The sequence below is a fragment of the Oryctolagus cuniculus genome, chromosome 15 (assembly GCF_051225735.1).
Source record: "Oryctolagus cuniculus isolate XC-2025 breed Fujian yellow rabbit chromosome 15, ASM5122573v1, whole genome shotgun sequence".
Taxonomy (NCBI): Eukaryota; Metazoa; Chordata; class Mammalia; order Lagomorpha; family Leporidae; genus Oryctolagus; species Oryctolagus cuniculus.
The window spans coordinates 87,124,114-87,195,726 of NC_142881.1; the positions used below are offsets into that span (position 1 = coordinate 87,124,114).

Consider the following 71,613-nt stretch of genomic DNA (forward strand, 5'->3'; position numbering starts at 1 on the left):
GTAGCCCAATTCCTGGAAGAACACAAAACACATCAGAGGGACCTCCCTGGCTGGGATGATGTCAAGTGGCAAGGGTGACCTCTCCTGGGAGGGCTGAGCATTACCACCAGGCCCCACTGCTGCCCCTTGGGTGTCAGGATCTCAGGGACTGGAGCACACGCCGGCTCTCAGAGTTCCTGCAGAGAATCCTGCAGGGTCTGAGCGCAGGCTGCGCAGGGTTAAGAAGAGGTATGAGCCCCACCCCAGATGTCAGGAAGGGGAAGACTGTTGTGGGAGTGCAGACTGCACACCCGTGATGGCCTCTGGAGCTCTCTGCTGCACAGGGGCCCTGCTGGGCCCCACTACAGACCTGAGGAAGAAGCACCATAGTAAGGCCTGCCTGGGCTAGAACAGAGCCCAGCCCAGGAGAAGGCTTCCGTTCTGCCCCCAGAACTTGAGGTTGTGGCCAAGGAGGCCATGAGCTTGAACTCTACCCCTCGGTCTCTGCCTTGTGGATTAGAGAGGCCCCCTCAACCCAGGCTAGGATCTCAGTGACCAGGGGCGCCCTGCATGGACAGCTCTGGATATGACCTTGGAACGTTATCGCAGAATACTCACGGGGTTGTACATCGAGTATGCGAGGAGCACCTCAAATAAGGAGCGTTGGCTGGAAGAGAGAGGACAGAGGCTGTGCGTCCTGTGCTGCCGAGGCTCTCAGTGTGGCTCTGCCTAACAGAGCCTGACAGCCACACGCAGCGCCCGTGACACTCTGCTCATGAGCAGTGACGTCATCAGGGCACCTGCGTGTTGTCCACCGTGTGGGTGAGCACTGCCTGCAGGGACATGCACATCCCCAGGGTGCAGTCATGTGCAGTTTCGTTTCCCCAGGTGGGTGTTCATTGCAGAGGTGAGCGTCCCACTGTGGGAGGTGCAGTCCCGTGGGTCTAAGCCGTGGAGAGTCAGCCTCCCATGCACGTTCATTCTGGTAGAGAGCAGCTCCTGTGGCCTATGTGTTCCCCATGAGCCCCCTGTGGCCAAACTCCCCACCTCCCCCAGCCCGTGGCCACCACTGCCCTGTTGTGTGTCCCGGATTTGGCCTCTTGCAGATGTCCTGTGAGTGGATCACAGCACGTGTAGTCTTAGAGGGACGCGTCCTCTCTTAGCAGGATGCACCTGAGATGCATCCAGGTGAGCCCAGGGCCGAGCCTCGTCCTGCCTCTCACTGAATCCCGTTCTAGGATTCAGCTGTGACACGGGTTGCTTATCCGTTTCCCCACTGAGCATCGTGCAGGCTACGCCTGCGTCCAGTGACTTTGAACACAACCCTGAATCTTGCATGAAGGTTTTCTTGCACTCAACTGTTCTAGTAGTTGTGTGAATGTGCGTGCGTGCTGGGGGTTCGTGTGGAAGGTGTGTGTCTCTCATTGTGAGAAACAGCCCTGGGTGCTGCCGGGGGCCTGGGCACTGTGCTCTGTTCCTGCAGTGAACCAGAGCGGGGCTCGCCTCACGTTCTCCCCAGCACCCGGCGTCCTCGGTGGTCTAAGTTCCCCCATTCTCACAGCTGTGCGCTGGTGCCCCATTGTGGTTTAGGTGCTAAGCGTGCGTTCACGCGTTGAGTAGGAGAGTTGTGTGTGCAGTCACGAACGGGCCCTCCTGAGCCTTGGCCCATGTCAGGGCAGGGAACCCTCATTTGCTTTCTTATTATTGAGATTTATAACTTCATTTTCTGTATTTTGTAAATACTGTCTCCCCTTGTGTTCCTTTTCATTTCATTCCCACCAAAGTGTCTTTGGGAAAGCGAACTGTTCAGTATAAATAGAAGGCCATGGGTCCATTTTTTTCTGTCCTAGAGGAATTATGCTTTAGGTGTGAGCCCACGTCTCTCCTAGGACCCCATGTGTCCCAGGACCCTTGCACCTCCCTCCCCCCGGGCCCCTCGAGCCCAGAGGCCTCACTTGGCTCCGTATCGCTCTCGAAACATGATGTGACTTCTGAACGTGCGTGCTACCTCTTCATCGATCTGTTGGACTTGATCTGAGCACAACCTGGCCCGTTCCTTCATCTCCTGCAGGGCAGGGCCGAGGGGGAGGGGCCGGCCTCAGGACGAGCCAACCCCCACTGCCACACAAGCACCCCAAAGCCACAGCAGCCCTTCTGGTTGGCAGGGAGAGTTTTTCTGGGGGCAGCTCATTCCCCTGATCCAGGGAGGGTCATGGGTTCCCCACTCACCTTAGGGCCCACGCCACCCCCAGTGTCCAGCAGAGGGGGCCACTGTGGACCCACTACAGTCAGCCTGAGGCCAGGGGCTCTGCCAATGTCCTGTGCTACCTCTGCCTTCCCAGAGCAGCTGAGACCCAATCAGGCCTCCGAGCCTCCTCACTGGGCTCTCAGGCCCCACAGGACAGGAGTCAGCCTCACCCTGACCAGCCTTCAGGGCTGCCCCCTGCAGGAGAGCCCCAGCTCCATCAAGAGAGTGGACACCATTCTTGGACTTGGAGCTGGCCCCAGAGGCAGCCCCCACTTGAAGACTTGGGGGAGGGCAGGACTGGCAGCTCAGTTGCTCCTTGCTCCCTGATGTCAGCCAGGGAGATGACAGTCATTCCCGGGCCAGCCCTCTGATGGATCAGCCCGCATTCCCAGAAGCAGTTGAGAGCTGACTCTGACCGATGGAACCAGCAGGCCAGGTCGGGGCTGGGTGAGCTGAGGCCTGGCCAGGCCAGGCATGAGAAGGCCCAGGTGAGGGCAGGGCCCGGCGAGCATAAGAAACGCACAAGCAGGGTCAGGTGTGGGGACGGCCATTTAGAACAGAGCCAGCTGCGGGCCCTAGCACACAGGACTTCCACCTCATTCCAGGCCATCTCTATCCATTCAGGACCCAGCATAATGGCACTGGGCAGTCCTGGGCCTAGAGCAAAGGCAGGACCACAGGGATGAGGGCTGTGGCCCTGACGGGATCCTTGTGTCCAGGCCCATTTGTGTGGGGGAGACGTGGAGGAGGCAGAGGGGAGGGCCGGGTGGGGGCCCCAACCAAATGACCACTCCTCCTTGGCATTACTTGTCCACCACGCGGGAGCCTCGCGCTCCTGAGCAGGCCCGAGCGGGTCGGCCTGCCTCAGGTTGCACGCAGAGCCATACCTCGAATTTGCCAGGGTTCTGGGCCTTCCTGGTATCCACAGAGAGCATCATGGCCCACACCTTGCCGCGCACCTGGGCGGGGATGCCTTTCTCAATTCTCCGGTGGAACTACAGGAGAGAGGAGGCTCTGGTGAGACCCGCCCCAGGCCCTCTGTCAGGGGGAGCGCAGGGTGAGACAGCAGGAAGGGGAGCCCTGGGCTCTGTGCCGTGTCCCCAGATCTGTCTGGACCTGGGCCTCCTGACCCAACAGTGAGAGGAGGGCCGAGGGCTCAGTGCAGGCTCTGTCGTGCACTCACTGGCCCCACAGGGCACCAGGAACTGTGCCTGCCCTGCATCTGGGAGTGGCCCCGGGGGAGACTTTGGATCTTCTACTGCGACAGTGTCCTGGGTGCACGGGCATGGGGCTGAGATGACCTGTGTCCTTTCAGGGCAGGACAGTTGTGTCTGAGAGGCACAGCGATGGGTACCATCCATCCCAACTCCGCCCCCAGTGGTCCCCAGGGGCCCTCAGGTCCAGGCACCTTCTCACTGCTGCGGTACTTGGTGAAATTTCGCAGCATCTTATTCCATTTTTGCAGTCGGCGGCCCTCCTGATGTTTACGCTGTGAATGGAGACAGGTTGGCGTGAGCTGAACAGTGTCCTCTGAGAGAGGCCACAGGTGCAGCTCAGGAGCCTGTGGACAACTCAGCTGGGAGGAGCCAGCAAAGGGGCAGACCACAGCACCCAGACCTTCCAAGTAGGGGAGCCTCAGGGGCTTGGGCTCTGCCCACAGGATAAGCCATCCTCAAGCCAGTCCCATCGCATCCAGGAAAGTGGGTCACAGTGGCCCACAGGCGGGGACCCCCGAGCTGCAGGCCTGCACTGGGGCGTGTGGGCCTCAACAGATCTCCTGGGGACTGCTGTCCCTGGAGGACCATATGGCACTCCGCTAACCACTGCCCATACCCACAGGCCTACTAGTTCTGCCTCCTAGATGAAGAGTCCATGGCCAAGGTCAGCTTACCCATTGCACTGCCAGGCATCCATGCCTGGGCGGCTTCTGCTTACTGAAAGGCAAGAGATACAACACCATGAGAATGGGCACTGAACCATGCATGGTCCACTTCCCAGCAAGGCTGGGACAGGACCTGTGTCCTCCTCACCCTGCTGAGGCACAGCCCAGGGCACAGAGAAGGGCAGGGAGGGGGCAGCCATGCTGCAGGCAGACACCCAGCAGGGGCTGTGACTGTGAGCCCAGGGAGCCCAGGGCCGGGTAGGAGCCCTTGCTGCCAGTGCTGTGAGTGTGCAGCTGGGGCTCGAGGCACCTGGGACCACCACACCTGCCCAGGGTACCCCCCACCCTCCCTCCCCACCATGTACTGGCCCCCTGAGGTGCCTGCTTTCCATCTCACCCTCCTCTGTCAGCCCGGACCGTGGGCATCTCTCCACCACTTGGCTCCTGCTTTTTCTCCAGGTTCTGGCACAACATGGAGCCAGAAACCCCCATCCCCGAGCTAAGGTGGCCAAGAAGGCTCCATCCCTCTAGGTCACCAGAGCCCACGCTCCAGCCACGGGACCTCTCTCCCTGACATCTGTGGGAACAGCCTCCACGTCTGTCTCCTGCCCTCAGGTCCCACTCCTCCCAGCACAGTGCCCTCCGCTGCAAACCCCTCTGCCCCGGTCTGTACTGGGGAAGCCTGCAGGCAGGTTCGGAGCCTTGAGGTCCCACCCCTGGCCGTCCCTCAGGCCGGGCCTTTAAGCCTTTAGCTTGGCCCCTGAGACCCAGGTACCTCCTGGACAACTGCCACCTTCTAGGCTGGTGCCCCAACCCTGTGGCCACAGCTCTGGAATGCTGATGACCCGGTTGTGTCCCCTAGGAGCAGGGCAGGACCCTCAAGCCACCCCCTCTACGTGGATGGATCCTCCCGTGGGTGGATCGGGCTGCAGAGGACTCACCAAAGGAATCCAAGTTTGTCTGGGACAAGGGCTCCACTCTCGTCGTCCTCTTCTCCCAGGTGAAACTGGGCCCCTTTACGAGGACCCTGCAGGGGAGAGGGGACCCAGGTGAGACGTCCGGGTCTCAGTCACAAGGGGAGCTGAAACACCCTCCCCGCTGTGTCCCCAGGGAGGCGGGGTCTGGCTCTCACAAGCACAGTACTTGAGGCAGGGCCCCACCTCCTCCCCCAGCACCCTGGCCCGTACCTGCTCATATTTCAAGATGATCCTTGCTCGCTCCTGGGCCCTGCCGGACCTCAGGGCGTCCATATCCAATCTGTAACACACACACGCACATGTGAGCCAGCACAGGGAGCCCACGGGAACTGCTGCCCTGAGGGCTGTCCCCCTGGTCAGAGCCACATAGGCAGGTGGGCGGGCACCTGGTGGTCGGGTCCCAGGAGGATGACTTGTCCAGAGCACAGGGACTAGGGACGGTTGAGCAAGACAGCCCCTGGCTAGCCTCCCCTGCCCTAAGGTAGGACGCTCTTCCCCCAGCCTGGCATCTATGTGTCCTCCAGGGAGCCCAAGTCTAAGGGTCTCCCTGACCTGCTCCCAGCCCCCACATCTCTAGGGCTCTCAGAGCCGTCCTCCCTGCCCCACCTGATACCAGCTGATCCAACACCTAGTCTTGAACCCATGTCCAGACACAGACACACACCAAGGCCCATTTACCACTGATGCCCAGCAGAGCGGGAGGAATGAGACGACTGTATACACACTGCACACAGGGGCCCACTGAGAGCTCAGCCACATCACTTATGGAACCCGGTGTGGGAGACCAGTGCCACCCACCTGGCGTGACCTTTCCCACGTCACAGCTCATACAGAGAGCCAGTCCCACTCACCTCCATCGCGAATCCATTGGATTCTGTGAAAAGTGCCTCCTGCCTACGCTACCCACACCTGGTCAGTTGGGCAGTAGAAGCACTACTGACCACTGGTTGCCGACAACCCAGAGTGCACAGTTCTCAGTGACTGTGATGTCACAGAATCCTGCCAGCCAATCCCAAGTGACGTGCAGCTGTGGCAAGGGGTCAGGGTCCTCAGCTCTGGCTTCATCAAAAGTCACCAAAAATGGGGCCTGTGTTCTCCCCAGGCCCCAGGTGAAGAGGGCAGGGCTCTGGCAGAACTGCCCCAGAACCAGGGATGCCTGGGCCCTCTGCCACCTGCCGTAACGGTCCCAAGTCCCAGGCAACCTGCACCTCCTGCCCTCCTCTAAAACACAACTTTATTACAGCCCAACTGTGAAGGTCTCTTTATTTGAACACAAGGTGGCACAGGGAGCCCCATCATGGCCTGTCCTTCTTGCTGAGGTCCCCACACTCGGGGCTGCCCCTGCAATGACCTGAACGGAGACTCCCAGGGCTGCAGCCTCCTGTCCTACCACAGGCCCCACCCCAGCCCTGCCAACCCCTGCTGACCCCTCCTGCTCTGCTCCAGCCCTTCTTCCCAGGAGTTGTAGGAGGTGGACACAGGGGGTCCTCCTGCGATGGAGGGCAGGGGAGCCGCCCACTGAGCACCACCTGCATAGGACCTCAAGCCGGCCTGGCCCAGACTGTCCAGAGCGGGAACCAGGGCCCTGTCCTGACACTGGCCAGGGAGGGCTTCAGGCACAGAGCACTGAGAACTCCTTGGCACCAGCTCCTGAGCCGCATGCTGGTAACACCGGGCTGCTGCTGACCTTAAGGACAGGGACAGCACATGTCAGGCAGGAGCAGCCACAGGCCCGCAGCTCCCCAGGGTGCTGATCACCAGGTTGCTCCCTGCAGGGAAAGCGACTCAGCCCTCCCCCAGCACCTCCTTGGTCCTGGGCCCCACACTGCCCCTAGGCTGCCAACTTGGGGCCACAGTCGGTTCTTTTCCCTCAAGGGCCATTGCTCTGCTCTCTGCCCACTTCCCTTGCCCTGGCATGGGGACCACAGTGTCCAGGGCCCTGGTCACCACACCAACACACCTGCTGGCCTCCTCTGCGGGTGAGGACGAGTACACAGTTGTGTCATGTGCAGAGATGCTGTCCAGCAAGACTTGGGTTTTAACTGATTCTGTTATTCCCCTCCCCACTCAGCTTCTCCTCTTTTAAATTTCATTGTACATTCTTTAGGAGATTCACAAAGTGCTGTAAAATAACACAATGAATGATGAGTGGGGATCACCCAGCTTCAGCAGTCAAATATTCTTAATTGTGTGGAAGCTGCCCATGGGTTTCCTTTCTCTGCCTGAGTTCATTCTCCAGATTCCCTAGGGTTCGTGGTCTCCAGATTGCATTTTCCTCCACTCGGGGTGAGGTTTGCTCCCCAGAGTCCATGTGCTGGGAGCATGGGCCCCAATCCAGGTCCTGAATGCACTGAGGCTGGCCTCCTGGGGTGGCTTAAGGTGCACAGGGATTAGTTCCCATTGTTGTTGCTACAAATGTTTATTATTAGAGGGTTGTTACAAATTTTTAATTCATGGATCTTGGCGGGTGGTTGCTTGCTTCCACTGTTCCACTTACCAGAGGCCTGCAGTGGCCAGTAGCTGCAGCTGGATCTCAACCCCAATCTCCCACGTGGGTGGCAGGAACCCAGTACTTGAGGCATCCTCACTGCCTCCCAGGGTGCACGTGCATAAGAAGCTGGACTCAGGAGCCGAGGCTGGGGATGGACCCCGGGTGGTGCAGTATGGGATGCAGGTGTCCCAGTGGTGTCTTCCCCACTTTGCCTGCCCTGGGGTTGTTATTAGGGACAGGGCCTGGTCCTCACGCCCATCTCTCTCGGGCTCCTGCGGAGTGATGCCGTTTCCAGAGTCACACATGCCCATATCGACTCTGAGCCAGGCCCATGATTTTGCTTTGGCCAAGGGCACACCAACCAATGTGACATGGGCAGAGGCTGGATGGGTATGCACGCGTCACAGTGTGAGGCCAGCCGAGACCACGTGAAGGAGCACTGAAGCACCCAACTGTCCAGCCACGATCACCAGACACTCGAGTGAGGCCATCAAGGTGCGCACCAGTCCCCAGTTGACCTCCCATGACCACAGGTACAGGGCACTTTCTGCCCTGGCAATGGAGCTGTGCTGGGGTTGCCTCCACGTGTGCTGGAGGGCCTGGCTGTCAGGGTGCTTCCTCACCACTCACCTCCTAAGGAGAGGGATGCTTCTAGTCTGCAGTGTTTTTTTTTTTGGGGGGGGGGCAGGGTCTCTGCCATGAATGCTCTCTCTGCACGTGGTGGATGGTGGTTTGGGTACTGGCCACGCCTATGCCTCAGTTTGCTGTGTAGAACCTGCTACTCTTGGAGTATGTCAGCAGGGTAGCCCCACACGACCTCAGCTGCCTCTGTTTGCATGCAGAAGTCACAGCTGCCCGGTCACCCCTGTTCCCTCCCACAGAACAGTTGTATGCCTGTGCCTGCGTTTCACATGTGCACACCCCAGGTCCTGCCCAGCTTTGTGGCAGATCATCTTCTGTGCACATCAAAGATGGCACTTGCTCTTGAAGTGAGCTTCCCCATTCACTTCCAGCTCAGGAGGCAGGCCACTAAGAATGCATAGGCGGCCTGGCACTCCTGGCTGAAAAGGGTGTTAAATACTCATGTACCTCAGCTCCTCCAAGGAGCAGGGATAAATATGGCAGGTAGGAAACGGGCCTAAATTTCTCTTGATGACTCTATTCAATAATGTTGGTCTTTCCCTTCCAGTCCCACATAACAACAGTCATTTTCAAAATGGGGTGCTGCAGTTGTTTTTAAGGAGGAATTGACAATTGTGACCTATAGAGCAGTAATTTGCCAAATGTTCTTTCTTTAAGCTGTTTGCTGGGAGATGCAGGAAGCCCACGAGTGCAGAACTTGAGGTGAAAAATGGCTGTACCTGACGATAGTGCCAAGTGCGGAGGCAGTGCACAACCTTGGCGGTGATGTTCAGAGGCAGAGCTGAGGCCAGCGAGAGGCAGAATCGGGAGCTTGCACCCCAGACAACTAGGCTCAGAAGGTACTGAATAAACCTTATTTCACTTTGCAAGTGCATTTTACCTAGCTGTCTCTGCACTTCAGAGCCCCACAATAGGATTCTAACCCGGAAGTCACTGATTATTGTCATTGGACAGGAGGGATGGTGGCTCCAAGAACCACTCATCAGAGTGCCTGACAAATGCTCTGAGTGCAGCCGAACAATGCTGAGCCCTTAGATTCCTTATGCAAATTCAGAAGCAGCAGCCCAGGCACTCTGCTTGGGACTGGGTTCACTTCGAGATCACAGGTGCATGTGATTCATTCTTTGCTCTCTCGTGCTGCTGGATGTCGGGTGCCCAAGGTGAGAGTATGTGTGGGTGTTTTGCGTATGCTCATCTGAGACTCTGCTCTGCTCTGCTCTGCTCGGGGGGTGGCATTTGTTCTGGAGTTTTCCCTGTAGTCCTCCTCCCTTGCTTTCCAGTTCATGAAGGTAGAGCATCACAGGCCAGACTTGCTGGCCGGGGTGAGGGGTGGGAGACAGTGCGTCACAGGGTCCAGGGTGCAGTGGCTTCCAAGGTATCGCCCCTCCTGCCTTTGAATTTCCTGAAGCCAAGAGCACTCAAGACCTTTTGTTAAAGGCCTTTCAGGGCAACAAGAGGAGGGAGAGGGAGTAGATTTCCCATAGTCTGAGAGAGGTGATGGGAAGAAGGGTGCCCCCATTACCTAATGGCATCTTTTAGAGGGAGCAAGGCCTCAGGGGAAATAGTTCCCAGTGTGGGCCAGAGGAGAATGGCTTGCAATTCTCAGCCTTTACAAAACTCCTGCACCTTGTAATGTGCACTACAAGGGGGTACTGCTGGGTCCCCTGAGCCTCCTTTGGCCTTAAGCCATGGAGTTGTCAGCAGCAACCCTGTTGGGGCTGGAGGCCTCCCTGCGGTTTACGGACTCTGTCTATGGGCGAACCTGGAGGAGAAGGTGGCCCCAGTGATGAATGAGATTTTTTTTTTAAAAGTTTTATTTATTTGCAAGGCAGAGTCACAGAGTATGAGAGAGAGTGAGAGAGACAGAGAGAGAATCTTCCCTCTGCTGATTCACTCCCCAAATTGTCGAAACAGCCAAGACTGGGACAGACAGAAGCCAGGAGCCAGGAACTCCACCCGGGTTTCTCACATGAGTTTCGGGGGCACAAGCACTTGGGCCATCTTCCACTGCCTCCCTAAGCACATTAGTAGGGAGCCGGATCAGAAGCATAGCAGGTGGGACTGAGACCAGACTCCAATATGGAGTACCAGGGTTGCAAGCAGTGGCATAACCTGCTGTGCCATAATGCTGGTCCCACAAAGGATATTCAGTTCCTTTTTTTTCTGCCAATATTTTATTATATCAATGGCACTACATTTAAATGGCCATGAAGGCCAATTCAGTGTAGTTCCATTGGAATAAAATTCAAGGATTTGAAATGCAGGGGCTCATGGAGAATGTAATTAAAAGCTGTCTATTTGGGTGCAAAGCTTTTTGAAATCCATGCATAGTTTGTTAATCATACGTACATTTTCCATGAACTGTTTGAAGACCTGTCACCCACAGCAGCGAGCTGGGTGAGGAAGGGCAAGGCTCCTCCCACAAGTGGAGGCCTCCTAGAGGGAATGAGCTGTGGGTCATGGGTCAGCCTCTGTGTCCTGGGGCTGTCATGGAAGGACCTCTTGGGGAGTCAGCAGGGGAGGCTCAGGAGGCTGCTGGGGCAGAGGGCAGGGCTGCAGCGTGAGGGAGAAGCTGACATGGGCAGCAGTGTGCTCAGACGGAGGGGCAGCTTCCTGCTTCTCAGTTCCCACGCCTGATGTCCATCCTCCAGGGGATGACTTCAGTGGAGGGCACAATTCCTGTCCTATGAAACAGCCCCATCCCCTTGTGGTCCTGTCAAATAAAAGAGAACCCAAGTAGGAATCTGGGCTGGGCTAACCCAAACACTCTCAATGATGAGATTCTTAATCGTTGCCAACAGCAGGAGGCATGTTGGTGCTGACCCCTCCCCACACGTCCTCCTGATGCAACCACTGCCACCTGTACTGCTTGCTGGTTTGGTGCCAGTGCCCGGCCATCATCCTCTGCCTCACTCAGGGTGAGCTCGGTTGCTACAGCAACAATACCCTGGGATCTCAGCGGTGTAAACAAGCACATCCATTTCTCTCTCAGCTTGGAGGCTCTCCCTCACTCAGGCAGGGAGCGGCCTTCCCCTCTCTGCTTCCCTGAGAAACAGGGCTCCTGTCCTGGCCTTTCTGCTTCAGAGGCCCCAGTGGTCAGGAGGGCCTTCCTGGAAAATCATCTGTGTCCCACCCTGTGGGCTGTGACCAGTCAGGGGTATCAGGGCAGCCTGCATCCACATCTGGTTCCAGGTGGGTTCCAGTTGCTGGATAAGCATCCCTGGAGATTTCCTCTGTCTCTGTCCAGAGCCTGAGACCAGCAGGGTGAGGGGTGGTGTGGGGAGCAACTGGGAGCAACTCGGACTAGACTAAGTTACTGGAATTAAGACTTATTCTATGCATCTGCTCTCCCACAATATGGCGCTGAGAAGGGAGAAGCAGCTTCTACACAGCTGCCTCCAGTTCAACCAATAAACAGCAGGACCTGCTCCTGATTGGAGGAGAGCAGCGTACTCGGCGTGTGGGTAGCAGAGTTGGGATTGGTGGAAGAGGACTATAAAGGAGGAGAGAGACAACATGCACCAGGAACATCTAAGGGGAACACCTGTGCAGCCCCCCAGAGAGCCGGCCGGCGGTGTGCCGCTCCCCCGCGGAAGTGGGTGAAAGTGGCTAGGGGGAACCGCCCTTCCACGGAGGTGGAAGGGTCGGTAGCCAACCCGGGAAGAACCAGCAGCAAACCCGGGGAGGGCCGAGCAGACGAAAGAACAGCGCAGGGTCCTGTGTCGTTCCTCCACGAAGAGGGGGAGCGACATAATGGTGCCGTGACTCGGATATGAAGCCTAGGCAGGGCTTAGTGTTGTTCCTCCATGAAGAGGGGGAGCGACATAATGGTGCCGTGACTTGGATAGGAAGCCTAGGCAGGGTTTAGTGTCGTTCCCCCACGAAGACGGGGAGCGACATAATGGTGCCGTGACTCGGATAGCAAACCTAGGAGGGAAGAAACGGGAAGAAGTGGGAAAATACCGCAGAGACTAGGAAAGAGCCTAGGGAAAGCCGGACGGAAAAGGTGCTGGAAGAAGCTATTAAAAGCCTAGGCATGACTCGGATATGGACTGTGGGAAAGAAGTTAGGATTGAAAGTGAAAGTGAAAGCTTTCATAGACTCGGATGCGGACTATGGCGGGGAAGCTAGGAGATTGAAAGCAAAAGTGAAACCTGGAGGAGGCTTGGACTCGGATACGGACTGTGGGAAAGAAGTTAGGATTTAAAGTGAAAGCAAGAAGAAACGTAGACTTAGATACGGACTGCAGGTTGAAAGTGAAAGTGAAACCTATAAGAAACTTAGACTTGGATACGGACTGTGGGGAGAAGCCAGGAGAAATGAGGGAGGAATATTGTTGGAAGAAAACTTAGGGAAACATACCGGGTAGAGAAAAATGTTAGGGAAATTGAAGCCGCGAGTGCAGGCCGAGGCGGAGACGTAAGCCAGCTTGGAATTCTTCAAGTCAGCCCGGGGAGGAAAAGGCGAAAATCTGGAACCAGAGGCAGAGACGTGGGCCGCCAGGTTGGAATTCGCCAGGTTAGTCCGGGGAACTTGGATTGAATACCAGTGGCGGAAACGTGAGCTACGCTGTGTGATTCGCGGAAGCCGCCGCGTGCAGAGAGAGCATGCGGCGTGAATAGATAGGGAATGCGGGGCTGGCGCGAGGCCGTGGTGCGGGCGCGAAGTGCATGGAGACCGCGGAGTGTGCGCGCGAAGCCAAGCCGCGCAGAGCCGGGAGCCCGCCGCAGGGCGGGCGCCGGGAAGCCACGCAGATGAGAGAAGCGCGGGCTGAAGCGGCGCAAAGCCGGGAAGCTGCCGCGGGGCGGTGAGGTGCCGAGAAGCAGCCTCGGGGCGGGCGCCGGGAAGCCGCGCAGATGAGAGAAGCGCGGGCTGAAGCGGCGCAAAGCCGGGAAGGCACCGAGAAGCAGCCTCAGGGCGGGCGCCGGGAAGCCGCGAAGATAAGAGAAACAGAAGTTTAGAAGTAAAATGAGAGAAATAGGAATGCTGGCAGATAGAAGTAAAATAGGAGAGATAGGAATGCCCGGAGATAGAGAAATAGAGAAAAATAAGGCCTCCCCTCAACATGGCAATGAGAGAGCTTGGATTCGGTCTGCCTGATTAAGGAGGTGGTGAGCACCTGCGGGCAGCTAGCAGCTTATGCGCCGCAGGTCACCGAAGACAGGCACGAATTAACATCAATAAGTCTCCCCACAATACGGCAATGAGAAGGCTTGGATTCGGTTTGCCTGATTGCTAGGTCTTGTAAGCACCTGCAGGCAGTTCTAGCAGAGCAGAGCATGCGCTGCAGGGCACCGAACACAGGCACGCATCAGCGCCTAAAAACCTCACAACATGGCGAAGAGAGGACCTGGATTCGGTTTGCCTGATTGGTAGGCTTGTAAGCACCTGTGGGCAACTCTAGCAAGCAGAGCAGAGTGTGTGCCGCGGGGCACCGAAGACAGGCGTGTATCAACGCCAAAAATAAAAAGAAAGGGGGATCTGTGGGGAGCAACTGGGAGCAACTTGGACTAGACTAAGTTACTGGAATTAAGACTTATTCTATGCATCTTCTCTCCCACAATATGGCGCTGAGAAGGGAGAAGCAGCTTCTACACAGCTGCCTCCAGTTCAACCAATAAACAGCAGGACCTGCTCCTGATTGGAGGAGAGCAGCGTACTCGGCGTGTGGGTAGCAGAGTTGGGATTGGTGGAAGAGGACTATAAAGGAGGAGAGAGACAACATGTACCAGGAACATATAAGGGGAACACCTGTGCAGGCCCCGAGAGAGCCAGCCGGCGGTATGCCGCTCCCCCGCGGAAGTGGGTGAAAGTGGCTAGGGGGAACTGCCCTTCCACGGAGGTGGAAGGGTCGGTAGCCAACCCGGGAAGAACCAGCAGCAAACCCGGGGAGGGCCGAGCAGACGAAAGAACAGCGCAGGGTCCTGTGTCGTTCCTCCACGAAGAGGGGGAGCGACATAATGGTGCCGTGACTCGGATATGAAGCCTAGGCAGGGCTTAGTGTTGTTCCTCCATGAAGAGGGGGCGTGACAGGTGGCAGCCATTTTGGTGGGAAGTGCAGCACACCAGTGGAGTATGTGGTGGCCTCTGTTCCCGTTTCTCCTTTTGGGGTACTTGCCAAGATTCTATCAAGTATGTGGGCTCAACCAGATGCCCTGGGGACTCTTACCTCTACGAGGCATGTATGGCATCATCCTGGACCCACTGACCAGCACTGAATTCCAGAGGAAACTGGGTCACTCTGGGTCGCTAGCAGGGTGCTTGTTTGTGTGACCTTGGGACACCAAAATGGTGCAAGCATGTTGATTTGGGGTGATTCTCCCACATGTTAGATATAAAATATATTCAGAATTCTGGATACTGACAGCTTGATGCTGACTCTGGTGTTTGCCCTGTGTGTGGGTAGATCTGTGTGTCATCACACACTTCCCAACTGCAGTGCTGTCTCTGGTCCACAGCACCAAAAGGTAGCAAAGGTGGTGACCAGGTTCCTTTATCCTGTGCCTCCCCCATCCCCCTATCTCTGGTTACTAGGTGGTCACCCCAGCCCCTCTGCAGACTCTGTGCCAAGTATATGGTGGTCCCTGGCTGCACCTGTATTCCCAGAGGACTTTCAAGACTATTGCTCTACAGTGCAATGAGCTCCAACAGAGGCCGTTTCTTGCTGTTGATTCCGTGGTGATGTAGTGCTCTCATGTGCTGGTCTTTTTCTTTTTCTTTTTTTAAAAGATTTTGTTAATTTTTTTGAGAGGCAGAGTTACAGAGAGAGAGAAGGATAGACAGAGAGAAAGGTCTTCCATCTGCTGGTTCACTCCTCATATGGCCACAATGGCCAGAGCCGAGTAGGTCTGAAGCCAGGAGCCAGGAGATGATTTCTCTGGGTCTCCCACAAGGGTGCAGGGGCCCAAGCCCTGGGGTCATCTTCTATTGCTTTCTCAGGCCATAGAAGAGAGCTGGATTGGAAGAGAAGCAGTGGGAACATGAAATGGTGCCCATATGGGATGATAGCACGGCTGGTGGAGGCTTAACCTGCTATGCCACAGTGCTGGCCCCATGGACTGGTCTTAAGTCATGCAGGATGGAGGACAGAAATTCCTTGTGAGGATGGACTCTTTTACCTCTACCCTACCTCCCTGCTGGAGATGGTGTATGGAAGGCAGGTGTGTTATCAGTAATGATAGAGGTACCATTTGAGGAATGCAGCAATTATAGCCTAGAGTTCAATAGAAGACATGGTAGGGACGTGTGCTGTTCTCCTTCGATGCTATAAAACACCAAATGCTAAATTTAACACCAACAGAAAATGAGTTATCACCCACATTTTCCTGTGCACTATGATTAAGAATTGCATTGTGTGGACATCATCAATGAAACAAAATAATGACCTCTAAGAATGCCACTGGAAGCCAGAGTTCATGGATGGCGTGTATGATAGATGATGTAATGGTCACGCATGAGTAATGATGTCACTAAGATCGAATAACTTGAGGGGCAAAATATCTATGTTATTTCACTAAATCAGTTTCCAAGGTCGATGGCCATGGCTCCTGAATAATAACAGTGCTGCTACCTTTTTCTTAATGGAGGGGATGTAAAAATGGTATACTGGACAACAAAGGACATGAAGAGATGGTATGCTCATTGGACAGAAAGCAATTCCATCCATATCCATATATACAAATATACCCAGCAATCACTAGAATCCTGAGAGTGAACATCTCCATGTCTCCCAGAAGTTTCCTTGTGCCCTTTGGCAAACTTCCTTTGCTCTGTCCCAATACTCACTCTCTCAGGGCAGCCACTGGTCTACTTTCTATCAATATACATTAATTTAAATTTCTACAATTTTCTATAAATAGAATCATACAGTATGTCCAAATATTTAAATAGACACAAACTTTTTTTAAAAGATTTATTTTATTTATTTGAAAGAGTTACAGAGAGAGGTAGAGACAGAGAAAGAGAGAGATATCTTTCATCTGTTGGTTCACTCCCCAGATGGCCGCAACGGCCGGAGTTGTGCCGATCTGAAGCCAGAAGCCAGGAGTTTCTTCCTGGTCTCCCACGCGGGTGCAGGGGCCCAAGGACTTGGGTCATCCTCTACTGCTATCCCAGGCCATAGCAGAGAGCTGGATCGGAAGTGGAGCAGCCAGGACTAGAACTGGCTCCCATTTGGGATGCTGGTGCTTCGGGCCAGGGCGTTAACTTGCTGTATCACAGTGCCAGCCCCAACAGGAACTTTTAATATTTTGGGGGTAAATATTGAAGAATGGGGCCAGCTCCGCGGCTCACTAGGCTAATCCTCCGCCTTGCGGCGCTGGCAAACCGGGTTCTAGTCCCCGTCGGGGTGCGGGATTCTGTCCCGGGTGCCCCTCTTCCAGGCCAGCTCTCTGCTGTGGCCAGGGAGTTCAGTGGAGGATGGCCCAAGTGCTTGGGCCCTGCACCCCATGGGAGACCAGGATAAGTACCTGACTCCTGGCTTCGGATCAGCGTGGTGCGCCGGCCGCAGCGGCCATTGGAGAGTGAACCAACGGCAAAGGAAGACCTTTCTCTCTGTCTCTCTCTCTCACTGTCCACTCTATCAAAAAATAAAATAAAAAAAAATATTGAAGAATGGAATAGTTGCCTCATCTTGTAGCTTTCATTGAATTCCACAAATTTTGGTGAGTTGTGTTTTTTCATTACATCATTTTAATTCATTAAAACACCTTGTAATTTCCCCTTTTGATGTATTCTTTGACTGATGGGTTACTCAGAAGTGTGTTATTTAGATTCCAAAAATTTGGTGATGTTCCAGATATCTTTCTATTGTTGATTGCTAATCTAATGGCATGATAATCACAGAATTCATTCTGTATGACTTAAATACTTGAAAATTTGTTGACACTTTTTTTTTTTTTTTTTGTATTTCCCCACACAGTTACTATTTTCAGTGCTTTTTGGTCCTTTGTGTAAATCTAGATTTCTATATGAATCATTTTTCTTCAGATATCTTTTCCTTCCTGTGTGTGAGCAAAGGAGAGAGAAACAGAATATAAACTCTCTAATATCTTTTCTTTTAAGCACGCTAATCCTATATGAGCAGGGCCCCATATCTATGACCTTATTTAGCCACCAGCACCTCTATAAAAACCCTATCTTCAAATGCAGTTATACTGGAGGTTGAGACTTCAATGTATGAGTTTGTGAGTGAGGGGCACAATTCATTCCACAGGAGAAGATGACTTGGAAATATGGAGAAAGGGGTGAGGGGTAACTTGGGGGCAACAGAAAGCTGAGGGAAGAGAGGAGTTCATGGAAATGCGAGGCCAACACAATGAGACAATACAGTCATAATAAAACGGACAGTTCCAGTGCACTGTGTAGGTATTGTGGGCAGCTCTTCACCTGGGTGACCTCTGATTCCTCGTGGCACTGTGTGTGGTCATCTTGCTTTAGAGTTCAGGAAACAGAGACTTGTGGAAGTTGGATAAGCTGACGGAGGATCCCGCAGCTGCTGAGGAGAGCTGCATTCAAACTGGTCTCCCTTAACCCAGGTGTGCTGTTTTCACTAGGCTCAGCTGCCCCTCGGTAGGGGTTGCTGCTGAGAAGAGACCTGGCTTGGAAGAGGCTTAGGAAGCATCAGTGAGGCTGTGGGCGTCAGAAGGGAGGCCTTCTGATGTGGGTAGTTGGGAGCTATAGAAGTGTGCCCTGGCCAGTGTAGACTAGCGTGAAGGACATTGGTGCTCTTTGATGTATCTGTTGGATACTCATGGAAAAGATGACTCCAGGGCTCGGTGTTGTGGTGCAGCAGACAAAGCTGCCCATTGTGATGCCAGCATCCTGTGACCCAGTGCTGGTTTGAGTCCCAGATGCTCTGCTTCTGATACAGCTTCCTGCTAACACACCTGGGAAAGCAGCAGAAGATGGTTCAAGCACTAGTGACCTTGCACTCACTTGGGAGACCCGGATGGAGTTCCAGGCTCCTGACTTGAGGCAGGCCAGGCCTAGCTTCAGTGGTTGCGAGAATTTGGGGAGTGCACAAGTGTGGAAGATCTTTCTGTCTCTCCCTCTCTGCCACTCTCTTTCAAATAAATAAATAAATAAATCTTAAAAAAAGGAAAGAAAAATGACTCCAACTGCCATGGTGGGGAGGGGGGGAAGGTCCCCAGCTGTATTTACTCCAGGTTCTTATCTCCATGTGAGATAAAATTCAAAGTGGAGTCCTATATGGAGTGCAAAAATGGAAGGAGGATTTATTTAGAGAGAGAACATTTGAAAGGTAATGTGGGTACCCCATGAGGAGAGGCACACACTACAAGGAGCAGCATTTGTAGCCCAGTTTGGTGGTCTCTTTTATTGGATAGGGGCGGTGACCTAACTGAATATAGAAATGGGGTGGAGCTTGGGCAGGGTTCAGTGCATGTGATGATTCCTGGGAAGGCTTTCTTGGCATCTCCACGTGGAGCCCAGTGTACACACACTCATAATGGCACCTTTATGATACAGGAGGCTCAGGTGCATCAATTAAATTGGCCTGCAAGGAGGGGGGGAGTTAGGATCCAGGGCAATGAGACAGAGACTGCTGGAAACTTCTTAGCTCCTTTGTTCCTCACTATAGTGGAATTGAGGGATTTTACTCAGTTCTGTTTTGCTAGAGAGACTCCCATACTATTTTCCATAATGGTTGTGCTAATTTGTCAATCCATTTTCAGATTTCTGAGATATGAGTTGTGTATATTAAATCGGATTTCCCATGCATGAGACAAATTTCACTTGGCCATGACATGTAGTCTTTTAGCTGTGTTGTTGGATTGGTTTGTAATATTTTATTGAGGCTTTTTACATAAATATTCATCAGTGAGATTGGCTGTAGTTTTACTTCTTTGTGATGTCCTTGGCCTACGTATCAAGCTGATGCTGGCATAAAATGTGTTAGAAATTATTCCATCCAGTTCAGTCTTGGAAGAAGTACCAAATGTATTGGTATAATTATTTTTTCAGTTTAAACAAGAAGTGTATTTAAACAAGACGCTCAAAGAGAAAACTAAGATTCATTTTGTAAGAGTAATTTGCCCCTGCATAAAGACAGACTATTCTACATTTAACAGCTACGTACAAAATGTTATTGAAATATTCTTGGTTTTTGATGATAAATGAAAAACATGAAAATTCTCCAATCAAGCAAGGAATTGGGTGGGGGTGGGGCTTGTTTGCTTTTGTTAAGACAAGGAGAGCAAAATAACTTACTGGAATGGGAGCCGAATGAGCATGCCACTCCCAGAGAAGGGGATATTTTCGCACAGAAACAGTATTTCCCCCCATTTCATCTCCATTGGGTGTCCATTAAAGCATGCCACCACTGGCCATTTAGAAAAAGAAAGAGAGAGGGAGGGAGGAGGGAAAGAGAGAAAGTATGTTTGCGCACCTACACCAGTGACTTGGTGTGCAATAAAGGAATGGGAAGGGGAAAATGAAAGAACAGAGAAAACTATACTGCAGTACTCAGGTTGTGATGGAACCAAATTGCAGCTTTCTCCTTGAGAATGTAGTCTGGGTCTGTAAGGACAGAGTTCTAGAGTAAAACAGCAGGTTCCCTTGTTGGTAGACACCTCCTGTCTGCTGTTGGAACATGTCTGTCCATGTCCAGCTGTGCATGTATGTCTGATTCATGGATTGGCTGCCCATCAAATGGGACACTAACCTGCCTCACTGACAAACCCTGTGGTCCACAAGAGGCTCTCATTAGTCTACTAAGTGGTGTAGGCCTCTTAATCTTAACCCTCACCACAGAACCATCCTACTCCACCACCTTCAAATTAATAGGATCCTTGTTCTCAGCCTAGACTGCCCCCATTGGCCTTTTGTTGGCCAGGGCAAGCGACGGAGTCTCTTCAGCTGCAGAAGCACAGCTGTGGAACGAGGTTGGCACCAAAGGAGCACACACACAACACCAGGAGTGGTGGAGGATGGTGAGAGCATGCACATGGCAATATGAATTTTTTTTCTTTTGACTCTTTGGTAGAAGTTAACTGGGAGGTGACTGGTCCTGGACTTTTCTGTATTGGAAACTTTATATTGTTTCTTCAATCTCTTTTTAAATATGTAATTAATTAATTTAGGAAGTAAAGAGGGAGAGAGAAAGAGAGAGCTCCCCTATCCATTAATTCAAACCTCCCCCCGGTCCCGCCCCAGATAGCTGCAACAGTCAACGCTGGGGATGGGGACGGGGATGAAAGCCAGAAGCTGGAAACTAGGAGCCCCATCCGGGTCTCCCAAGTGGGTGCAAGGGCCCAGACCTTCCAGCACTTTCCCAGGCACATTGGCAGGAAGCTAGATTGACAGTGGAGCAGCCAGGACTCAAACCAGCACCCATATGGGATGCTGGTGTTGCTGGCGGCAGTTTAACCCCTTACGCCACAATAGCAGCCCTCTCTTGCTGCTTTTTAAATACTCATTGACTTTTTTTTTATCTTTTATTTAATGAATATAAATTTCCAAAGTACAACTCATGGGTTACAATGGCTTCCCCCCCCATACCGTCCCTCCCACCAACAACCCTCCCCTTTCCCACTCCCTCTCCCCTTCCATTCACATCAAGATTCATTTTCGATTATCTTAATATACAGAAGATCAGCTTAGTATACCTTAAGTAAGGATTTCAACAGTTTGCTCCCACACAGAAACATAAAGTGAAAAATAATAGATGATTTTTTTAAAATGATGATGAAATCAGATCAGACCTATTGTCATGTTTAATCCCAGTGAGAGTCAAGTTGGGAATTGAAAATTTCTTTCTTTTTTTTTTTTTTTTTTTTACAGAAGATCAGTTTAGTGTACATTAAGTAAAGATTTCAGTCGTTTGCACCCCCATAGAAACACAAAGTGAAATATACTGTTTGAGTACTCGTTATAGCATTAAGCCTCAGTGTACAGCACGTTAAGGACCGAGATCCTACATGAGGAGTAAGTGCACAGTGACTCCTGTTGTTGACTTTACCAATTGACACTCCTGTTTATGGCATCAGTAATCTCCCTATGCACCAGTTATGAGTTTCCAAGGCTATGGAAGCCCCTTGAGTTCTCCGACTCTTATCTTGTTTAGACACGGTCATAGTCAAAGTGGAGGTTCTCTCCTCCCTTCAGAGAAAGGCACCTCCCTCTTTGAAGACCTGTTCTTTCCACTGGGATCTCACTCACAGAGATCTTTTTGCCAGAGTGTCTTGGCTTTCCATGCCTGAAATACTCTCATGGGCTTTTCAGCCAGATCCGAGTGCCTTTAGGGCTGATTCTGAGGCCAGAGTGCTATTTAGGACATCCGCCATTCTATGAGTCTGCTGAGTATCTCACTTCCCATGTTGGATCACTCTCCCCTTTATTTATTCTATCGGTTGGTAAATACTCATTGACTTTTTTTTTTTTATTTTATTTTTTATTTTTTTTTATCTTTTATTTAATGAATATAAATTTCCAAAGTACGTCTCATGGGTTACAATGGCTTTCCCCCCCATACCGTCCCTCCCACCCACCACCCTCCCCTTTCCCACTCCCTCTCCCCTTCCATTCACATCAAGATTCATTTTCGATTATCTTAGTATACAGAAGATCAGCTTAGTATACCTTAAGTAAGGATTTCAACAGTTTGTTCCCACACAGAAACATAAAGTGAAAAATAATAGATGATTTTTTTTTAAATGATGATGAAATCAGATCAGACCTATTGTCATGTTTAATCCCAGTGAGAGTCAAGTTGGGAATTGATAGTTTCTTTTCTTTTTTTTTTTTTTTTTTTTTAACAGAAGATCAGTTTAGTGTACATTAAGTAAAGATTTCAACAGTTTGCACCCCCATAGAAACACAAAGTGAAATATACTGTTTGAGTACTCGTTATAGCATTAAGCCTCAGTGTACAGCACATTAAGGACAGAGATCCTACATGAGGAGTAAGTGCACAGTGACTCCTGTTGTTGACTTTACAAATTGACACTCCTGTTTATGGCATCAGTAATCTCCCTATGCACCAGTCATGAGTTTCCAAGGCTATGGAAGCCCCTTGAGTTCTCCGACTCTTATCTTGTTTAGACAAGGTCCTAGTCAAAGTGGAGGTTCTCTCCTCCCTTCAGAGAAAGGCACCTCCCTCTTTGAAGACCTGTTCTTTCCACTGGGATCTCACTCACAGAGATCTTTTTGCCAGAGTGTCTTGGCTTTCCATGCCTGAAATACTCTCATGGGCTTTTCAGCCAGATCCGAGTGCCTTTAGGGCTGATTCTGAGGCCAGAGTGCTATTTAGGACATCCGCCATTCTATGAGTCTGCTGAGTATCTCACTTCCCATGTTGGATCACTCTCCCCTTTATTTATTCTATCGGTTGGTAAATACTCATTGACTTTTGACAGTTTGATTATAATATGTATTGGAGAAGATTGCTGTCTTCTTTTTTCCTGTACCTGGGGAACTTTGAATTTCCTGGATCTGGATGTTGACATCTGTTCCAACTTGGGAAGTTTTCAGAAATTATTTCCTTAAATACACTTTTCCTTTCTGTGTTTTTAATCTTTCTAGGAAGCTGATAATGCAAAAAAATTTTTGAATGATACCCCATAGCATCACTATTCATTTTCATTCCTTTTGTTCCTATCTGATGGAATCATTTTAAAAGGCCTGCCTTCAAATTCCCAAGTTCTTTCTTCTGCTTATTCTAGTCTGCTAATGAATTCTCTGTTGTGTTTGTTAGGTTATTGATTGAATTGTTCAGCTCTAATTTTTAATAATTTCTTTCTTACATTTCTCATTCACATAAATTGTTTTCTTGATTTTTATTTAATTGTTCCTTTTTATTCTCATATCTCATTGAATTCCTGGATATTATTTCCAGTTCTTTTCCTGAAATTCATAAATTTGCGTTTCTCTAGATTCAGTTACTGGAAGATAATTTGCCTGCTTTTGTGGTGTCGTGTTTCCTTGCTTCTCATGTTTTTGTATCTTTGGGGTGATGTCAACATATCTGTTGATGCAGTCACCTTGAAGCTTACAGAAGGCTCTTTTAGGGGAAGACTGTCACCTGCATAATAGCTAAGATGAAAACAAATCAAGGATATAGGACAAATACTAAAATTCAAAGAAAATTTTCTGAAACTTAGATGAAAACCAGTTTGTAATTGCTTCTTGGAAGAGTGAACTTCAGTTGATTAGTTCCTCTGCTGTGCAGAAGCGCTTTAGTTTGATGAAATCCTGCTTGTTTGTGCTTCTGTTTCCTGTTCTTTTGGGGGCTTGGTCTGGAGCATCCTTGCTCCAGTGTCCGGTGTCCTGAAGTGTTTCACATATTTTTCCTCTAACGGTTTCAAAGCTTCAGGCCTCACACTTAGGTCTGATCCATTTTGAGTAGATTGTTGTACAGGGTGAGAGATAGGGATCCAGTTTCATTTTCTGCATTTGGATATCCAATTTTACCTACATCATTTATTGAAAAAGACTGTCCTTTTCTATTGCAAGTTCTCGGCAGCATTATCAAAAATCAGTTGGCTGCAGCTGTGTGGGTTTCCTGTTTAGGGTTTCTGTTCTGTTCTGTTGGTCTGTGGATCTGTTTTTATGTCAGTACTATGCTGTAGCATTGTAATATGAATTTCTATTTTTAACTATTTTTATTGATTTTAGAAAGGGAACAGATTTCATCTATTTCATATATATAGTGTTAAGAATATATTATACTTGCCATCCTCCCTCCTCCAGCCTCTCTTATCTTTCTTTTAATTTTACAATAATATACATTCAATTTATTTCATAATCACAGGCTTAGTCCTTAGTGACTTAATATCCTCTTTATCTTATTATCTTTATCTTATTAGCCAATGGGGAGAATAGTGGGTGTTCCACAGGAGCCATTTTCAACTGGAAAGCCTGGGATGCCTAAGCCTAATATGTTGACTGATGGAATCTGGATTATAAATGATGCCAGCAGGAAGGAACAAAGTGTTAGAACCAACAAGATGGATAAATGGGATCTGACAGGCTGCCTGAAAAGAATGTCAGTTAATGGCAGGAGAGGGGGTCCTGACTTGTGTATTTCCAGGATTGCACATCCTGTTTACTGCTGAGTTCACTGCTTGCCATTTCTGAGCAATGTCACCTACCCTGAAGTCTGGAATTACCGCCAGATGCTGAAGATGTTAACACCTGGGGCCCTGGGCCAGGCCAGGCCCCTAAATGCAGTGTGTCCCACAGTGAGCTCATTAGCTTGACTCTGAGCCTTTCTGCCAACCCTGCCCAGTGCCTGAGTGCACCCACCTGGTCACTTGGCCACTCTTGACCCCCAGCCTGTCTTCATCTCCCACAGGAAACCATTTGCCTCCCAGAGATTCGGCCTGCCTCATAAATATTCCTCCAGATCTTGGAGCAGGTGCTCAGGGCCTGGAGGGCTTCTTCCCTGTCTTTGCATGTTTAAATCCATCCTTTATGTTTTTTTTTTAATCTAATACCATCTCAGTATTTTTTAAAAACACAAACCACGTTTGATCACATCATTGCTCAATGCCTTCCTGACTGCTCCACGCCCACCCCCAAGAAATAGGGCTCCTGACCCTTGCATTTTTGTGACATGTGGGTCACTGCCAGTTGTCTCGCTCCTCTGCTTTTGCAGTCAGCAATGTTTTCTCTCTTTCCTGGAATGCTTTGCTCCCCGCACCTTCCTGAAAAGCTCATTTTCCTTTTGGGAATGCATTCAAGTTCCATCCTAGGTGCATCCTCCATGAATTCTGAACAATCCATTTCTCAGTGCTTTCCCTGGACTCCTCACAGACCTGCATGCATGGCCGATTCCCTCTTTGAAATGGCATCATTAATATTCAGTATCCCTACGTATGTAAGTACAGCCATTTTGCTGTCAGTAAACCAGTTGTTTTCCCATTAATTCACCTCCCCCAACTTCCTCTCCCAAACACTCACTCCTTCAGTTCTTTTTGAAACTTCACATCCTCCCTTACCCCAAACCCAGTGTGCTCTGCTCCTCCAAAAATTTTCCTTTAACTTCCCTGGGTTTGTTGGTGCTATCTTCATTAACATCTTTTGTCACACACTGTTTCTAGAACTTTGTGCTAGAATTGCTGGCTCATTGGTATGGGCCTGCTTAATTTTATTAGACATTTGCAAATTACTCTCTAATGTGGTTTTGCAAATTTACATTGTCAGTAGCTGTGTCTGAGAGTACACATTGTCTATCAATGTTATGAATGTTTAATTTCACACTTTTCATTTTGAAAAACTGATGGATATCATATGCTATCTAGTGACTATATTAATTTGGATTTTTCTGATTACAGAGGAGGCCAAGCATGTTTTCATAAGCTTATTTCTATTTGGGCTTCTTTGACACATATCCTATACGATTTTTGTTCTTTTTAAAGATTGCATTCTATTCATCTTACATTTATACGTTACCTGTGTGCTAAACTTTTCTTCTACCCCGTGGCTTTCATTTAATTTTATTTATAGCATCTTTATTGTGAGAAGATTCTAATACTAATATAGTTAACTTGATAAGTTATTCCTTTTGGGGGTTGTTCTGTTTGTACGCTCTTAGAAAACATCATCTTTAATGCCAGGTCATAGAGTTTATTTTAGAAATTATACAGTGTTGATTTTCACATGTGTGTCTTTTATCCATTTGGAATTTATTTTGGAGATTGCCATTGAACCCATACAGATAAACACTTTTTACAGAAACATTAATCAAAGAGTCTGTCTTTCTGCCATGATTTGTTTAAGTAAACATTTTCTTCTACAATAATTTATATTTGTTGAAAATTACACAGATAGTACCAAGTTTCTACTTTCCTCTGTTGTTAATGTTTTTACATTGCTGTGGTACATTTGCCTTTGGCTAAAATCCAACATTGGTGTCGGATTATTAACTGAACGCCATAGTTTATATGGATTTCTCTACTTCTGCCCAGTTAAAATGATCCCATCCAGGACAGCACATTATGTATTTGGTCTTTGTGTGCCATTATTTCTCCTGTGGTCTTGATGGCTTCTCTCTCTTTGCTATTCATGACCTTGGCAATCTTGAATCATATTTTGTAAGGTCCCTTAAGTTGTCTTTTGCTGGTGTGTGTGTCTCCTGGTTAGATTGGGTTCGTGGGTTTAGGGGAGAAGACTGCAAAGGAGACCTGTTCTCCCCCATGAAGTCATGTTTGTATGCCATGCACGTTACCCACCACTGGTGATGTTAATCTTGTTCTCCTGGCCAAGGTCGTGCCTGGCAGGTTTCTCCAAAGTGAATTTACATTTTTGTATTTGTGGAAACAAATATTCTACTCTATGGAAGCAAGTCATTAGGCACTGCCCACACTCAGGATTGAGGGGATATTAATTTTCACTTCCTGGAGTTGGAAGCATCTACCAAGTGATCTGGAATTCTTCTCTAAGGGAGCTTTATATCAACTCTCCCGGTCACTTAGTTGTTGAATCTTAATTTATATTAATACAGGTTCATGAATATTTTATCTTCGAATTATAACCCAATCCTAACATATTCACTTTATTGCTCTTACGGTTTCATTTATGGCCAGTAGGAGCTCTTTGAGTCAGCTCCCATGTCCTTTGGAATAGTCCCATTTTTTTTTTTTATTTAGGCATCCCGTGGGATGAGGCCTGGAAGGAGGAGAGTGGAGGGGGTTCAACTTGTGCTCTAGATCTGCCTGCTGCTCCATCCCCTCGCCTCCTGCTTCACCCTCCACACCCCACACTCATTTGTTCTGGTGTTGGCTCTTCTGCGTGATTGGAGGTCCTGGGCCTCCCAGAATTGGCTGACGGCACCATCTGGGGCACCAAAGGGAGGAGCAGGTTGGTGGTGTAGGCCACCATGTGTCTTGCCATGGTTGATGTTGGGGCACAGGCTTGGAAGCCTGGTCTGCCCTTTCTAGGGCCACAGGACCCCTCCTGTAACCACCCAAGCTGACCCACTACCTTCTCTTGGCCCACCAAGGTCAAGGCCATCATGCAATGGCACACAGACACTGGACTGTGTCCCTGTCACCACAGTGCCCCTTATGGGTGGTTTGTCAGCAGGTCTCCATGCTCATTCACGGTCACTTTCTCCCCTGGTTATGGGACTCAATCCTCTTGTACCTTCTCCTGAGCCAGCAGGGTGGCGTTTCCTCTGGACACGTTCTTGCCTTGTCCATTTCCATACCGTGCGGATCATGTTTACCCAACAGACCAGGGTCACCCCAATTTCTGCTGTCTGGAAAGTCCTGCTCCCATGATCTCTTTCAGACTCAATTCAGTTATCCCTTCCTCTGCTCCACACCTCTCCAGGCTGGGTTGAAGAACAGCTGGAAGCATTCCCCTTCCGGTCTGGGAGGAGTCATGGCTGCTAAATCCAGCAACTTCAGAGTCTCCTGAGAAGATAAAGCACCTCTGTGGCTGTGAACAGATTCCCAATGGAGACACTACTGCAACTGGAAAGCCAGGGCACTTGGACAGAGCTGGGTTGGGGGTCGCTTGTAGGGCATAGCAGAGGAAGAGGCAAGCCTGTGAGCAGAGAGGTGGGGAGAGCCTGGGGAACACAGGAAGATGCCACAGTGCTCCAGGGGGCAGCAGAGGAGCAGGTGCAGTCCGGAGTAGGTCCCAGAATGCCCCGGGGGAAGGGGACATCGAAACTCTGCCTCCACCATCACAGCCTCATGGTTTCCACAGGGGAATTCCAAGGCCTTGCTGTGATGGGCTTGTGGGCTGGAAAGAAGACTGGATTAAGTAACCCATTAAGCCATTGGCGTTCTTTGAGAGCCTGTTTCCTCTTATGTCAGGTGCAGAGTAACTCTAATGACGCATGCTAGGCAGCAGCGTGGGACTCAGCTGAGTGTCGCTCCCTCTCCTTTATCCATGGAGGGAGAAAGTTTGTTGCTAAGGGTGTCATCTGAATGTGAAGGAATATAAAGCACGGTTGAAGAGGAGAGGCTCTATTGTTATTGAGACGTCAATGGTGAGAGGAAGGGAAGATATGACCAGGAGCATGCAGCACGGTGGTGGCACCATTGGGCAGGGGAAGGTGTTGGGGGATTGCATGTTGGAGTCATCATTTTAGGATGAGGGAAATCGGATCAAGCTTTTAGACTGAGCAGGTGGGACAAGCGTTTGGTACAGCAGTTAAAGTAGCTACTTGAGATGTCTGCATCCCATATCTATCCATATCTGCTTCTGATCCAGTTTCTGGTTAATGCCCATTTTTGGAGGCCACAGGTGATGGCTCAAGTACTTGGATCCCTGTCACCCACCTGGAGACCCAGATGGAGTTCCAGGTTCCTGGCTTTGGCCCAGCCTGTTATATGCCTGTTGTACCTATTTGGGGAGTGAACCAGCAGATGGAAGATCGCTCTTTCTCTCTCTCTGTCTCCCTGTCTTTCCAAGAAACATAAATAAAACTAATATTGTAGGCTGGTGCCGCGGCTCACTAGGCTAATCCTCCACCTAGCAGCGCTGGCACACCAGGTTTAGTCCCTGTTGAGGTGCTGGATTCTTTCCCGGTTGCCCCTCTTCCAGGCTAGCTCTCTGCTGTGGCCAGGGAGTGCAGTGGGGGATGGCTCAAGTACTTGGGCCCTGAACCCCATGGGAGACCAGGAGAAACACCTGGCTCCTGCCTTCGTATCAGCGCGGTGCACCGGCCACAGCACACCAGCCGTGGCAGCCATTGGAGGGTGAACCAACAGCATAAAGAAGACCTTTCTCTCTGTCTCTCTCTCTCACTATCTACTCTGCCTGTCAAAAAATAAATAAATAAATAAATAAATAAATAAATAAAAATAAAAATATTGAGAGGAGCCGGGGGCTGCTGAACAAGGCTAAGTCTCTAAGGGAGACTGAAGAAAATGAAAATAAAGTTGAGATCCAGATGGAGACAGGCAGCAGGGAGGATGGGGCCACTTGTAGTGAGAACACTTTTGAGGCCTCCATTTGGGGAAGGACTCAAGCCATCGGCGGGTATTGAGTCTTCTTGAAGTCAGCTCTTCTGAGTTGCTAATGTCTGCTTCTGGGTATGAGAAAGGGCCCGAGGACACCACAATTCACTTTGAGTGTGTGTGGATGGGATAAATGAGGGTATTGGGCCAAGCCTTTTTCCTTAGGGACATCACCAAGAAGAAGCACTTCTCTGCCCACATCACAGACAAGGTTATCTCCTGGTGTGCCCTGACCAGTAGAAGGGTGATCCTTCCTCTTGGCACCCAGCAGGGCTCTGAGACCTCCACTGAAAGGCTCATGATGACTTGACATTTTCCCAGGAAGCCAAACCCAGGCCCTGCTTCAACTTGGGCCAACATAGAGTTTGGGTGTCAGAGTGGGGTGCACAGCGCTAAGAGTAAGGAAATGGGGTTCTTGGCCTGCTGATGGCCTGGGAAAGCAGTGGAAGGTGGCCCAAGTCGCCTGCACCGACGTGGGAGACCCAGAAGGACCTCCTGGCTCCTGGCTTCAGCCTGGCCCAGCTCCGGCCATTGCGGCCATGTGGGGAGTGAACCAGTGAATGGAAGACCTCTCTCTCTGTCTCTCTAACTCTGCCTCTTGAGTACATATGTAATTTTAAAAATATATATGGCGAGAGGTGAGCTAGAACTGGATATTTCCTTTACCCCAGGTGAGTTAGGCTCTGAGGGGGAAAAAACAACCCACAATAGCTTGGGATTTGCAAAGAACAAAATGCTCTGTGGGGTTTGAAACGGTTACTTTCCCCCTCCCACTGCCAGAACCATTTGGGGAGTTTTCTCCAAGACTCACTTGGAGAACACGGCAGTGAGAGGGTGTCACTAGTCAGGGTTAGGGGCCTGGAACTCTTCCTCTCCTGCAATGGAAGGCTGTGTCTTTAACTGTCAGTGTGATGACTTCCGCCTTCCCAGAATGCACCTGTCACATCCGGATCCTGGATGTGTGCTTGCACCCCAACAGGTTCCTGGAGCCCCTCGGAGGGCGCACCAGCCGGAAGGAGCTGCACCTCCAGCGCGGGTGAAGGCTGCTGTTTTCTCTCTTTCTCTGCGGAGCACTGCACGCCCGGAGCCAGGGACCGCTTGTGCGTGCTTTTCCCTGCGCAGAGCCCTCCACCTTGGTGCTTTCCCGCTCTCATTATCTCTGACGCATGCACGGACCATCCCAACCGGAGGTACCATTTTCGTTTCTTTCTCTTTTCCATGGGCAGTTCTTCGGCCCACTCTTGTTGAGCATTTCTCTGTGTGGGGCAGCGCAGACTCGGGCCTGAATGCCTGTGTTTCCTGGGTGCTTCCTTCCTATTTGCACGTGGGGCCGGTCTGCATTTTGTGTTTCTGTCTTGGAAGAAGACAAGAGCCTGCACCAAAATTAATATATTCTGGGTTTTGTTTGGATTCTCGGCTGCTCCACTTCCTATCCAGCTCCCTGCTAGTGCCCCTGGGAAAGCAGCGGAGGCTGGCCCCGGTACCTGGGCCGCTGCACCCACATGAGACCCCGGGATGGTGTTCGAGGCTCCTGGCTTCGCCCTTGGCCCTGGCCTGGACATTCTGGCCACCTGGGGAGTGAATCAGCAGGTGGAAGACCTTTCTCTGTCTCTCCCTCTCTAACCACGACTTTCAAATAAGTAAATAAATAAATCTTCAAAATCATTAATGTGTTCATGGCCCACATCTGTAGAACTCTGGGAAGTAAGCTCATGAAGAGTGAGGAGGCTTTTCCTGTCCTGCTCCTCTCCAGAGCCCCTAATGGGGGTTGGGATTCTCTGCTCCTGCTGGTTTGTCTAGAATTTTGTTCGGTGTGTTCTACCCTGTGAGCTCCTTTCTCCGACCAGGCTAGGAAGAGTTTATGTTTTTGTTTTGAGTTTGTGCAGTGGTTTTTACTTGTTATGTGTATGTACTGATGACCTACAAGCTCCTTAATGTGGTGGACTAGATACCAGCGAGGTTATTTCATTTTCATGCCTGGTAATATCTTATTGAAAGTTGGACGTTGTATTAAAAAATCATGAAGGCTCAGAATGATAATCTCATTGCCCAGAGATAATTCACTCTATCATAGACCAGGCGAATAGCATGAGGGTCATAACTCAATCTTTCGGGGTGGCCCTGGCTGGAGTCTGCATTTCCTTTCTTAGAAGAGTCTGGCTTCGTCTCCACCCCTAGGCTGTGGACCTCCAGGGATCCCAAGTGAAAATCAGCGACGTTTACCAACGCCTCCTGATGGCTGAATCTCAGAACCGTAAGTTGGCCTCTTACTAAAATGACCAAAACCTGCACTCCTCTTTCCCATTCTTTCTTCCCCTCTACCTCTTAGTCTTTTTAACCTAATGTTGTAGTAGGAAAACTGGCATCTGGTCTGCTTGTGTTTTACTGTGACCTGCTGTTCTCTGGGATTTTGGTCCCTCAAGGTCCAGATGCTGGAAACTGGCAGTTAGCCTAGTGGCTCAGATGCCCACATCCCACGTCACGGTATCTAGTTTTGATTGCTGGCTCTGGCTCCTGGATTCAACTTCCTTTCAAGACAGACCCAGGGAGGCAGAAGTCACGGCTCAAATAATTGCTTTTCAGTATCGAACTGCTATTAGAATTTGCTGTGAAACCATCATAAATTTTGGATGGAAGGATTGCATTCCAGTTGTATCAATGAAGGTCTTTATTCAGAGGAAATACATGAAACAGGGAAAGTGGCAAAGTGTCTACCATGTGTTTAAAAAATCTCTGTCAAAAAAAAAACATGCTTTCTCTCTCTCTCACTGTCTACCTCTGCCTGTCAAAAAAATAAATACATTAATAAAAATAAGTAAATAAATAAAAATATCTGTCAAAACAATGCACCAAGAGAATGTTTAAAGCCGCCAAAATGCTAACGGTTGTCAATACCCCTTCATATTTCTTGCCTGCAAAGAGGCTGTAAGATGGTAAAATATCATCTCTAAAGAAGTGCTGGGAAACACGCACGTGTGTTTCTACATGTACATACGCACACGTGTCTACACATGTGCACACACAATGATATCCAGAGAAGCTATTCTTCAAAATAAGAAGGGTATAACAGTATTTTAGGGGAAACAAATTGAGAGGATCTGTCTCCACATTTCTTTTCTACAAAAAGCTAAAGATTTTGCTTCTGACTGCAAGGAATTGGCAACACATGGAGATTCAGATTAACAGGAAAAAATGAAAAGCCCAGGAAGTAATACAACATAGGGGAAATATAAAAGCCTATGTAATTTTTCTTCTCTGAATTTCTATAAGAGTTGCAACTTCTCATGCAGTAATACAGTGAGAAGTACGAGGACAAATGAAACTCCCGTGGCAAGGTTCTTATACTCATGGTAAAGTAGTATAATATGAACTTTTCCTTTGGAAGATGTTTTCTGTAATTCCTATAACAGCCACTAAATGGAATATTTTTGTGGTTTTCAATGCATAAGTCTTGCATATTATTTGTTCATCTTAGGCATTTTCTGGTAGATTGTGGATAGCATTATTGTTTTCTGCATTTCACTTGCCAGTTCTTCCTTGTTAACGTTGGAAATATACTTGGTTCCTGTAGATTAGCATTGCCTCCTGTGAACCTACTAAATATGTATTTTATTTCTGATAATTTTTGGCAGATTCCATCAGGGTTTCTACATACACAATCCTTATCAACAAACTGTAACACTTAACAGGTTCATGTTTTCTCTCCCTTCCTTCTCCTCAAGCCCTCTTTTTTTCACTAATACACTGTTCATTACAAATTAGGAGAGTAGATAGGTTTACCTTCTTCTTGCTGTTAGTGGAAAAGCCTTCACTATTTCGCCATTAAGCATGATGTTAACTATAGTGTTTTTGTTTCTGTGTTTTACAAATGTCCTTTTACAGAATAAGGGATTTTTCTTGTGTTTCCCCGGAAACTGAGAACCATGAGACTATTGGCATAAAGAGGTTGTAAGGTTAATCAAATGCTTTCTGCTTTAACCAAGATGATGCTTTTATCTTTCATTCTGTTGATGTGGGGTGTTACCTTGCTTGATTTTTAAGAACAATTTATTTATTTAGGAAGCAGCATTACAGAGGCAAAGAGAGGGAAAAGGACAAAGGGAGAGACAAAGATGTTCCATCCCCTGGTTCACTCTCCAAATAGTTGTGAAGGCTGGGGCTAAAGTTAAGAGCCTAGAATGCATCCTGGTCTCCCACATGGATGGTAGGGACCCAAGAATTTGGACCATTTTTGCTACTTGCCCAGGCCCATTAGCAGAGAGCTGCATCAGAAGTGGAGGAGCAGGGACTCAAACCTATGCCTGTATGAGATGCTGGCATCACAGGTGGTGGCTTAATCCACTGTGCCAGGATGTGGCTCCCAAATGCCCGGTATTCAAATAGTAATGTAATCTTGATTCCTGAGATAAATTGTATTTGGTCATGATTTATCATCCTTTTTATACATTGCTGAGAAATATTCAGTAATATTTTATTAAGGATTTTATTTCCATGTTCATGAGGGGTATTGATTTGTGAGTGTTTTTCTCTTAAAAAAACCTTTATGAGATCATATCAGCATTTTGTCTGTTTCATAAACTATGTTAGGAATAGTTCCCTTTTCTTATTCTTAAAATGTTTGTGTAGAATCCTTCTTTTTAATTCTGGAAGGATTGTGTAGGATCTGTGTTTTCCTCTGTTAAAGTTCAATGAATTGTTATGAATTCATCTGGGCCTGGAATTTTCTGTGTGCTTCCACAAAAAAAAGCACTTTATTACCATGAATCAAATTTTCAATAGATATGTGGATTTTAAAACATTCTTTGAAATTTTTTAATGAAATTTTTATTTAGTTGAAAGAGCGAGAGTGAGTGAGAAAGAGAGACACTGGTTTACTCCCTAAATGCTTGCAACAGCCTGGACTGGGTCAAGACAAAGCCAGGAGCCCAGACCTCCATCCAGGCTTCCTGTGTGGGTGGCAGGGGACCAAGCACTTCAGCCTTCAACTGCTGCCTCCCAGGATGCACATTAGCAGGAACAGGTAGTCGGAAGCAAAACATGGACTTGAACCCAGGCACTGTGACTATGGGTGTGGGTGTCTCAAGCAGCATCTTCGTCACTGAGCCACAGTGCCCCCCCCTTTTAAGATTTATTTATTTGAAAGGCAGAGTTAGAGATGCAGAGGCAGAGAGAGAGAGGTCTGTCTTCCATCCACTGGTTCACTCTCCAAAAGGCCCCAACAGCTGGAGCTGGACTGATTAGAAGTCAGGAGCCAAGAGCTTCTTCCAGGTCTCGCACGTGGGTGCAGGGGCCCACAGGACTTGGGCCATCCTTTACCGCTTTCCCAGAGGCATTAGTAGGGACCTGGATGGGAAGCAGAGCAGCTGGGACTAGAACCGGAACTGCAGGTGGTGGCTTTACCTGCTGTGTCACAGTGCCTTCTTCTTAAGGTGAAAGCAAAGACAAGTGGCTTCAGTTCTTCCTTCTTTGTTAATGTATTACTTCTGATAAAATTGTTTGAAGGCGTTTAATTCCTTCAAAGAACTTCTCTAGCTACAACCCACACATTTAGATGTTTTATGTTTTCATCATTCCTCAGTTTGAAATACGTTTAGATTGTCTTCTGGACTGGGTTATTTAAAAGGTTATTACTAACTTGGCAAATATTGGGGGATTTTCTGTGTGTTTGGATGTTATTGATTTCTAATTTGAAACTTGCAGTGGGGAATGTATTCTGCATGAGTCAGTCGTATTCTCTTGATTGAACCTTGGTTCACGACCCAGAGTTTATCTGGGGTAATGTAACAATGCTTTTGGATGATCAGGAAATAAGGCGAAATGGATCAACCATGAACATAAATTTTATTCTCTTTGCAAAATGGATGGCATAGAAAAATACTACTCCTGAGACAGCATGACTATCAAGGAAGTCGTAACAAAAATGTGCCTGTGGCATTGAGCATAAATAAATTAGAACGTGAAATTATTCTTTTTGGTGATGCAAATGCATGTGAGAGCGGAGGTTGAAAATAAGTCCACTCTGGGGGGTGGGGGAAATCAAGCCCATCAGCACTTACTGGATTTTAGTGCATTTGGCTTCACCTACCCATAATTTAGAGTGTCTCAAAGTTTGCAATTAAAAGCTACCGCTGAACAGTGGCTGAACACTGACTCATTAGAAGGGAGTTGAAAAAGCTCAACTAAAATCACCTAAATTACAGACCTCAGCTGTTCACAAGGCCTCTTCTGTGTTAGTGAGTCAATGTTTTTAAAGGATAAGTGTGTGTTTGGGGATGAGAGTGCGTATTTATTGATTAGGACTGTGTGTTTATTTATATTGATCTTTTATTGAATCCCAGGTATAGACATGTGCCTTAATAGAATTTCACCATTCAACCATCCAGTACAAATCCTTTTAGTCCTTTTTACCTACCCATCCCTAATTCTGTCTTGTTCTCCCATGACAGTGACCACAGTGTGCAAAATCTACATGGTTTGAATATCTAGATATTCTTAAAAAGAAAATTTTACACACCACAGTGGTTAATATTGATGCCTTGTCCCCTATCTAAACTTCCTTGTATGCTGGCCAGTGACACTGCCTTTGTCCCTTCTCTTGTCTGCAGTGGGGACCCCTCCCCTGCCCTACCTTGGTTGCTGCTTTGCTCATTTTTTTTGAAAAATAAAAAACTCTCTTCCAAGAAACCTTCTGTCAGGCTGTCCTTTCAGAGAATGCAAACAAAGACACAAGTTTGTTATAAAAATTAACAAATTGACTCATATATGTGAATGATAAAATGGCAAAGGATAGTCAGAATAATTTGAAAAAAGAGGATTAAGGGGAGGATAACTTCTTTTTAAAAATATTTAGTTATTTGAGAGGTGGGAGGAAGCTCCCATGTCGCTCCCCGTCTTCGTGGGGGAACGACACAAGACCCTGCGCTGTTCTTTCGTCTGCTCGGCCCTCCCCGGGTTTGCTGCTGGTTCTTCCCGGGTTGGCTACTATCCCTTCCACCTCCGTGGAAGGGCAGTTCCCCCTGGCCGCATTCCCCACTTCCGCAGGGGAGCGGCACGCCGCCGGCCGGCTTTCTCGGGGGCTGCACGGGTTCCCTTAGATGTTCCCCATAGATGTTCCCGGTGCATGCCGTCTCTCTCCTCCTTTATAGTCCTCCTCCGCCAATCCCAACTCGGCTGCCCACACGCCGAGTACGCTGCTCTCCTCCAATCAGGAGCAAGTCCTACAGTTTATTAGTTGAACTGGAGGCAGCTGTGCGGAAGCTGTTTACTTCTCTCCCAGCGCCATATTGTGGGAGAGCAGATGCATAGAATAAGTCCTAATTCGAGTAACTTAGTCTAGTCCGGATTGCTCCCCACAGATCCCCCTTTCTTTTTATGTTTTGGCGTTGATACGCGCCTGTCTTCGGTGTCCCGCGGCACACACTCTGCTCTACTTGCTAGAGTTGCCACAGGCTCTTACAAGTCCTATCAATCAGGAAAACCGAATCCGGGTCCTCTCTTCGCCATGTTGTGAGGAGGTTTTTAGGCGCTGATGCGTGCCTGTGTTCGGTGCCCTGCAGCGCATGCTCTGCTCTGCCTGCAGGGGACTTACAAGACCTATCAGGCAAACCGAATCCAAGCCTTCTCATTGCCTTATTGTGGGGGAGACTTATTAGTGTTGGTTCGTGCCTATCTTCGGTGACCTGCAGCTCATACTCTGGTCGAGCTGCTTGCTGGCGCTTACCGCCTTAAATCAGGCAGACCGAATCCAAGCTTAATATTGTTGTATTGTGGGGAAGCCTTACTGATGTTAATTCGTGCCTGTCTTCGGTGACCTGCGGCGCATAAGCTGCTAGCCACCCAGGTGCTCATCGCCTCACTAATCGGGCAGACCGAATCCAAGCCTTCTAATTGTTGTATTGTAGGGAGGCCTTTCTATTTCTCTATTTCTCTATCTCCGGGCATTCCTATTTCTCCCATTTTACTTCTATCTTCCAGCATTCCTATTTCTCTCACTTTACTTCTAAAACTTCTGTTTCTCTTATCCCTGCAGCTTCCTGGCACCTCGCCCCACCGGCGGGTTCCCGGCTCTGCGCCGCTTCAGCCCGCGCGCCTCTCTCATCTGCGCAGCTTCCCGGCTTTGCGCGGCTCGGCTTCGCGTGCTCCGCGGTCTCCACGCTTAACCCTTTCGCGTCTGAACCACGGCCTACGCCAGCCCCGTTCCCTATCTATTCACGCCCCGTGCTCTCTCTGCACGCGGCGGCTTCCGCGAGTAACACAGCGTAGCTCACGTGTCCGCCACTAGCATTCAATCTAAGTTCCCCGGGCTAGCCTGGCGAATTCAACCCAGCGTACGTCTCCGCCCCACGGTTTGGCTTCCCGTCCTTTGCTCCCCGGGCTAATCAGACGGATCCCAATCTGGCTCACGTTTCAGCTTCTGGTTTCAACTTTTCGCCCCCTATTCCCGGGCTAACTTGAGAACCCCAAAGTGGCTTTCGTGTCCGCCTTGGCCTGCCCCCCACGGCTTCAATTTCCCTAACATTTTTCTCTACCCGGTATGTTTCCCCAAGCTTTCCTCCAACAATACTCCTCCCTCATTTCTCCTGGCCTCTCCCCACAGTCCGCGTCCGAGTCTGTTTGTTCTAGCTTTCACTTTCGCTTTCGACCTTAGAGATTTCTCCCAGCTTCCCCCCGTAGTCCGTATACGAGTCTATGCCTAGGCTTTCAATAGCTTCTTCCGGCTCCTTTTTCGTCCGGCTTTTCCCTAGGCTGTTTGCTAGTTTCTCTCTCCGATATTTTCCCTAGTTCTTCCCGTTTCTTCCCTCCTAAGTTTCATATCCGTCCTAAGTTTCCTATCCGAGTCATTTCTTCCCTCCTAAGTTTCCTATCCGAGCTAGGTTTCCTATCCGAGTCACGGCACCACTATGTCGCTCCCCCTCTTCATGGGGGAACGACACTAAACCCTGCCTAGGCTTCATATCCGAGTCACGGCACCATTATGTCGCTCCTCGTCTTCGTGGGGGAACGACACAAGACCCTGCGCTGTTCTTTCGTCTGCTCGGCCCTCCCCGGGTTTGCTGCTGGTTCTTCCCGGGTTGGCTACTATCCCTTCCACCTCCGTGGAAGGGCAGTTCCCCCTGGCCGCATTCCCCACTTCCGCAGGGGAGCGGCACGCCGCCGGCCGGCTTTCTCGGGGGCTGCACGGGTTCCCTTAGATGTTCCCCATAGATGTTCCCGGTGCATGCCGTCTCTCTCCTCCTTTATAGTCCTCCTCCGCCAATCCCAACTCGGCTGCCCACACGCCGAGTACGCTGCTCTCCTCCAATCAGGAGCAAGTCCTACAGTTTATTAGTTGAACTGGAGGCAGCTGTGCGGAAGCTGTTTACTTCTCTCCCAGCGCCATATTGTGGGAGAGCAGATGCATAGAATAAGTCCTAATTCGAGTAACTTAGTCTAGTCCGGATTGCTCCCCACACTCCCATCTGCTGGTTTACTCCCCAAATGACTGCAATGACCCCAGCCAGGAACTCAGTCCAGGTCTCCCACATGGGCCAGAAGCCAACGTTAACCACCACCTTTGCCTTGCTAGGATCCTTGTTAGCAGGAAGCTTGAATCAGGAGCTGGAGCTAGGACTTGAACCCACGTGCTTTAGACTTGGGATGTGGGTGTTGTGATAAGTATCTTATCTGCTAGTCCAAATGCCCGCATTGAGTTTTTTGATACCATGACCAAGTAAACATGGCATTTGTAGGTTTGAGTTTGTTAGTCACAGAGATATCAACATAAATAGAGGAACACAATGGAGACCCAAAGTGAGATTCAAGAATAATATTTTATCATTGACATATAAACAGTTCTTAGAACAGAGTTGACTATGTGATAGAGAGTTAAAACACGTTGAATGAGTGAAAAAGTGATATGAGACAGCATTGCCATCACAAATGAGTTGGGAAGAGAGGATTATTCCATAAAAGTTTCTGGAGAAATGCTTTATTCATATGAAAAATAAATATTGGATCCCATATTCATACTATAAAAAGAAATCAGTTCCACGGAATTAAAGATCTGTGAATGTGAAATGTAAATTTTAACATGTTTAGCACGAAATATAGCCAATTCTTATGACTTTGATATTGGAGAATTCATAAGTACTTCAAGAAAAAAAATGTGAACGAAAAAGAAAAGGTGGATTTTAAATTTTTAATTAACATAAGCAAATTGAACAGGTAACCTACAGGAAAGATATTTGCAATATGCAAAGCTTCCTCCTCTCCCCTCTGCCCTTCCTTCCTTCTTGATTGTATAGCTTCCTTCTTCAGTCAGTTTCTTGCTTGTCTACTGGGGTAAACAGGAACACAGAGATCAATAAGACAACATTTTAAAGTGGCCCTGAAGAAGTTCCACTAATGTGAGAGCAGACAAGGGACCAGCCATTACAGCATAGTGTGACAAGGGCTGTGAGAGAAGAGTAAGCACAGTGTTGAAGCAGCCCTCAACTGAAAAAAAGTGCAGGTGGTATCCGAACTGTGCATGAAAGCGTAGACAGAAGCGAGCATGCTTTCCAGAGAGAGTTCAAGAGCACTCGGGGAGGTCGGGGCGCCCTTCTCAAGGCTGAGAGGCGGTGGAATGAACAGCCAGTTCTGCAGCTCTGCTGCGGTTCCTAGTTCAGCTTTGCTGGGGAACAGAGAGGGAATGGGAGGTGCTGAGCACTGAGTCAGAGAGTTGTCAGGGGGTCCAGTTGGGGGAGACCCTCAGCTCTGGCATGGAGATAGAATTTTGGCTCAAACACAAAAGGAGCGATGAATGTATTTAGAGGAGCGGAGAGGTATGGTGGGACCCCTGGGCAAGACAAATAATCATGATTACTGTGTGGAAAATCCTGCAAGGGGCAGTGAATACTGAAGCCAAGAGAGAGTCAAGGGGTGAGAATCCTAACCGCATGAGATGTAGGTTGTGACTGACATTGGAGAGTAGTGTAGTGTTCCAGGGAGTTGGGTGGAAAAAAGAGTTTACTAACTGGCAGAGTGTGAAATGGAGGTGGCTCCTGGGTTCTGGCTCGGATGACTGCATAGATAATTAAAACAGAAACTGTTGGAGAAGAATAGCAGGGAAGCATTCATATTTTTATTATAAGACATTTTTGAAAATGTAAGTACAGGAGACTGGGAGGAAGTTGGTTCTAAAACTGAAATTCAGGAGAGAGACTTACCCTGGAGTTAGCGATTCTTAATTGGGTCTTCAGGAGTGAACAAGTTGCTCAGAGACTGTATAGAGTAGGAAGACCAATGCTGCAATGAAGGGTGAAACAATAGGAGCTGACAGTGGAGTCTGCGGAGGCACAACTAAGAAAGGAATGAAAACTGGAATATGAATACGAAGTCACAGGAGCCAATGGAATGAAGGTTTGAAATGCTGAGAAGATAAAACTCAAACATGGAAAAGAAAGAGCTCATTAGAGTTTTCGTCGAATAGTTCATTCATTCCTTTTTGGAATGTGACTTATGGAGACATGAAAAAGCATCAGATGACATGGGTGGAGAAGGACATAGAAAGCGAGAATCCAGAGATAATACTAGCAGATAACCACCCGTAAGGGAGGAAAGCAGAGAACTCCAGTGTTTATTTGAAGAGGAGTCTCCCCAGCCCCTCCACCAAATTGAGAAAGATTGATGACGTGTAAATGCTGTATGGAAGAAACTGGCAGAGAGAAGTACTCTAAAAGTGATAAAGTGATAACAAGGAGAGAAGCAGTGGGTAGGATGAGGTCCCGAGGGAGCCGGAGCAGGCCTGGAAGAGAAGAATCCCAGCAGAGAACAATGATGCCGGGTGGAGCTACGTTGTCTGCAGGCAGAGCAGGGGCAAGTTCTGGTAGCTCTCCCACAACACCTCCTATTTCATTAGTGGTTAAGTCTCAACTGTTGAGAACAAGCAGGTGGTAGGGACAGATATTTAAGAAAACTGGAGAAGGTTGAAAGTCATGGCCGTGGAGGAGATCTCCCACGAAGATACAGCACCGATATTGAGTAGTGCCTGCAACTCCTTGAAACTAGAGAATGAGTGACCATCCCCCAAGGACCTGCTTATGCTGTGTGTGATGGTGCAGCAGGAAGACAGCTGAATGGCTGCACACTTGTCAGATGATGTGCAAATAGGGACAAGAGAGGCAAGAGAGTGGAGAAAATGATCAACCAGGAAACGCAGCTGGCTGTGGGGGAAGGAAAAATACTCCACAGGAGTGGAGTCGCAGGAGATGGAGATTAAGTGACACTGAGTGACAGGAGAAGAAAGAAAGGTGACCTCTTGGAGAGTGAATGTTTTACTTTATTATTTTTAAAAGATTTGTTATTGTAGTTATTTGGAAGGCAGAGTGACCGGGGGGGGGGTGGACAGACAGAGGGAGAGAGAGAGAGAGATCTTCCATGCACTGGTTCACCACCAAAATGGCTACAACAGCCGGGTCTTGGCCAAGTTGAAGCCAGGAACCAGGAACTCCTTCCAGGTCTCCCATGTGGGTGGCATTGGGGTGATCACCACTGCCTTCCCAGGTGCCTTAGCAGAAAGCTGGATCGGAATCAGAGCAGCTGGGACTTAATGAGCACTCCAATATGGGATGCTGGTGTCAACATGTGGTGGTTGAGCCTGTTAGGCTACAACACCAGCCCCAAGTGTTTATGCTAGTATGTCATAAAGAGTCCATATCTGTTTAATGATGCGTGAGTGCATGTGCCCATAAGTACACATAAACTTTGTCCTGTTGCCCACACAGATTGCTTTTATTTTCAATGTGCTTTTGAAATCATCAATACAGTAGAATAGATTTTTGTCTGACAGTGTACAGTTCTATCCCTTTTTAAATTAATGGGCTACTTTCCAGAGCAGCTTTGCTTCACAGACAGAGCAAAAAGTAGAATGTTTCCATCATTGTTTTCTAAACCCTGCACATGGCTAACACCTCACGTTAATGTGCATTTGTTATATTGATGAATCAATATCGGTGTATCATCATCAATTAAATTTCATACTTCCCAAAGGACTCACTGTGTGTTATACAGTTTTATGGATTTCAGCAAATGCCAATATTCTATACCTGCCATCATAGTGATATCATACAGAGCATTTCATGCCTCTTTTTAAAAAAAAGATTTATTTATTTATTTGTAAGTTGGAATTACACAGAGAGAGAAGGAGGGAATTACACAGAGAGAGAAGGAGGGAATTACACAGAGAGAGAAGGAGGGAGGGAGGGAGGGAGGGAAAGAGAGACAGAGAGAGAGAGAGAGAGATCTTCCATCCGCTGGCTCACTCCCTAATTGGCTGCAGCAGCTGGAGCTGTGCTGATCCGAAGCCAGGTTCCAGGAGATTCTTCCAGGTCTCCCAGGCAGGTGCAGGGGCCCAAGGATTTGGGCCATCTTCCATTGCTTTCCCAGGCCATAGCAGAGAGCTGAATCAGAAGTGGAGCAGCCAGGACTCAAACCATATGGATGCTGGTACTGCATGTGGCAGCTTTACCCACTACACCACAGCTCCAGCCCCATCATGTCATGCCTTAAAAATCCCCTGTGCTCCATCCATCCATCTCTGCCTCCTCCTCCTCATTCCCTAGCAACTATTTATCTTTTCATTGTCTCTATAGTTTTGCCTAATTACTACATTCATAGTTGAAATAATAGGAGGAGATATTCAAAAATTCATTGAAAATGCATATTGTAGAAAAGCTATGCATGCATTTTTAAATTCTTAGCACCAAAATAAAGCCTATTTTTTAACTCTTTTTAAAAAAAAAAACTCTACTTAGTAATTTGCATTTAAGCTTCCTCTATGTTTTTTTGGTTTGATAGTTCATATGTGTTTAGTATGAATAACATCCATTTTATAGATACATCAGTTTACCTATTGAAGAATGTCTTAGTTGATTCCAAAATTTGACAGTTATGAACCAAGCTGCTATAAACATTGATGTGCAGATTTGAGTGGAACATTAGTTTTCAGTTCATTTGGGTAAATTCATTTGGTGATTGCTGGGTTGTGTGATAAGACTATGTTCTTCTCTGTAAGAAGTTGTCAGACTGTCTTCAAAATGTCCAAACCATTTTACATTCCCAATGTCCATGAGTGGAGTTCCTGTTGCTCCACATCCTCATCAGCATTTGATGTTGTCAGAGCTTTGGATTTTAGCTAACAGATTTTTAACAGATTTGTTTTATCAGGTGTTGCTTTTGTTATTTTAATCTGAAATTATCTATACTTTCCTGAGTATTTTTTAAATGCTCACTTGTCCCCTGTATGTCTTTGGTGAATGTTGTCGCTCCCCCTCTTCGTGGAGGAACGACACAGGACCCTGCGCTGTTCTTTTCGTCTTCTCGGCCCTCCCCGGGTTTGCTGCTGGTTCTTCCCGGGTTGGCTACTGTCCCTTCCACCTCCGTGGAAGGGCAGTTCCCCCTGGCCACATTCCCCACTTCCGCAGGGGAGCGGCACACCGCCGGCCGGCTTTCTCGGGGGCTGCACGGGTGTTCCTTCAGCTAGATGTTCCCCATAGATGTTCCCCATAGATGTTCCCGGTACATGCCGTCTCTCTCCTCCTTTATAGTCCTCCTCCGCCAATCCCAACTCGGCTGCCCACACGCCGAGTACGCTGCTCTCCAATCAGGAGCAAGTCCTACAGTTTATTGGTTGAACTGGAGGCAGCTGTGCGGAAGCTGTTTACTTCTCTCCCATCGCCATATTGTGGGAGAGCAGATGCATAGAATAAGTCTTAATTCCAGTAACTCAGTCTAGTCCGGTTTGCTCCCCACAGATCCCCCTTTCTTTTTATGTTTTGGCGTTGATACGCGCCTGTCTTCGGTGTCCCGCGGCACACACTCTGCTCTACTTGCTAGAGTTGCCACAGGCTCTTACAAGTCCTATCAATCAGGAAAACCGAATCCGGGTCCTCTCTTCGCCATGTTGTGAGGAGGTTTTTAGGCGCTGATGCGTGCCTGTGTTCGGTGCCCTGCAGCGCATGCTCTGCTCTGCTAGAACTGCCTGCAGGTGCTTACAAAACCTATCAGGCAAACCGAATCCAAGCCTTCTCATTGCCGTATTGTGGGGGAGACTTATTAGTGTTGGTTTGTGCCTATCTTCGGTGACCTGCAGCTCATGCTTTGGTCGAGCTGCTTGCTGGTGCTTACCGCCTTAAATCAGGCAGACCGAATCCAAGCTTAATATTGTTGTATTGTGGGGAAGCCTTACTGATGTTAATTCGTGCCTGTCTTCGGTGACCTGCGGCGCATAAGCTGCTAGCCGCCCAGGTGCTCATCGCCTCACTAATCGGGCAGACCGAATCCAAGCCTTCTAATTGTTGTATTGTAGGGAGGCCTTTCTATTTCTCTATTTCTCTATCTCCGGGCATTCCTATTTCTCCCATTTTACTTCTGTCTGCCAACATTCCCATTTCTCTCACTCCACTTCCAAACTTCTGTTTCTCTTATCCCCGCAGCTTCCCGCTGCCCGCCCCGAGGCTACTTCTCGGCAGCTTCCCGGCTGAGCCGCTTCAGCCCGCGCCTCTTTCATCTGCGCAGCTTCCCGGCTTTGCGCGGCTTGGCTTCGCACGCTCCGCGGTCTCCACGCCCTTCGCGTCTGCACCATGGTCTCGCGCCAGCCCCGTTCCCTATCTATTCACGCCCCGTGCTCTCTCTGCACGCGGCGGCTTCCGCGAGTAACACAGCGTAGCTTACGTGTCCGCCACTAGCATTCAATCTAAGTTCCCCGGGCTAGCCTGGCGAATTCAACCCAGCATACGTCTCCGCCCCACGATCTGGCTTCCCGTCCTTTGCTCCCTGGGCTAATCAGACGGATCCCAATCTGGCTTACGTTTCAGCTTCTGGTTTCAACTTTTCGCCCCCCATTCCCGGGCTAACTTGAGAACCCCAAAGTGGCTTACGTTTCCGCCTCGGCCTGCCCCCCGCGGCTTCAATTTCCCTAACATTTTTCTCTACCCGGTATGTTTCCCCAAGCTTTCCTCCAACAATACTCCTCCCTCATTTCTCCTGGCCTCTCCCCACAGTCCGCATCCGAGTCTGTTTGTTCTAGCTTTCACTTTCGCTTTCGACCTTAGAGATTTCTCCCAGCTTCCCCCCGTAGTCCGTATCTGAGTCTATGCCTAGGCTTTCAATAGCTTCTTCCGGCACCCTTTTCGTCCGGCTTTTCCCTAGGCTGTTTGCTAGTCTCTCTCTCCGGTATTTTCCCTAGGCTGTTTGCTAGTTTCTCTCTCCGATATTTCCCCAGTTCTTCCCGTTTCTTCCCTCCTAAGTTTCCTATCCGAATCACGGCACCACTATGTCGCTCCCCCTCTTCGTGGAGGAACGACACAGGACCCTGCGCTGTTCTTTTCGTCTGCTCGGCCCTCCCCGGGTTTGCTGCTGGTTCTTCCCGGGTTGGCTACTGTCCCTTCCACCTCCGTGGAAGGGCAGTTCCCCCTGGCCACATTCCCCACTTCCGCAGGGGAGCGGCACACCGCCGGCCGGCTTTCTCGGGGGCTGCACGGGTGTTCCTTCAGCTAGATGTTCCCCATAGATGTTCCCCATAGATGTTCCCGGTACATGCTGTCTCTCTCCTCCTTTATAGTCCTCCTCCGCCAATCCCAACTCGGCTGCCCACACGCCGAGTACGCTGCTCTCCAATCAGGAGCAAGTCCTACAGTTTATTGGTTGAACTGGAGGCAGCTGTGCGGAAGCTGTTTACTTCTCTCCCATCGCCATATTGTGGGAGAGCAGATGCATAGAATAAGTCTTAATTCCAGTAACTCAGTCTAGTCCGGTTTGCTCCCCACAAATGTTATCTTCAGATCTTTTCCACTTTAATCGTTTGCTTTGTGAGTTTTAAGAGTCCTCTGTATGCTCTGACTTTTAGCTTTTGGATGTTTTCTCTCACTTTATGGCTCATCTTTCCATCCTCTTAACAGGTCTTTCACAGAGCAGAAATTGTTTTAATGAAATCCAGCTTATCCATTTTTCTTCCATGGATTGTGCTTACGTGTTATAGCTAAAAAAGGCATCACCAAAAACTCACAGCTCCCTAGAATTTCTCCTGTGCTATCTTCCAGGAATTTTATAGCTTTGTGTTAGGTTTAGGTTTATGATCCATTTCTACTTAGTGTTTGTGAAAAGTGTAAAGTCTACATCAAGATTCGTCTGTGTGTGTGTGTGTGTGTATCCAGGTTATTTCTGCACCCTTTAATGGACAGCCTGTCCTTTGTTCACTGAGTTGCCTCTGCTCCTTTGTCAAAGGTCAGTAAACTAGATTCATGGGTGTTATTTTGGACTCTCTATCTTGCTCCATTGATTGTCTGTCTTTCTGCCAGTGTCAGATGGGTCTTTATTACTGTCAAATCTATGAACTGTAATGCACATATGGCTTTATGTGGCTACCACCATAACCAGCCTACAGAATTCCAGCACCCCAAAACTCCCTCACTCTGTCTCTGTATACTTGTACCTTCCACTCAGACACAACCTCCAGCTACTGATAATGTTTCCGGACACAGTAAGGTTACCTTTTGGGGGGATGCCATGTGAGTGAAACTATATGGCATGTAACCATTTGAGGCTGGTTTCCAGCGACGAGTGCCCTGTTTTCCTTGCATCAGCACTTTGTAGTTTTCAGCACCCTTGACCTTTGTTTAGACAATTTTCATTGGCACTATTGTGAGTGTTATTTGGCTTTTTTTAACTTCTAATTTTATGTAGAAAAAAGTTTGTTTTTCTGTATTGTGTTTTACAACCTTGCTTACTTTACTGTTTTGTTTTGTTTTGTTTTTGACAGGCAGAGTGGACAGTGAGAAAGACAGAGAGAAAGGTTTCCTTTGCCATTGGTTCACCCTCCAATGGCCGCCGTGGCCGGCGTGCTGCGGCTGGCGCACCGCACTGATCCAAAGGCAGGATCCAGGTGCTTCTCCTGGTCTCCCATGGGGTGCAGGGCCCAAGCACTTGGGCCATCCTCCACTGCACTCCCTGGCCACAGCAGAGAGCTGGCCTGGAAGAGGGGCAACTGGAACAGAATCCGGAGCCCCAACCGGGACTAGAACCCAGTGTGCTGGCGCCGCAAGGCAGAGGATTAGCCTACTGAGCCATGGCGCCGGCTTTACTTTACTGTTTTTAGAAGTTCTGAATGTTTGTTTTGTTTTTTATTGCCCAATAATATCTATGCAGGCAGTCATGTTGCCAATAAACATATGGACAATTTTATCATTCATTACTAGTCTATTTTTTAAAAATAATTTCTGTTTCTTACCTATTGCATTGCTGAAGCTTGCAGTATCATGTTGACTAGGAGTATTGAGAATGGAATTTTTATTTATCCTAATCTTAAGAAAGCATTGACTCTTGCATTGTTACATATAATAATGGTTGTAGGTTATATTGGTAGATGTGTTTTATCATACTGAGGACGTTTTCCTCTCTGCCTTGCTTTTGAAGAGTTTATAAGAATCATTGATTTATTTCATCTTGTTTGAACTTATAGTTTATAGCTTTTAGGGAAATGCATGATTTCAGATAAAGTGTTGAGTACATAAAGCTCTGCAGAATTTTAGCTTACTAGCTCTTCTTAAAAATATTTATTTATTTATTAGCAAGTCAGAGTTACAGAGAGATCTTCCATCTGCTGGTTTACTCACCTGATGGCCACAATGGCCAGGGCTGGACCAGGGTTGAGCCAGGAGCTTCCTCTGGGTCTCCCACGTGGGTGCAGAGGTGCAAGCACTTGGGCCATCTTCCACTGCTTTCCCAGGCCATAGCAGAGAGCTGGGTGTGAAGAGGAGCAGCTGGGACCCAAACCATCACCTATATGGGATGCCGTGTTGCAGGCAGCTTTACCTGCTACACCACAGCACTGGCCCCACTTATTATCCTTCTGATGTGTGTGTGGCACCTCCATAATTTGTCTTCTCTCTTTTTTCTTTACCATCTCAATAAAGATATATCAGTTTTCAGACGCAGTTTTTGTGTTCACTGGTTTTTTGTTTTGTTTTCAATTTTATTCTGTTTCACTCTTTGAATTATTAGTTGCTCCCTCATGCCTGGCTTAGTTTATTTTGCTGTTTTTTTTTTTATTTTTTTAAACTAAGAATTATTGTTGAATAGATAGCTTTCTTCTCTTCTAATAAATGCCTTTATTGCTATGAATTTTACTCTAATTATGTTTAAGTTGCATCTGTAAAACTCTGATACATCTGCATTTTAAATTTGTTAAAGTTATATCCTTTTCTAATTTATCTTGAGACTTCCTCTTTGACTTATGGATTTAGAAGTGTATTGTGGGGCCAGCGCTGTGGAATAGCAGGTAAAGCTGCCACCGGCAATGCCAGCATCCTATATGGGCACTGCTTTGAGTCCTGACTGCTCCTTTTCCTATCCAGCTTCCTGGTCTGGGAAAGCAGTAAAAGATGTCCGAAGTCCTTGGGCCCCTGAACCTGCATGGGAGACCTGGAAGAAGCTCCTGGCTCCTGGCTTCGGATGGGCTCAGCTCTAAGGGCCGTTGCTGCCAACTGGGGAGTGAACCAGTGGATGGCAGACCTCTCCCCTGTCCCCTCTCCCCTCTCCCCTCTCCCCTCTCCCCTCTCCCCTCTCCCCTCTCTCCTCTCTTCTCTCCCTGCCTCTACTTCTCTCTCTGTGTAGCTCTGCCTTTCAAATAAAATAAATGAATCTTATGTATTTCAATGTTTGTCACAGACAGCATCAGGAGGGCTCATTTGAAATAAAATCCTTTCTGAAAATTTCTCCTTCACTTGCTGTGTTTAGGCCAGCTGCATTCAACATACTCACTGATAGTTTTTGATTTAGCTGGATTTCATCATCTGGTTTTTGACATCGAACTCCTTTATTTCAGTTTCTCCTTTCTTGCTGTCAGGTGATGTGCATGGCTCTTCATTCCATTTTAATTTATCAGTTGTGATGTATACAGTATCTGTTTCTGTAGATTGTTATCGACTGCCCTCAGAATTGCAACACACACTTCACTTTTCATAGGCTCCTAGCAATTTTGCCTTATCAGGGAGAAATCTTGCCATCAGGTAGGTTCTTTCTCTTCTCTTTTATGTCATAGTTTTCTTACATATTCCACATATCCCAAGAACCCACATTAAAAATTCATCAGATGCATGTTATAATTTTTGGTTCAATCATTGAATCCATTTTGTTTTAAAATATTTATTTATTTTACTTGAAAGTCACAGTTACACAGAGGGAGAGAAGGAGAGGCACAGAGAGAGAGAGAGAGAGAGAGGTTTTCCATCCTTCCATCCCCTGGTTCACTCCCCGAGGGCTGCAATGGCCAGAACTGCCCCAATCTGAAGCCAGGAGCCAGGAGCTTCTTCCAGGTCATCCACGTGGGTGCAGGAGCCCAAGGACTTGGGTCATCTTCTACTGCTTTTGCAGGTCATAGTATAGAGGTGGTTGGAAGTGGAGTTACCGGGTCTCAAACCGGTGCCCATATGGGATGCTGACACTGCAGGAGGCAGCTTTACCTGCTATGCCACAGCACCAGCCCCCATTGAATCCATTTTTAAAACCTATTGGGGCCGGCACTGTGGTGCAGTGGGTTAAGTCTGAGGTGTCACTAGTCATGGTTAGGGGCCTGGAACTCTTCCTCTCCTGCAGTGGAAGGCTGTGTCTTTAACTGTCAGTGTGATGACACCTGCCTTCCCAGAATGCACCTGTCACATCCGGGTCATGGATGCATGCTTGCACCCTAACAGGATCGTGGAGCCCCTCGGAGGGCGCACCAGCCGGAAGGAGCTCCACCTCCAGCGCGGATGAAGGCTGCTGTTTTCTCTCTTCTCCACGGAGCGCTGCACGTGCGGAGCCACGGACTGCTTGTGCGTGCTTTTCCCTGCGCAGAGCCATCCACCTTGGCGCTTTCCCGCTCTCTTTATCTCCGTCGCGTGCACGGACCACCTCAACCGGAGGTATCATTTTCATTTCCTTCTCTTGTCCACAGGCAGTTCTTTGGCCCGATCTTGTTGAGCATTTCTCTGTGTGGGGCAGCCCAGGCTTGGGCCTGAATGTGTGTTTGTTTCCTGGGTGCTACATAACCTTTTTGTGCTTGGGACCAGTCTGCGTTTTGTATTTCTGTCTCGAATGGATCCTGCAACAAAATTAATCTACTCTGGGTTCTGGTTGGAGCCTTGGCTGCTCCACTTCCTATCCAGCTCCCTGCTAGTGCCCCTGGGAAAGCAGCGGAGGCTGGCCCCGGTACCTGGGCCGCTGCACCCACATGGGACCCCAGGATGGAGTTCGAGGCTCCTGGCTTCGCCCTTGGCCCTGACCTGGTCATTCTGGCCATCTGGGGAGTGAATCAGCAGGAGGAAGACCTTTCTCTGTCTCTCCCTCTCTAACCACGACTTTCAAATAAGTAAATAAATAAATCTTCAAAATCATTAATGTGTTCATGGCCCACATCTGTAGCACTCTGGGAAGTAAGCTCATGAAGAGTGAGGAGACTTTTCCTGTCCCGCTCCTCTCCAGAGCCCGTAATGGGGGTTGGGATTCTCTGCCCCTGCTGCTTTGTCTATAATTTTGTTCGGTGTGTTCTACCCTGTGAGCTCCTTTCTCCAACCAGGCTAGGAAGAGTTTTTCTGTTTTTTGAGTTTGTGCTGTGTTTTTACTTGTTATGAGTATGAACTGATGGCATACAAGCTCCTTAATGTGCAGGACTAGATACCAGCGAGGTTATTTTATTTTCATGCCTGGTAATATCTTGTTGAAAGTTGGACATTGTAGTAAAAAATCATGAAGGCTCAGAATGATAATCTCATTGCCCAGAGATAATTCACTCTATCATAGACCAGGCGAATAGCATGAGGGTCATAACTCAATCTTTCGGGGTGGCCCTGGCTCGAGTCTGCATTTCCTTCCTTAGAAGAGTCTGGCTTCGTCTCCACCCCTAGGCTGTGGACCTCCAGGGATCCCAAGTGAAAATCAGCGACGTTTACCAACGCCTCCTGATGGCTGATTCTCAGAACCGTAAGTTGGCCTCTTACTAAAATGACCAAAACCTGCACTCCTCTTTCCCATTCTTTCTTCCCCTCTACCTCTTAGTCTTTTTAACCTAATGTTGTAGTAGGAAAACTGGCATCTGGTCTGCTTGTGTTTTACTGTGACCTGCTGTTCTCTGGGATTTTGGTCCCTCAAGGTCCAGATGCTGGAAACTGGCAGTTAGCCTAGTGGCTCAGATGCCCACATCCCACGTCACGGTATCTAGTTTTGATTGCTGGCTCTGGCTCCTGGCTTCAGCTTCCTATCAAGACAGACCCAGGGAGGCAGTGATAATGGCTCAAATAATTGCTTTTTTGTCAGCTCTCAAGGGAGACTTGGATGGGGATACTGGTTCCCAGCTTCATCCTTGGCTGCTGTGGACCTTTGGCGAGTAAACCAATGGATGGGAGTTCTCCCAGCTCCCTGAAATAAGTAAACATCACCATTGAAAAGATCTGGATGTTTTCATTGGCCCAAACTCCACCTTTTGTTCCCCTGGTTCTGATATGTGGAAAGCTCTGCCTGGGTAATGCTCTTCCCTTGGCTTCTGGTCCATTCTCTGGCTGGCTTCTCAGCCCCTTGCTGCAGACTGAAGTGGCTACTGCCAGTGGGAAGCACCTCACACCATTCTCCACAGGACTGTGGCCCTCAACTCCTGGATCTTTCAGTAGCTCCCAAATAACCTGCAACCAGATGCTTTTGTTTTATGCGGCGTTATCAGTTGTTGTTCTTGGAAGTTTTGGTCTTAGTAGAAAGGGAAGACCTGGGGCAACTTACTTATGAGAAGTAAAGTTGCAGACAGGTGCTCCTAGCAACTGTGAGATAAACAGAAGTGGTATAAAGAGCCCAGAGGGCAGTGTTGGCCATCCAAGTAATGAGATGACCCCTGGCTATAATTGAGGTTGTGTTTCTCTGTCCATCAGAATTGTTGGCATTCTCTTGTGTGTGGAGATGACACTACTGCCTCCTTTACCCAGAGTCATCCCTGGGAGAGAAAAGGGGGCAGCTTGCTAACAGATCATGGTCAGGTGGCCTCTTGGGCATGGGCTAGTAAGGAATTCTTAGGAAAGGGCCAAGGCAGGGCTTAACCTGTGGCCCAGGGTAGCTCCAGTGTCAGTGCTGGAACCTGCTCCTAACAACTCACAAGAGCCTATGGTGTGTATATGTGTGGTCACTTTAGAACGTTGTGTGGTCACTTTAGTACATTGTATGGGCCACGTACACCATGGAGATCCACAGGCACTATAAACCAGGGCTTTGTTTTACACAGATGCTGGTTGTAAAACTTGAATCAGGGAACGGCCACCCAGGAGGGATGTGTGGCAGTAGGGGTGGGGCCAGATTCAAGCCCTTTGGGTCAGTAGATACTGGGTGCTGACCTAATAATTGTTGGCTCTGTGTTCATTTGTGTGCGTGCGTGTGTGTGTGTGTGTGTGTGTTATCATTTAGTTGTTACTACACCATGAAATCAGATAGTAGAGACTAGGAGATTTTCTGTTCCCTGCTTCAGTCCACATTGCAACCCGGGTCGCTGTGATCCCCTTCATCTTCATCCTTAACCACAGCACCTGTAGCAGTACAGGGCGGGAGGACTGAGTCCAGGCTAGTTTCCGGTCGCTGAGGGCAGACAGTGCAGTGTGGCAGAGTCCAAGGACCCGTGTGGCCCTGAGCACACTCTCGGTTCATATAAGAAATGCAAACAGGATTCTGAGCCCAAGTAGCATGGAGAGAACAGAGGGATTTGAGAAAAATTGTCCTTGGTTGCTCATTGTTCTTGCACCTTGTTGTCATGCCCCTGTCCTGAACAAACCCCACCATCTGCTTTCTCTGTTTCTATACCCAGACGGCACAGCACAGGTGATGAAAACTCGCACAACAGAGCAGATTGCCGCATTCTAAATTCCTGATCACCAATCTCCAAGACAGCAGGGGTCCTACCAGAACTTGTGGGCTGACTTTTCCTTTACTGTCGCTAGAAAGTTTTCACACTTTTAATGTGCGGAAGCATGCCTCTTCTCCCTCACTCAGTAATTCTAAAGTCGAACTTTGCTGTTTGTTTTGCAGTATCTATAAATTCACGTAATGGGGTGAGACACAGTACAGAGAGGGTCCCTGGACCCTGTATCCAGTCTCCTGCAGAACCAGCCTCTTGCAGAGTTACAGTACAGTTCCAAAGCCAGGACACCACAATGGGCACAGCCAAGGGAGAGAATGTTTTGGACCTCACAAGACTTCATGTCACCCTCGTAGAGCCACACCCATTCCCTCTGACAGGCTCCAGTCTGTCCCACAGCTCCATGACTGAGTCACATCCTGAATGTCATTTGTGTGCAGTCACACAGAGTAGGTGCCCCGGGGACTGGGTTTTATCAGTCAGCATGGTTCTCTGGAGATTCCTATAGGTCACTGTGTGTACCCATAGTTCCTATAGGTCACTGTACATACCCATAGTTCCTATAGGTTACTGTGTGTACCCATAGTTCCTATGGGTCAGTGTGCATACCCATAGTTCCTATAGGCCAGTGTGCATACCCATAGTTCCTGTAGGTCACTGTGCGTACCCATAGTTCCATTCTTTGTATTAACCTCCGTGGGATGGATGGTCTGGCATTACCCACTAAGGTCCATCAGGGTTGATTCCAGTTCTTGCCTATTAAAAATTAAGCTGCTGTAGACATGAAGTATTTTACATGCATGTAGGAATTATTTTTTCAAGGATAAAAACCTCTGGCATTTTAATTTAATTAATATTAATTTAGTGTTGAGAGACTAGCAAGCTGCTTGCCTGTGTAGCTGTACCATTTCATAGTCTCATTAGCAAGGTAGGGTTGATCCAGTTTCTCCACATCCTTGCTAGCATTGCATATTTTAAGTGATTTTTATTTGAGGCAATTTGATAGGTGTATACTGATGTCCCAGGGTGGTTTGTACTTGCATTTCCCTCATGGGTAATGACATTGAACATCTTTTCATGGGCTTATTAGCCAACTGCATACTTCTTAGGTGGAATGTGTATTTTCTAACTGGATTGCTATTTTACTGCTCAGTTGTGAGAGTCCTTTACATTTTCTAGATACTAGTCCTTTGTCATCTGTGGTGTTTGTAAATACATGTCTTAAAGTATTTACCTCATTCTTTTTTTTAATTTTTTTAAATTTATTTGATGGGTAGAGTTTTAGACAGTGAGTGAGACAGACAGAGAGAAGATCCTCCTTCTGTTGGTTCACTCCCCAAATGGCCACTATGGCCGGCGCTGCGCCGATCCGAAGCCAGGAGCCAGGTGCTTCCTCCCGGTCTCCCATGCGGGTGCAAGGCCCAAACACTTAGGCCATCCTCCACTGCCCTCCCGGGCCACAGCAGAGAGCTGGACTGGAAGAGGAGCACCTGGGACAGAACCTGGCGCCCATATATAGGATGCCTGCAAAATGGTGCTGGCCCCTACCTCATTCTTTACTGCTTTATAGTTTTCTTGACATTTTGTCATTTTATATTTAAGTTTGTGATTCATTTTGAGCTCCGTTTTAAACAAGCTGTGAGACTTAGGTTGAGTTTAATTGTTTTCCTCTGGGTAGCCTGTTGCTGCAGGACTATTTGTTAAAAATTTTACCTTTATAGCTTCTTGGCCTTTTCGCTGAGATCAAGTGTAAAAAGTCTACCTTTCTGCTGTCGACTTGCTCTTCACTTTTGTCAAAATAAGTTGAACATCTTTGCTTTATTTCTTAGTTCCCTATTCTCTTCTCATCGTCTATCCATGTACCCATCTACATACACCACACAGTTTTCTTACTTTAGCTATTTCTTGAAACCAGATTTATTTATTTAAGTATTTATTTTGAAAGATTTATTTGAGAGGCAGAGTTGCAGACAGAGAGGTCCTCCATCTGCTGGTTCACTCCCCAAATGGCCTCAATGGGTGGAGCTGGGCTGATCAGAAGGCAGAAGCCAGGAGCTTCCTCTGGGTCTCCCATGTGGGTGTAGGGACCCAAACACCTGGGATATCTTCTACTGCTTTCCTAGGTCATCAGCAGGGAGCTGGGTCAGAAGTGGAGCAGCTGAGACTCGAACTGGTGCCCATACAGGATGCAGGCATTGCTTCCTGAGCCAGGCTGCATTAGGAGGCTGGACTGGAGGTGCAGGTGGCAGAACGCAAGCCTGCCCTCTAATATGGAATGGCTACATCCCTAGCAGTGCCTTAACCCACTGTGCGACAAACATGCCCTGGATTATGAAATCCTCTGTGTGGTTGACCTCTCTGCTCTGGTAGGAAAAGGTGTAGATGCTGCCTGGTTACTGCTACATAAGGAGTAGAGATCCACATTCCCCGCTCAGCCTCCATTGAGATCCAAAACTGGTGAATTCTTTGTTACTTTTGCTTGGACATGGAAGTTCCAGTTCCTCCCTGGGTTTTAACGGACACCACGATGTGGGGCGGGGGTGGGGGTTGCTCATTACCACTGATGGGTAGTCATAAAAGTCTGGTTTCCCACCACGATGCCTCTGACGCTGCCCTGGCAGTTATGGATGGAGAGGGCTGATTTTCACCCTTCCCTTCTCTGTGAGCGCCCTCGTTGGAGACAAGCCTCACTCGAGTGCCACAAAGGTGGACCGTCTAAGCTTGCCTCTTGGTTTTTGTTGGTGCAGGTGAGGGAGGGCCATGGTCCTTTCTCTGTCATTTTTTGTTGTAGTGAAACAGTTATTACCCAGTTTTCTGTCTTGCAAAACTGCATGTTTCCTAGTACTTTGGAGACAGAGAATAGGACTGTGCTGGAGGGGCTGCTCTGTGCCCCTTGGTGTTGCCCAGTTGTGTGCTTCTTCAGCTCCGAGTCCAGGATATAAGAGAGAAATGGAAAACCTGGGGGGTTCATCTGACATGTGTTCCTCACAGCCCAAGGTCCAGCCAGTCTGCTTCCATCTCTCCACCTTCCAGAGTCTTCTATTTTCCCTATGTGATATCCAGGGCTCCAAGTTGTCATTGGGGGGCGGGAAGGCACATCTACTCTGCCATGTAAAAGCAGAAGTCCTGGCTCAAGTCGTTTTATTCCAGATCCATTTCACAGAAATAAACCGCATTGAAATTATAGCTTCTGTATAATAATTTGCTTGTCTTCCCAGATCTGCCAGTGACTTGCATCTGCATTCTCTCTCTCTCTCTCTCTCTCTCTCTCTCTGTGTGTGTGTGTGTGTGTGTGTGTGTGTGTCTGTCTCAATTTCCTTGTAATATAGGAGACCTCTCTCGCAGGAGCTAAGGCCACAGCTCATATTGAATAATAGATTCTGTTCAGTTCTGCTTCCCTGGGAGCATTGGAACACATTAATTATATGTACTCTCTCTTATCCATAGCTTCATCCTGTTAACTAGATTTTCCCATTGGCCTTTTAAATTGTGTTCAAGCTCTCCCATTAAGTACAAGTCAAATCCTAGCCACAAATTCCTTCTAGCTATTGTGATGTCTCCCTGCTTCGTTCATTGAACTTCTCAAAATGTTCTCATTTATTCATCCCCCGTTCATTCCTCAACCACTCCAGTGTGGTTTTGGTTCCCATAATTTCACATCCAGTGAACTCTCCTGAAGAGAGATATTTCTTAGTGCCCTCTTTCTTCTATTAAATGTTAAAAGTGTATATTTTCCATCTGCTGGTTCACTTTCCTAAATATCTACAGCAGCCAGAGCTGGGGCTGGGTCAGAAGAAGCTCCTGGCTCCTGGCTTCAGATCAGTACAGCTCTGGCTAGTGTGGCCATTAGAGGAATTAACCAGAGGATGGAAGACCTTTCTCTCTGTCTCTTCATCTCACTGTCTGTAACTCTAACTCTCAAATAAATAAATAGATCTTGTAAAATAAAAACCTGTTATATTTATCAGTTGTCTCTATTCCTAGAATTCTTGTGACATGAATTCTTCATTGTGGTCACACAGATCACCAAAATTGTTCATCTTTTCCTCCTACTCTTTTTTTTTTTCTTTTCTCTCTGTTATCATTCTCTTCTTCATCCAACAAATTTTACATTTTGTGTGTTATTTTTTTTTTCAGTTCCAGAATTCCTATTTGATTCTTCCTACACATTCTTGTTTGCTAACCTTCTGATTTGTCATTTTTTTCAAGAGTGTTTACTATTGCTTGTTGGGCCATTTGCACAATAGCTGTGACACTGTCTCTACCAAGTCATTTTAACATCTGTGTTATCTTGGCGTCTGTGCCTGTTAATAATGGTCTTCCCACTCAGGTTGAGAGTTTCCTGATTCTCCAGTGCTGCATAATCCAGGATTGTTTCCTGAATAGTATGAATATTATATCTTGTACTCTGGGTCGTTTTTAAAGGCGGATGACCAGGCTGCATTTCTACCACAAGCTTCAACTCATTTTCTTTGGACTGTGATCAAACTTGGCCCACATGTGTGCCACCTTGTGGTCAGTCTGAGACTTGGGCAATGATTCGTTGATTGATTTAGTTCTAAATCTCTTGTACACTCGGCAGAATCGGATCCCTTCCTGGCCAGCTTGAAGGTGAGTCCATGAGTTGTTGAATAATTTTATGGAATTTTTTTTCTTCCTATCTGCTCAATTCATGGTCTGTCTGATACAGTATATACATTTTTAAATTCATTTATTTTATTTATTTGTGAGAGGGGGAGGGAGGGAGGGAGGGAGAGAGGAGAGAAACAGGCAGACACAGAGAAAAAGCTCCCGTCTGCTGCTTCACTCCCCAAATGTCCACAGCAGCCAGGGCTGTGCCAGCCTGAAGCTGGGGCCGGGAACCCCATCCAGGTAGCCACATGGGTGGCAGGGACCCAGCTGCTTTGAGCCACCGCCCGCTCCCTTCAGGATGTGCATCAGGGAGGAACTGGCATTGGAGTAGAACTCGCACTCAGACCCAGGCACTCTGACTAGGGGTGTGGACATCCCAAGCAGCATCTTCACCTTTGTAGCAATAGTGCACTTCCGTTTTGCATTTCTAAAACTTTTTAAAATTTTGAGCTAATTTAAAACCCATAAAAGTGGCAAAAATTTGCATGTGTGCCTCACGCAACTTTTCCCAGCAACACCTTATATCCCCGAGCGTATTTTCGAAGTCAGGAAATGGGCAGTGGTACAATACTGTTGGTTAAACTGTAGCACTTGTTTGGTTTTCATCAGTTTTTGTTGTTGCTGCTGCTGGTGTGTGATGCTGTGGGGTTTCTCCACACGTGTAAATCAGTGTTGAGACCTCCACAATCAAGACACAAAACTCTCCATCACTGCAAAGGAACTCTTTCAGTCAACCTCTGTATAATGACACCTTCCCCCTGACCCTCACTCTGGCAACCACTGGTCTGTTCTCCATCATCAAAATTTTGTCATTTCAAGTTTGTTCTAAAAATGGAATTGTGCAATAGATCCATTAGTTTTGAACAGAACCCAGGTTTTGGCCTCATGCGTTTTGTTGTTGTATGGCATTGAGACACGTAGCCAACATGCCTTTGCTGGAACAAAAACTGTGAAATGCTGTCCCTCCCTCCCAGGTCTGTGAACAAATGCATACATTTTAATTTTTTTTATTTGACAGAGTTAGGGAGAGAGAGTGACAGAGAGAAAGGTCTTCCTTCCGTTGTTGGTCCATCCCCCAAATGGCCGCCACGGCCCGCGCACTTTGGGGATCCATGGCCAGAAGCCAAGTGCCTCCTCCCGGTCTCCCCTGCAGGTGCAGGGGCCCAAGCACTTGGGCCATCCTCCACTGCCCTCCCGGGCCACAGCAGAGAGCTGGACTGGAAGAGGGGCAACCGGGACAGAACCCGGCACCCATATGGGATGCCAGCGCCACATGCGGAGGATTATCCAAATGAGCCATGGCGCTGGCCCGCAAATGCATCTATTTTAAAAAGAGGCGTTGTATCCAGGGTGTATGAACTGATGGTGCTAAAGGCCTCCCCCGCCCCATTGTTGTCCGCTTCCAAGAGCCAGACTGCTGGCCTGCGGCAGAAAGAGTGAAGTCAGCTTCCCCTGGACGAGTTGTGGCTCCAGGTCGCAAACGATGGCAAGGGGACTAGGTGCCTCCTCCTTGGCCCCAGCACGGTCCCTGTCTGCCTCCGTGTGAGGATCGGAAAACAATATGCTGGCACCACCGAGTGAAGCTGTGCCAGAAAGGGCCCATTTAAACACACCTATTATCCCTGCGGCTTTGTCAACAAAATATTTCAAACCCTGATGAATCTCTCTGTGTTCCTAGATTTATTTTTAGGTGCAGCACAACAGATTGTTTCTTTGTTTGTGTTTCTGTTTGCTCACGGTTATTCCTTCCTTCCGAGTGGTTCATCATAGTGGCAGTCATAGAGGGATCCCCTGGCAGCATGACTGTATTATTATTTATCATGTATTGAGTGTCATAAAGGCTCATAAGAATCAATAGGTGCCCTCGAGTTTCCCAGCCATTGGCTGCCATACACACAGACACTTACTGAGGGGCTGGACCTGGAGCCGCAAAGACAGAATGGCAGTTTGGGAGAGCAATTAGTTCCTTCCAGCTTCCTCCTAGCAAGGGAAGTGGCTGCAGAGTGCAGGAAGCTCCAGGCAGTAAGGAAATGGAGAAGAGAACGGACAGGCCATGCACTCCTGATGCAGGGTTAGTAGGCAAAGGAAGCATGGAGTGGTGTGGCTCCTTCAGTTAGGAAAACTCAACTCTGAATTTCACATCTTCTGAAATGAGATGCTGTAGTCGTGAGAGAGGCTGGGGGCTGATAACAGGAGGTCAAAGGAACTTTACATTCATTGATTATCTGTGTGTGCCAGCACTGATCTGGGCCTTGAGGACTAGCAGACTGGACTTTACAGTGTGGTGTAAGAAGCACAGAAGGCTGGCATCGTGGCACCGGGGTTTAAACCACCTTCTGCAGTGCCAGTATCCCATAAGGGCGCCGATTTGAGTCCCGGCTGCTCTACCTCCTATCCAGCTCCCTGCTAGTGTGCCTGGAAAGGCAGAGGGGATGGCCCAAACGCTTGCACCACTGCACGCATGTGGGAGACCCTGAAGAAGCCCCTGGCTCCTGGCTTCAGCCTGGCTCAGCCCTGGCTGTCTTGGCTGTTTAGGGAGTGAACCAGCAGATGGACAATCTCTCTCTGTCATTCCCCCTCTCTCTGTAATTCTTTCAAATAAATAAATAAATCTTTTTAAAAAATTATTCAGGTTATACAAATTTTGTGTATGTCCTAGATAGAGATTTAGGAAAATAGTGACACTTCACCCCCTACCTTCCCAGTCTTGCCCGTGCTCCAACCCTTCCTCCTCCTCCCTCTCACATTCCCAGTCTTAATTTTTACAAAGGTGTATTTCCAGTTTACTTAATTATTAAACAAAGAAAAATTGGTGTCTTTTAATTATTTAAAAAAGATTTGTTTACTTGAAAGCCAGAGTTACAGAGAAGTAGAGAGAGAGAGAGAGAGAGAATGAGAATGAGGTTTTACATCCACTGGTTCACTCCCCAGATGGCCGCAACAGCCGGAGTTGCCCCAGTCTGTAGCAAGGAACCAGGAGCTTCTTCTGGGTCTCCCACATGGGTACAGGGGCACAAGGATTTGGACCAGCAGAGATGGATCAGAAGTGGAGCAGCTGGGACTTCAACTGGCGCCCATGTGGGATGCTGGCACTGCAGGCAGTGGCTTTACCCACTACACCATAGCGCCGGCTCCATAATTTTTTTTCCTTTAGATTAGGAAACCAAAAAGGAGCCAAATCAGGGCTATTTTCCATTGAACCTCTCACAAAATCGCCTTCTTTGATGAGAGCAATGAGTAGGAGGTTTGTCATCGTGGAAGATTCTCTTGTAAAGCTTCCTGGGCATTTTTCTGCTAACCATTTGGGTGACTTTCTCAAAAAACAGCCTCGTAAGAAGCAGATGTTACCCCGCTTTATTCCCCAAAACGTCAACTAACAGTGCCTTGAGCACCTCCAAAACTGTTGCGTGAACTTAGACGACCTCAAGACGATAATTCATGCGAGGTCATCCCATCTGCACGCAGTGAGGATTCCCACGTTTGTGGCAGTCCCCAGGCACCCCAGGCTCTCAGGGCAGCTGCTAGACCCCATCCCGCCCACATGTTTGCCGTTAATGTAGGGGCGGATGCAGAATTCAGGCCCTGGATTCCAACACCTGTAAAAAGGCTTCTGCTAACCAAGGGCCGAGGATATGCTTGTGTCTTTCCAGAGAATGTGGGATAGCCCATTTGGGTCCCAGCCAGAAACATCAAGCCTGCAACTGACAGTCAGCCAGAACCAGCTGAACAAGACCGAGAGTCTGCTTTATTAGTGGACACACCTGTACCGACTGTGAAGCTGCTGCCCTATCATCCTACCCTGAGGGACTGCCCATAGCCACATCCACTACTGCTTTATACCCCACTTAGCTCTGGTCAGTCATTCAAACAGCCAGTAGCCTGTGTGCAGTCATGCTATTCCTGATTACCACTGTTCCTCATTCCTACCCCCATCTGAGCAAGCACTCCTGTGGTCTCCTGTTTTGAGCGCTGGTTAGTCAGTGAAGGGTAAGATCCCCTGGGGGACAACCTAAGACAGGCACAGCCGCATATGGAGACCACATGGAAACGGGGTCAACAATGGTATGGCCAAGAATCATGCCTCCCGTTGCTCAAAAGTAAACGAAATGGGGGAAATGTGGTGGAATGAGAAGGCCATGCCAAGGTGGCCACTGGCAGGTGAGCGTCAGTTATTCAGGAATGGCTTTGAAACCCACCAGGCAAAGGAGCCTGCCTGGCAACAGGCAGTGATTGGTTAGGGCATAAACCACCCCTTGACTGCATTGATTGGCTGCGTTGGCTATATAAGCTGCTGTGCCAAGTGAAATAAACGAGTGTGCAAGCTGCTCTCCTCTGGCCTGCTTTCACCCGACTCCCAGGGTCTATGTGGTGACTCCGTGCCTCTTGCCCCCACCACACTTCTCCTCTCAGAACGAATCCACCTCAACATGCATGCACACACACACACGTACACGTCATGTTCCTCCTCTGTGCATGTCTTAAGAAATGGCTCAGGTTGAGCAAAGTTGACAGGAGTGGAAGGTGGAGCTCAGCACCACCAAAGTAGCAGCCAAGGACAATGCCTCATTTTACTGAGATTCTTACTGTTTTTTTTTTTTTTTCCTCATGTACCCTTTTGAAAGTCTGGTGAATTTCATGGAGCTCTTTTCACAGTAAATTTTTATTTTTTAAAAAATTTATTTGTTCAAAAGACAGAGAACCTATTGTTTCACTGTGCAAATATCCACAAAAACCAGTGCTGGTCTAGACTGAAGCCAGGAGCTAGGAACGCAACCCAGATCTCCCACATGGGTTTCAGGGACCGAAGTCCTTGAACCACCACTACTGCCTCCCAGGGTCTGAAATGGCAGGAAGCTGGAATGGCCCATGGAGCCAGGACCCAAACCCGCACACTTCAAGATGGAATGTAGGCATTCCAAGTATTTTGTTTTAGATGTCTGAAATGACATATGCAGAACTACAAAAGAAAGCAGTTATACTAAAGAAGTTAACAAAATGTGCCCTACAATGAAAGGTATCCTTGTTATTCTGTGATGTTTGACAAATACATTCAGCCCATCGACTAACACTATAGACAAGATGTAAGAAACGGTTCTATCAATGCAAGAACTTGCCCAGTCTCTTTGTGGTCAGTCCTTCCCTCCGCTTCCAATCCTGGTGATCACTGGTCTATCTTCTCTCCTATGAATTTTTTTCTGTTCTGCAATGTCATCTTTTGGCTCAGTCTTCTTCCACTTTGTGTGTTGCACTTGAGATTCATCCAGATTGTCTCATATAGCATCAGTAGTTCAATCCTTTTTGTTTCTGTGTAGTATTCAGTATATCATTGTGCCAGGATCTGTTTGTCTGTTCATTCCCTGAAGGGCAGACTTTTTTTGTGATTAAGAATAAAGACCCTATAAATATTCATATACAGATTTTGTGTGTGTGTGAACACAAGTTTTCATTTCTCTTGGGTAAATAAGGATTGCTGCATCTATTTGCTTGAAAACTCCAAGTTTTAGCACATTCTTGAAAATGCACAACTATTTCTTTTAAATTCATAACAAAGGCCGTATTCAAAATGAAAGTACTTTCTTCCCAGGAGACTTTTCCATGTGTTTCGATCAGTGAGAGGAATGGTTTGTTCACTAGCAAAGTCACTGTTCATAATAATTTCATTAGCACTTTAAAAAGTGTCTTGGCTGTCAATGTAGATGACACATATTCTTTTGGCTGACTTGACTCACCTGATGGACATTGTCCTACTACGGGAATGGAGTGACAGTCTTGCTGCAGATGAAGTCTCGGTGTGCTCTTGTTGGTCACTCTGCCAATACCCAGTAGGAGCCCTTGGTCTGATGCAGACTGAGGGGCTGACCACTCTGTCTTACAGGCTTTTCCTTGGAACAGGGGCAAGGGTGGAGGTGGCAGACTCCAGACTTCTTCAGAGAGCTTGTGTTAATTCTGCTGTCACCAGTGAACCATATGAGCTATGAGCTGAGCAAGCCTTTTGTCTCTGTGGGCATCCATTTTAGAGCTCACCCTAAGGCAAGATGAATAAAGTGCTCAAGGCGCAGAAGTACAGAAGGCACTCACCTTGGGGCTGGCCCTGCACCTTCATAATACTGTGAGCACCGGTTCCTTAAGTGCTGCCCCCCAGGGCTTCACTTGCCCAAGTTCAGGTTGTAGTCATCTATATAGTAAGGAGGTAGGTTCCATAATCTTTCCTAGTATTAACTTTTTATGACCCAAACTAATGCTTAGGACAACACACAAGCAAAATAAGATTTAAATGTATTCAGTTGATTTTGGATAAGAGCCATGTTTGATAATGGAGACCAAAAATACATTTTTCTTTTAACAGGAGGACATACTGCCTTTTCCTTCCACTTCAGAAAGGCTGTGTGGATGTTCTCCAGCCACCCTGTAACCTCAGTTCTACCCATGGTCCTCAGCTCACTGGTTACAGTACTTTTCTGTGGTGCATAACCCAGATCATTCCTTCTCTTGCCCTACGATGATAGATTCCCACGTGCAGTCTAAGAATTCTCAAAATGTCTGTCTGTGTGGGTTGATGTGGGGCAGAGATATTAAGAAGTACACTAGCTACATACACTCTTAGGAGTGATACTTGCTTTATTCTGAATTTGAAATAATGAGGAAAGACGGTATTAAAATATTTTTAAAAAGCTAATTTGTGAGATTATGGTAGATTGCTTTTTTATTTGGGCATTCAATGACAAGATCAAGTCTTTAAGTTATAAAATTGTAATTACTGTAGTGTGTGTACCTTCAGGAGAGAGTCTAGAAGTAGAATTGCTGGGTCTGAGGGTAAATGGCCCTATGTAATTTTCCAGGTATTGCCAAAGTCCCCCTCCAAAGGGAATGAGCCCTTTGCTTTCTGCTGGTGCTGTAGGAGTGCCTACACCACACAGATTCGTACCAGTCTACATTGGGCAACTAGGAGGATTTTTTTTTTTTTTGCCATTTTGGTGGTTGAAAATAATATCTCATTATAATTTTAATTTACATTTCCCTCACTGTATAAACAAGCTTGAGCATCTTTTCATATGATTACAATTCATTTGTGTTTCTTTTTCTGTGAATTCTGTTTATTTCTTTAGCCTCTGTTTCTGCAACGTTGATGGCTTTTTTCTTTTCTATTTTTGAATCTCTATTTTAAGAAAATTCAGATTTGTTTGCCTTATTAGTATGTATGACTCTTTATTTTCCATATGGAATGTGCCCTTTAACTTACATGTATATTTGTTTCTTTTTTTATTTTTTTTTTATTTTTTTTTTGACAGGCAGAGTGGACAGTGAGAGAGAAACAGAGAGAAAGGTCTTCCTTTGCCATTGGTTCACCCTCCAATGGCCGCCCCAGCCGGTGCACTGTGGCCGGTGCACCGCGCTGAAATGATGGCAGGAGCCAGGTACTTCTCCTGGTCTCCCATGGGGTACAGGGCCCAAGGACTTGGGCCATCCTTCACTACACTCCCGGGCCACAGCAGGGAGCTGGCCTGGAAGAGGGGCACCGGGACAGAATCCGGTGCCCCGACCGGGAATAGAACCCGGTGTGCTGGTGCCGCATGGCGGAGGATTAGCCTAGTGAGCCACGGCGCCGGCCAGTATTTGTTTCTTATCACACATGTTTTAAAAATATAAAAATGTGTCTATCTTTATTCCTTATTTGCTCCTTCTGGATTTTGAGTAACATAATAAGATTTCCCAACTCGCAGATTATGATGGATTTCTTCATGTGTTCTTCTGGTAGGTGCATGATTTCATTTAAAATTTGAGATACATTTGAAAACCTGATATGCATTACAAAGAACGATCGATTTTATCATTCTCCAGCTGTACCAAAGCTGCTAATTTCAGTTTTAATCTTTTGTCTGTATTTTGGAAATTATTCCTGTATCATATACTTGATTTCCATGTGCAGTTGTTTCTACTTAGAGATTTCCTATTGTTTCATTGGCCTGCCAGTACCTCACTATTTTAATCACAGAAGTTTTAGGACACGTTTTACTGTCTGATTAGGCTGGAATTCACTCATTGCTCCTTTTTCCACGTGTATAAAATTGGAGAAAGAGAGAGGGAGAGGGAAAGGGAGAAAGAGAGGGAGAGGGAGAGAGAGAGAGATCTCCCATTTTGCTGGTTCACTCCTGAAATGTCCCAAATATCAGGGAGTGACGCAGCCAAAGCCAGTAGGCAGGAAATCAGTTCAAGGCTCTCACGTAGGTGGCAGTGAACCAAACTCTTGAGCCGTTCGTTACCTGCTGCCTTCCATGGTGTGCATCAAGAGTGGAGCTGTGACTGCATCACAGACACTCGTATGTGGGATGAGGGCATGCAGTGACTTACCAGCTAGGCCAAATGCCTGTCCCACATGCTTCCTTCGGAAGAAGAATGAAATGGGAAGCATCAGTCTGCTTGGTTTTAGAATTTGTTATATAGCCATGGAAATCAAGACAGCATGGAATAGTATTGGCAAAGGGAGACACACAGATGAAGGGAACAGAGTGGAGATCCAAGAAATAGCTCCACACAAACACGGCTAGCTGATTTTTGACAAAGGAGAAACAATAATTCAGGGCAGAAAGACATCCTTTTAACAAATGGTGCTGGAACAATTGGATAGACATAGGCAAAAAAAAGAAAGAAAAGAAAAGAAAAAGAAAGAAAGAAAAACAACCTTAACCTAAACTCACATCTTATATACAAATTAAATCAAATGGATCACAAATTTAAATAGAAAACCCCACCTGTTAAGTCTGTGACCTGAGACCAGATAGCCTAGGGCTGCCCGGAGAGGTTTCACATGACATGGATTACAATGCCCCCCCCCCCATAATTTCTCTCCCACTCGCACCCCTCCCATCTCCTGCTTCCTCTCCCATTCCATTCACATCAAGATTCATTTTCAATGATCTTAATATACAGAAGATCGATTTAGTATATATTAAGTAAAGATTTCATCAGTTTGCACCCACACAGAAACACAAAGTGTAAAGTACTGTTTCAGTACTAGTTGTAGCATTATTTCACATTGGACAACACATTAAGGACAGATCCCACATGAGAAGTAAGTACACAGTGACCCCTGTTGTTGACTTAACAATTTGACACTCTTGTTTATGGCGTCAGTAATCTCCCTAGGCTCTAGTCATGAGTTGCCAAGGCTATGGAAGCCTTTTGAGTGCGCCGACTTCGATATTATTCCGACAGGGGCATAGTCAAAGTGGAAGTTTTCTTAAATAACTAGTAGGCCACATGTAAATGATCTTTCAAGCATTCACATTTCATTTTGTAAGAGTAAAACCACAGGACAGATTGCTTGACGCATTAGGTTGAACGCGGCCCATGGCTCCCTTGTGCTGTCTTAGGGAAATGGAAAACCCTGCTGACCACCTCAGCCGAATGCCCATACAAACCCAGAGGGGCCAACATTCCTGCACTTGGAAATATTAGCACATTGTGAGAAGAGCAGCAGATCTGCAATGTAAATTGTGAAACATGTTGATTCTGTTTTTCCTGTAACTGTAAACTCAGCATTCTTTTAAGCTCAGAAACAAAAATCATAACATCTAGCACTACCTGTACACGGGATGGGGGCTGGGGCCAGTGCTGCCTGCAGTGCGGGCATCCCATATAGGTACCAGTTCGAGTCCTGGATGCTTCATTTCTGATCCAGCTCTCTGCTAGGGCCTGGGAAAGCAGTAGAAAGATGGCCCAAGTCCTTGGGCCCCTGTACCCGTGTGGGAGACCAGGAAGCTGCTCCTGGATCCTGGCTTTAGATTGGCATAGCTCTGGCCATTGAAGCCATCTGGGGAGTGAATCAGCAGATGGAAGACCTCTCTCTCTTCTCTGTCTCTCTCTCTGCCTCTGCCTCTTTGTAACTCTGCTTCTCAAATATAGATACATCTTAAAAAACTAAGGGGGGATGGGTGCCTTTTTCCATTTCACTCTCATAAAGGTCCTACAATTAATCTGTTTATTATCCCATTTTATAAACCCAGGCAGGTAACATTCAGTTTCCCAGTGTCACGAACACCTAGTGTGGTAGCCACTAGGGGCACTTGGTGAACATTTCCTATTTCCTATTCATCTAAGTGGGATTGGCCAGCAGTCTCCTTTGGTGGTCATAGCTTAAAACAACGAATTACCCAGGCTGGAACTGTGGTGCACAGGGTTAAGCTGCAACCTGTGGTGCCAGCATCCCATGTGGGAGCCGGTTTGTATACCAGCTGCTCCACTTCTGATCCAGCTCCCTACTAATGCACCTGGGAAGGCAGCAGCAGATGGCCCAAGTCCCTGGGCCCCTGCGCCCACATGGGAGACTAGAAGAAGCTCCAGGCTCTTGGCTTCAGATTGGCCCAGCTCTGACCGTTGCAGCCACCGGGGGAGTGAACCAGTGGATGGAAGGTCTCTCTCAGTCTCTCTCCATCTCTTAAAAACATTACCCCACTTCTTGCTTGTTGAGCATCTGGGCTCAGCATCTGTAGAAGACAGAAGATTCATTCTTCAGCACACCTGGAAAACATCTTCTGTAATCTTGCTTGGCATCGTGTGTATTGAAACAGATGTATTAGTCTGCTCAGGAGACAGGAGGGTGTGTTTTTGACTTTTGTGGTTGTTTTGTTTTGTTTTATTTATGATGCAGGGAGGCACCATGGTGAATCTAGAGGAAGGAAAGAGGGTGTGTGTGTGTGTGTGTGTGTGTGTGTGTCTAGAAAAAGATGAGCAAGTGCATGAGCAGGACCAAGTCAGGACTGAGATGTGTAGAGCAGCACATGAGAAAAGAACTGCACTACATATGAGGGCTCTTGGAAAATGAATCTAATGAGAAAACTATGCATGGAAATAAAAAAAAAGGTTCTGTAGCAAAACAAAAGAAACATCTAGGTATACCTCCAACAAAATATGCAAAATCTCTATGAGGTCACCACAAAGCTCCTAAAAAGGTCTCAAGGAAGAACTAAACATTTGGAGACACATTCTATGGTCATGGATTGGAAGACTCAATCTAGCCCAGATATCTGTATTTCTTCACTTGATAGACCAACACAGTCTTAATCAAAATCCTATCAATGGGGCCAGCGCTGTGGTGTAGGTAGCGGGTGCCTGCATTCCATATAGGCGCTGCTTCGAGTCTCAGCTGCTCCTCTTCCAATCTAGCTCTCTACTATGGCATAGGAAAGCAGTAGAAGATGGCCCAAGTGCTTGGGCCCCTGTCATCCGTATGGAGAATCGGATGAAGTTCGGGGCTCCTGGCTTCGGATCAGCACAGTTCCAGCCGTTGTGGGCAATTGGGGAGTGAACCAGCAGATGGAAGACCTCTCTCTCTCTCTTTCTCTGCCTCTCCTTCTCTGTGTAACTCTTTGAAATAAATAAATCTTTAAAAAATCCTATCAAGATGTTTTCCAATTACCAAACTGATTTTAAAATGTATGTGGGGATGAAGACACCCAGAAGATCCCACCGCCCTTAATTGAAGATGAACACACTGGAGGACTGATGTGTCACAGCTGCCCTAACTTATGAGACAGCCTGGGACTGGTGAGAGTCAGAATGGTAACCCCAGAAGAGACCTTCACGAATACAGGTATCAGATCTTTGACAAGAAAGCAAACTGATACAATGGAAGAAGTCTTCTTAAGAAAGAGCACCAGGTTTGTGAAATCTCCATTGCAGGAGAGGGCAAAGGACTGTCACCAAAGGCAGGTGGCTTTCAGTGGAGACGGATGCCTGCAGGTCACCCTACACATGGCTGGCCAGGGGAGGATGGTTCGAGGCCATAGGCACCAGGAAAGTCTCTAGGTGTGCGTTCCCATTAGTAACAGTGTTTAGGGCTTGCACCTGGACAGGTGGACTGCCTGCACGTCTCTGAGTACACTGCGGTCCACCCAGGAAGCCAGGGCAGAGCAGGGAGCACAGCACAGGCTTGACCTGGACAGGGGCCTTCCCATCACTTTGCCTGCCCTGTAGCAACCTTGCCTGTAAGCTCATCATCGGGCTCACATCTTCCCCCAGATAAGGAGCAGAAGAAGCAGGTGAAGAGTCCAAAATATGGCCTTATGGTTCCCAGGAACAAGAGGACCAGCCTTGAGTACTGGAGAACAGGAGCAGGCTCAGGACTGGCCCATGGCTGTGGCTCTCCAGCCTGGAGAGATGAGTCATCAGCACAGTAGCCACTTGTCACCCTCTGTCTCGTCAGCTTCTGGCCTCAGCGTGATTCTGCAAAAAGCACCCTGTGGGGACCAGCAATTCTGAGCCCTTGGGGTCCTGCCACTGACACAGCCATGGCTCATTCAAGAACGGAGTACAGAGTGGTCAACTCCAAACCAGACTCAACAGCTAGAGAATCCTGGGCCTTCCAGACCCAGGGGAAAATGGCTATGGCCTAACCTGCCCCATTGGGATGACCCAGGTGGCTTCTGATGAACAGGGCCTAGTCGCCTTTTGGAGGTCGTGTGGGTTGAGGAAGAGGCTACAAGTGTCAGGGACCCTTGGAGAACTGGGGTGCTCTTTCTGCCCAAGGCAGGGTTCCAGACTCCTTCCTTATGGAATCACCAGGCCAGGAGCCTCTGAGCCAGGAGTCTCTTCTCCCAACATCAGGGGACACATTCTCCATGCAAATGACCCCTAGTGACAGCATGACCTGGAGAAGCTGAACCCACTGTGACAGCAGCCCAGGAGGCCTGAGCTGCAAGAAGGCATGTGGGCATCTGGCCAGCCAGGTGTGCCACCAGGGCCACCTGGACATTCTGGGCTGTCTCCACCCACTGGCATCCTGGTCTGTGGTCAGAAGTGCCCTGGGGTCCTCTCGCGGGCTCAGGCCATGAGATGCTGGATTTTGAGATGGGGCAGGGGAGGATGGAAGGCAAAGAAAGAGGGAAGAAGAGCAGGAACCTGGTGCCCACACACCCAGGACAGTGCACAGAGGTGATCGTGGGCCTGGTCCCTTGGCTGGGCCCACACTCCTCAACTGTCCCAGAGGCCACATGTACCCAGCCACTGCTGCTCCTCCAGTCCTCCCCTGGTCCACACTGGGCACAGGGCAATCTCAGGAAGTGATGGAGCACCCTGAGCCAGGTCTCTGGCTGCAGCTGGCGGCTGTGGCACCTCCAGCCCCTTGCAAGGGACTCAGGGACCCTGTGTGGCAGCTCGGCTCCAGGGGTCACAAAATCAAAGGCATTCTGAAACCATTTAATACAGAATCAACAAGGGGCAGAAGTTCCAGGGTTCCCTCAAGAAGGCAGGAGGGGTATGTGGCAGCCCACAGGTGCCTGGGTTCGTGTCCTACATCATCTCCTGCTCTGAGGGTGCCCATAGCAACTGTGGCAGTGGGCTGGCTCCGTGGCTGAGATGAGCCAGGGTGAGGCCGCTCAGGGAGGGGGAGAGGAGCTCCAGAGAGGAGCCTTGTCAATCGGGGAGGCCGTTGGGCATAGAGAAGCTAGATGCTGGCCGAGATGAGCTAGGGTGAAGCCGCTCAGGGAGGGGGAGAGGAACTCCAGAGAGGAGCCTTGTCAATCGGGGAGGCCACCAGGCACAGAGAAGCTAGATGCTGGCCAAGCTGAGGCCTCAGGTAGGGGGAGAGGAACTCCAGAGAGGAGCCTAGTCAATCGGGAGGCCACCAGGCATAGAGAAGCTAGATGCTGGCCGAGATGAGCTAGGGTGAGCTCAGGGAGTGGGGAAGGAGCTCCAGAGAGGAGCCTTGTCAATCAGGGAGGCCGCTGGGCATAGAGAAGGTAGATTCTGGCCGAGTTGAGCTAGGGTGAGGCCTCATGATGGGGGAGAGGAGCTCCAGAGAGGAGCTTTGTCAATCGGGAAGGCCCTGAGAATAGAGAAGCTAGATGCTGGCCGAGTGGAGCTAGGGTGGGCTCAGGGAGGGGGAGAGGAGCTCCAGAGAGGAGCCTTGTCAATCGAGGAGGCCACCAGGCATAGAGAAGCTAGACTCTGG

General features: G+C 48.1%; 1 long non-coding RNA gene across 2 annotated transcripts; it reads left to right on the forward strand.

Annotated features, from left to right (window-relative positions):
* The first annotated feature begins 8,881 nt into the window (after positions 1 to 8,881).
* LOC149122157 (uncharacterized) lies at positions 8,882 to 50,065 on the forward strand. Of its 2 annotated transcripts, XR_016221820.1 has the most exons (4): positions 8,882 to 9,058; positions 30,132 to 30,342; positions 31,331 to 31,406; positions 49,861 to 50,065. It is a non-coding gene; the product is annotated as an uncharacterized LOC149122157 (long non-coding RNA). The 2 variants fall into 2 exon arrangements; XR_016221819.1 differs by lacking the exon at positions 8,882 to 9,058 and having other exon boundaries at positions 30,079 to 30,342.
* The last annotated feature ends 21,548 nt before the right edge of the window (positions 50,066 to 71,613 follow it).